Below are 68,295 nucleotides of genomic sequence, written 5' to 3'. Positions count from 1 at the left end.
GGGGGGGGCGTGCACGATGCAAGGGCAGAGACAATAGCGTTCACTTGATCCAGTCTAACTTTCATGGAGATTATAGCAAATAGTTATATATCTAGTATGACAGTAAGGTCATATCAAAGCAAAGAATAGTTTAGACAGCATAGATATATTTACAGGACATACTAATTGCATCAAGGAAAAAGACACTTATTTGACTAACGTGATTCCAAAATTTGTGAGTCAACTTATTTCATGTTTGAGTCAAACAAATGGAACTTGAACACCCTTGTCTTTACCTGCAAGTTATGTGGTAGCACCCTGCTGCAAGTTCAATCATGTGGTTGCACTTTACACATTGGCGCCACAAATTCGTTTCTGCCAGGGTTTTCAACTTAAGATCTTCCGGAGGATTAGGATTTCTCTTTCTGTACTCATCGCATGCAATATTGTAGTGCCAAGGAACTTTGCAATTGACACAAAACAGGCCATTGCATTTTGTACATTTACTGATTCCAAGTCTTTCAGCTCCCAAAAAGGAACCTTTAGTATATTCTAAAACTTCAGATTTTGACATTAGTGCCGAGCACTTTGGGTAAGGGCAGTAAACTTTTTCAGTTACAGGGATAGAAGCTTCCTTGATACGTTGCTTCATAATATCAATTAACTTTGGTGTCAAAATGTTACTGCAGCTATCCAGTTTCAAATCTGAATTGCACTCTGCATGAGGACACTTAGGCACTATACCATGAAGCAGCTTCACTTCAACATGTTGTTTCATACAGGAGACACAATAACGGTGTCTACAATCATCAACCGAGAAAATCTGACCAAAATTAGTCTCTTCAAAACAAATAGCACAAGTTTCGTACATATTCCTTGAAGCAGCTGTCTCTGCGACTTTCTCAACCTGAGAAGTCATTGCCTCTCTTGCAAATTTAAATGCAAACTTAATTTCATTTCGAGGCACAAGAGACGGCTGGCAAAATGAAAACTTTAGTCGAAGCAAAGCCACTTGATTTAGTAGAGCAGCAACCTTCCGCTGTTTGGCTGACCATCTGCCTGTAACCTACAGTTGCCCAAACACATAACTTCAGCAAATTAAGCATTTTGGAAAGCTTGAGTGATATTCAGCTGTTCAATATATGAAGGCAAAACCAAACAAAACAGTAGTAAATGTTCAATATTTGTGCTAATACTTACCGTACCATGTCTACATTCCCTTTTTCCTTTATTGTAGATAGACAAAAAAATTCAACTGACAAAGACAACTAAATAATTTGAGCAATAAACTCTTCCTTTATCCGGATAGGACAGCTAAAAAGAAATGACTGCTGAAGGAAACCTTTGACTAGTGGAAATCATAGCTCCTTAGATGTATCATCTATGTAGGCTTACACATGTGAGCTCATTCTGCTCACAATACCAGGAAGATAATGAAGTGACCCTGTACTATGTTAAGTCAGATAAACCTTCAACTCTTATTTATAAACAAAAAAAAAAAAAAAAACTTTAGCTCTTCAACTCCAGAAAATAAAAAATGTACTTGTATTAATTTACATTATGATCAAAAACCAACATTGTATCATGGATGTATCCTGATATGTTTTTGTTAATAGAAGAACAGTGTGCCAGCAGATAGCTAGGAATGAGCTCTAGTGACTAATCTTCTAGAGTCCCAGAAGTCAAAACAGAATTGCTGAAAACCCGATATATCTTACCGCTCCTAATCACTTGGACACTATGGTATGAAGCTTCCTGCTGTCCGAATTTATCTGACACTCTCTTTGATGTTCTATACTATTTGACATCATTTATATACAACTTCCAATCAATGTGGATGAACAATCGTAAAATTGGTAAAGTCTCCCTTTATCTTTTCATAAACCAAAAAAGAAACAAAAGATCCCAGCAAAGCTAAAAAAATGTTAGGTGATAAGCTATACGGGTATCATTAAAGTCCTTATAACAATCCTTGAAACATAAATCCTGTATAACTAGCCTATGCACCAAACAACCTATGAAATACCAATATTAAAACACCATATAAAATTAATTGATTAAGAAATAGCTGGACTTACAAACTGGAATATAGGAAAGTAATCACAATAGAAAACGACCCTTCTCAAATCCAAGGCGATTGCAGCATTCAAACCTTCAATAAGGGCCTTAAACTCAATGCACTGGCGATTCATTGCATTTCCAAAAAACGGCTTCCTCATTTCGAACAATAATTCATCTCTGGAATCACAAATGGCAACTCCAATCCCACCAATAAACACATTTGGAGGAGAATTCTCCACTAAACCCTTGAAATAAACCCTAAAAAGCTCTTTATCCTCACTTTTGGATGTTCCTTCTCCAAAAGGAAGCTCAAAATTGTCTCCATTATCCTGCCACTCATCCTCCGGCATACGAAGAATCTCTTGAGCAACACGATGATCATGAATTCGACGCTGAAGGTCATCACGCATAATCCTGAATTCCAATTCGCTAAGCCTGCGATCATCGATTTCTCGTTCAAGTTGCAAGATTTCCGAAAATTGCACGTCGGCGAACTTCGAAATTCCGTCGTTCGCTGAAGAGGAATTCGGTTGGGGTTGAAGTAGGGTGGGGGTAGGTGGTGCAGCGGTGGAAGTGGAGGGTTGCATAGAGAGGGAGACGTCGATAGCTTCTTGGAGTTGAAGTTGATAAGCGAAATCAAAGTCGAGGTCGACGTCACGCGCCGCCATGAGTTCCCGGCGTTGCTCGGCGGCGAGAGTTTTCAGGTCTTCAGAGTCCATGTCCATTTTGTTCTAAGTAGAAACAGAATTGTACAAAAGAAGTAATTTACTTTCCCGCTAATTAGAATAACATTTGCACCCCTCAACTTGACAGCTTTCTTACAGTTACATACCATAAGTTTGTAAAAATGCTACAACCTCTCTAAAATTGCTTGAAAATGTAAGCCGCATATTTGTCTACATGCCATAGAGAGTGTATCAACTTACTTAAAGACGCAATTAAAATGATGAAATTTCCGCACATGTTGTTTTTTTATTGAACATGATATAACAAAACAATTAAAAAAAAAAATCAATAAGAAAGTATTCTTATCACTAATGATTATTTCTATTTTATTGTGTTTAAGATAAAGAGAATTTTTATGAGTCCTACTTTGACTTAAGCATATTGTTTTCTTTTTTTTTCTCTGATCTCCTCGATCTTCTTCCAAGAGTGGTAACATATAATTCTTTCGCTATTTTATACAACCTTTTATCATCTATGTGTGTATTGTCATAGGCTCATAGTCACCTATTATCACCTATAACATTGAATAACTATCGATTTTATTCACCGTTTATATATATCTTTAACGATTTTTAAAGCTTTAAAATTTTCTCTAACTTTTTATGATTTGATATTTGTTAGGTTTACTTATATAAAAATAAAAATCTACCTAATTATTTGATACATTTATAAATACTAGTTTTGACGCAGTGCGTTGCACGTGAAAATCAAACCATGTACCACACTATTTTTAAAAATAATATGAATATTGCTAAATAAAAAAAAAGACATTCTTAAAATCTCTTAGTTACACCTCTTAAATAAACTTTCTACTCCCTTCCCCATAGTGCATTACGTTGTTATTATTGTTTTGTAGGTGTTCTTACTTTTAATATAATATAATATAAATAAATATTGACATCAAATATAGAAGATATACTAAATTGGATGTTTTATCTAGAGTATTAGATTTATTTAACATTCATGTTATGGAGTGTTCTAATTTCACCGAACTTTAAGATTGTCAACGTTTGTAAATCAAATATGAGGTTTTAAGAAGAGAAGAATAGAAAACATAAAAAACCATAGTTTTAAAATGTGAGGAAACCCCACCATTTATAGTTAAAAATGTGTAGTATTAGTATGTTCATATTGTTTCTTATCATAAAAATATAGAAGATATACTAAATTGTGTGTTTTAAGAAGAATGATAATAATAATATATTTTTTTAAAACGTAGTTTAAAATTTTTATGAAGACCCTCTTTTTACAGCCAACAAAGGGTATTGTATGAAAAACTGCTCGTGGTGCCTTATCAAAAAGAAGTCACAACCCTTCAGAAAGGTCAAAACTCATCGGAAAAGTCACAACTCTTCGTAAAAGTCGCAACCATTCGAAAAAGTCACAACTCTTCGGAAAAGTCGCAACCCTATAGAAAAGTCACAACCCTTCAAAAAGGTCACAATTCATCAGAAAAGTTATCACTCTTCGAAAATGTCAAAATTCTTTCAATGTGAAAAGTTGTCTATCTTTAATATAATATAATATAATACACATAAATAAATATAATACAATATAAAATATAGAAAATATACTTCATTTGGTGTTTTAAGTTGGGGGTATTATAATAATTTAACATTTAAGTTATTAATTCATTCTTTTAAGGTAGTATAGATTATAGATAAAAAAAAAAAGAGATAGATATAAATTGGTCTAATTTTAGTTTGATATTAAATTTTTAAAAATAAAGAAGACTTTTAATTTAAGGATCATATGTAGAATATATAAAAATGTCTTTTAACTTTGTAATCTTAAAGATGCGTCCTCACCCCCAAGGAAAAAATTCTATATAAAACTGAATAAAAATAAAAGTACAACAAATAAATTGAAAATGAAAGAGTACTTATTAAATGTAGTTTGGCTTATTCAAACAAGTTATTGATCAAATACTTTTTCTTCAACAGTTCGAGACTTTTCAAATTTTGAACACCAAGTTGTAGTTTGCGCAACGGAAAATTATTGAACTTCTCGTCAAGGAAGAGTTGCTGTAAAAGTATATTTTATGGCTATGAAAATGAGTGTGTATATTAATTATCACGCTACTCTTCTCGTTTGAAGTTGAGTTATTTCATTCTCCTTTTTTCATCAATTTTTATTGATCTATCTAATTTACCCACAAAAAAATAAATTGTAATTGCATAATCCAACAACTCTCACAATCTTCCTTTTTGTTTAGTAGAAGAATAGAAAACTTACAAAATTCATAGTTTAAAAGTGTAAGAAACCCCCTCTATTTATAGACAACAAATGATAGTATGAAAATGTGTTTATCACGTTTTTTCAGATAAGTCACAATCCTTCAGAAAAATCACAACTTTTTGGAAAGGTCATAACTCATCGAAAAAGTCACAACTCTATAAAAAAAAGACACAACCTTTCGGAAAAGTCACTACCCATCAATGTGAAAAGGTGTCTGCATTTAATATAATATAGTGTATATAAATATAATATAAAATATAGAATATATAATGAGTTGGGTGTCTTAAGTTGGGGGTATTATAGTAATTTAACATTAAAGTTAGGGAGTTCATGCTTTTAAGGTAGTATAGATAGATATAGATATAGATAGATAGATAGATAAATCCATATAAAGATTTACTCCCTTTGTCCCAATTTATATGACTTACTTTCCTTTTTAGTCAGTCCCAAAAAGAATGACACATTTCTATTTTAAGTAACAATTTGCCTATAAAATGTCTTTTTTACCCTTGATGAAATGATTTACAACCACACAAATTTCTATCATTCATTTTGGACCACAAGTTTTAAAAGTCTTTCCATTTTTCTTAAAGTTTGTGCCAAATCAAAGTACATCATATAAAATGGGACGGAGGGAGTACATTTTTATTTGAAAATAACAATAATAATAATTGATCCAATACGATTACAAAGATTTAAAAAATATTAGCATCCCTCGTTATCGCTATGTAACGGAATTTGTAGATTGTAAAAACTTTTTTGAAGAATCAAGTGCAATTTTTGACAAATTTATAGCAATTTGTTTTTATGACTTTATGTAATGTATAAGATGGTAAAAATAAACAATGAAATAGATTGTATATTGAATGCAACTTTTATATAACATAAATTAGAAGTATTATTATTCAACTATACATAATTTACTATAAATGATTACTAATTAAGTAGTTCATAAAAATGACTATAAGTTAGATAAGTAGTATGTATATCAAATACTTATGCGTTTCAACCTCTAAACTTCGAGCTCCCAGATGAATTAATAAATTTAAAATCACTATTCATATTTTCAGGTTTTTGATTAAAAAATTATGTGAATTTATGTATTATTACTTTAAAAATAATTTAGTTTTTGCTGACATGGAGGTAAAATTTGAATGAAACCATTAGCCATTATTTCTTCCAAGTATATAAAAAAAATTATTGAGCATTCCGTACATAAAAATTTGGATAAAACCAATGTTAAAAAAAAGGCAAATTACAGAAATCACATATTTTTAAGGCAAAATTACAATTTATCCCTTAAAAGTTTATAATTACAGAAACCCCTCAAACGGATACAATAATATAAGCGCTGATACATTAATCTGATGCGCGGGATACATTAATCGTTAAGTAAGATATATTACATTTGATGTACATTTTATACATGATACACTAATCTGATGCGCGAGATACAATAATATAAGCGCTGATACATTAATCTGATGCGCGAGATACACTAATCTAATGCGCGAAAATGAGGGATTTTGGAAATTTGTAAAACTTATAGGAGATAATGGCAATAAGTAAACTAAAAGGTGAAATTTCTGTAATTTTTCCTAAGAAATAGATAAAAATTTGGGAAAAGACTAAAAATACACCAATATTGTAAATGTAAGGGACTATTAGTGTTCCATGCTAAAATTTTAAGGATTACTTTACATCTTAACCCAAAAATAATGTACTATTTTGAGCTATTTCTCAATATACATGCATCACTTTTTTAATATAAATTAAGTACTACTCTATTGATTGCAAAATTGTTGATGAGTATATTTCCCTTTTCCCTATATATATAGAACACCTACCCCCAATTCCTCCAAGGTTTTGCGTTCCCAGTACCAAGTTCTTCACTCTCTCTATCAGTCTTCTCACATAGTATACAACAATGGCGGAACCTAAAGTCAAATACGATCGACAGCTCAGGTGAATTGTTTGCTATACTTTTAAGGCTATGCTACGTTTTTTTTTTTTTGCTTTCGGTTTTTGTTATGATCTCTTTTTCTACCCAATTACTTTCTGAAACCTGTTACTACTCTACCATTGAACTTGTAGCTCTTACTGTTATCGCAATATCATAGCAGAAATCAGAAAATGCAGCAAAATCATATATATAATAGAAATATCAGTTGATTACGACTCAATCCTAAATAAGTTGAGGTTAGACAGGTAATGCTCTGTATCTAATGCACTATATTGAGGCTCATTTTGTTCCAATAATAGGTACTTTTGAGTTTTAAGTCAAGGATGAGAACCATGTCGTCTCCCGGGCATATCCTAATGGAGATAAAAATATTAGGTTACTTTTTTTTTTGGTGCTGGTGCTGGAGGTAGTAGGTAATCGTAGAATTAGTTTTGAGTTGCGTGCAAACTGATCAGAACACCACAATTAGTGAAAAAAAAGGGTGGAGGGAAGTCCTCCAGGTTTAAGTGTGTACCAAGTGGAATATTTTAGTAGAGAAGGAATAGGTGCAGCATCTGTGAATTTTTACATATTTATCCTTACAGCGACGGTGCAAAATTTGTGTCAAGCAGTAGTTGCATATATTCTGGAGTTACACCTAGCTTGGAGTAAGTTTATAGTCAATTGTGTTTAGTAGATACATGTTTAGTGTTGTTATTTGGATTGTCAATTGGATTATGCAAAACATGTTTCTCTGATAACGAGGTTGTAGTAGAAGGTATCAAGTAGTTTTTGAACAACAATTATAAATTATCCTCAATAACCTTCACTTTTTCATCAATAGTATCAGAATTAAGCTTTTAAAAACAAAATTTAACAAAATCCAGTTTATATTGAGGGGCAAGGACCATGGCTATAGATAACTGACACTATATGATTCCCAATATTTCTTAATAGAAGTTGCCATTTCACTCATCACTGAATCCTTACTATTTTTGTGTTTTTCCAATAACATTTCACTTCTCCATACATTAGGAAGTTACAAAATTTGCCGTGGGGTACTTGCATCCGAAAAAAAGTCTTAATGTCATTAGATGCCCTAAAATATGTAGCTACAAGCTCAACACCTTTCCATTCATCTTCAAAAAGGCCATGTTTAAAATCAGGATTAACCAAGTCATAATGAATATACACCTGCTTATACAAAAGAACACTTCCAATCATTTGATTGGTGGAATTCCACCGAATAGGCATATCTTGACATAGCTTTTTAGAACATGGTAGACCAAGGTTACGCACTCCACAAATTTCACTGTTTTTGTTTCTGAATTCTTGATATACTTAACATCTTCTCTAGTTTTCTCAATAGCTACATCAGCCTTCTCTAAACCCGCCTTAACAATTAAGTTAAGAACGTGATTTCCACAACGAGCATGAGGAAACTTTCCCTCACAAGCTAGTGAACGCATCAAAGACAAATGGTTTTTCAAATTATCTACCTCACTGTTATTGCAAGTAGCACTATCTAAAGTAAGGGTAAAGATTTTCTTTTCGATTCCCCATTCTTATAGAAAATCAATCAATAAATGACCTAAAACTGCATCCGAAAGTTGAGGAGGAACATGGCAAAAAATCAAAATCCTCTTCTGAGAAACTCAATTTAAGTCCACATAATGAGCTATTACATACATACAGCTATTAGATACTAATGAACTCCACATGTATGATGTCAAGCACACTCTACTAGATATCATCGCAAGCTGGAATACATGGAGAGTTGATAAGTTCATCAAGAAAGTCTGGGTGATGATCCCTGGAGTTATCTTTTGGTGTTTATGGACTGAAAGGAACTGTAGATGTTTTGATGGGATCTCAACTCCAAACCACTCTCTTTAAGCTAGATGTTTACTTATGTTGTGCAGTTGGGTTAATTTAACCCTTGTATTTAGCACTGAATAATTTCTTGACTTTGTTAGCTTTCTAGTACTAGTTTGAAGATTGTAAAGGGGCCTAGAACTTTTGCTTATGCTCTCTGTGAGCCCTTTTGCCTATTCTGTAAGTTTGTATCTGCTTGATGCTTTTTAGTGAAATACCTTACTTCATAACAAAAAGAAGATATCATCGCAAGCTCAATTTTTAGAAGTTCTTTTTCTCTTGCATACATATTCAGGATATCTGACTTGGCTGTGTTTCTTGATAATGTGCCTCATTATTGGATTTAAATACGAATGAATGTCCATGATGCCTTTATGTTCTACAAAACTGAAAGCAATTATGCATACATATGGACACTTCATATGACCAATGATATTTTCTCTCAATAATTTTTTTTGATCTATTGGTTCACTTTTTGGCTTGAACCTCTTTTCCCTTATTCAAAGAATGCTTTACCGACAAATTTGCCTCAGATTTGATGTTCCAGATGTAGGGGCCATTATGTAGTCTTGTTCACAAAGTGTGCATTGGACTTTAAACTTCCCATCACTAGAAATATCCGGCTCAAACCTAACAAAAGAATCTCAAACAACAAAAGTTTTCCTTTTGCCTTGTTTTAACTAAGTTGAAGTACTCTGTTCGCAAGAATCCGCATTACCTTCCATTGACATCTCTACCTAAACCAACAATTACATATTATGAATATTGTACACTCTGAAAGGGAAGCAGACAAAGGAGCACATGCACAGTAGTTCATGAACAAAATCAATAACAAGCAGGGCAAAATCACAAATTACCAGCCCCATTTGTCCAATTTTTCTTTCTCTAGAAATAAAAATTCAACCACCTCTTCACCACCACTATCCATCATCCTCAGTAATAGAGAGCAACAACATTTAACTTTACACAAAATTAAATCAGAAATTAATTAAAATAGAAAAATAAAAGAGGAGCGGGGAATTCCTATTAACCTAAAACGTCAATAAGAAGAAAAATGAGGAGGTGGAGGTAACAATAGTGCCTGATTACTCAGTGAGGTAGTGGTAGGAAGGGGGTAATGATTGAGGAGAAAAACAGAAAAAAGAAAAAGAGGGAGAGAGAGAGAGAGAGAGACTCTACGGAGAAGTCGTCGGAGACTGGACAGTGTTGGCTGGAGCTTGGGTGGTGTTGGCCGAAGGAAGAGGCATATGCTATAGCAGGTAGAGTCAGTAGCACATTTCTTTTTTGATATGGATAATTGGTATATTGTAGGTTTTATCCATTTTATCCATATTTTAAGTGGATAATATGGGTTGACCCATATTTAGCTCATTTTTTAAATGTCACGTATACAACCCATTTGAAATGGGTTGGTTGAATGGATGGCCATTTTTATTTACCCTTTGCCGACTCTACTTAGTGGCATATAAGGCAGATACAATGTACATATCACACAAGACACATATCATTTGATGTGTTAAGCATATGTTAACTATAGGACTTGAATTTATTTACCCACGCAGCCACGCTCATCGTAAAGTTAGACACTCCCTCTATCCCAATTTATGCGATGGACTTTCCTTTTTAGTCAGTGCCAAAAAGAATGATACCTTTCTATATTTAGAACTGAAAAAGGTCAAATTATGCCTTAAAGTATCTGAAATTGAGTAGATATTCCCTTTGTTAATAGTTTAACTCAGATATGCTCTTTATTTAATCGGAACCCACAATTAACCTAATTAGCTGATTACTAAGTGAAAAAGAGCCAAGTATGTGAAATTGCAGATAATAATGAAGCTCTTTTGCAGGATATGGGGTGAGCAAGGACAAGCTGCGCTGGAGAAAGCCAGTATCTGCTTACTTAACTGCGGTCCAACTGGTTCCGAAACTTTGAAAAATCTTGTTCTTGGTGGGGTTGGAAGCATCACTGTTGTTGATGGTTCCAAGGTTGAAGTGGGTGATCTTGGAAATAATTTCATGGGTATGTAATATGGTTGTATGTTTGCATCTACAGCTTTAGAAAGCAAACTTATTTTTTCTCTCCTATTTCTGGTAGTTGATGAATCAAGTGTTGGCGAATCGAAGGCAAAGTGTGTGTGCACATTCCTTCAAGAGTTAAATGATGCTGTTAAAGCCAAGTTTATAGAAGATTGCCCCGAGGAACTGATTGAGACAAATCCATCATTCTTTTCTCAGTTTACCTTGGTCATAGCTACACAGGTCACATGAATCATCTTGTTCTCATAAAAACATTTGACTTTGGCAGGATCCTGTGTTCCCAACTTTTTTTAGAACTTAGATATCTTTATCAGGAAGGCTTCTTTATACTTTTTTTTTTTTAAAAACTGGTAATGTTGTATTCCTCCGGATTATGGATATGCTGGAGACCTTCAAAAGAGGAACAAAACAAAAAAAGAGAGAAGGGGAGAAACTACTTACAGAGAGCCTAACAGATCTACACTACCTCCCTGCATATATTTATGTCTGTGTGTGTGTGTGTGTTATATTTATATGATGTATACACACTCACTCTCATATAGTCTTATAATACACACCAACTGTATTAATTTCTTTTCGTGTTCATTTTGAGAGAACTTTTGTTACAGTTTCATTTTAGTAGAATCTGCTTTATCTGAATTCTGATTATGTTTTATGACTGGAGAATTTCTGGAAAATTCTGTACTGTGTAGCATGCCAATTTTGAAGAGTCCTGACAATTATGCCTCTTGACTAGGACTTTGCGAGTTACAATCATTTCAGGACACTTCTTATCTACTGTGTAGTATGTTGAATTTTGAGTGTATCTGTACTTCTGAACTAGTACTTTGTGAGTTGCAATCTTTCCAATTTTTTGATACTCTGAAATATGTGATGATATTTGTTGCCATCTCCTTTTTGAAAGAGGTAGGAGCATGTTGATTTGAAAAATTGTACAAGTAGTTTTTGTATCTGCATAATTATGGTAACAGGTTATCCAGTCTTTAATTGTAGAAGCAACAACAACCCCCTTCTCCCCCTTAAAAAAAGAGAACAAAGATTCAAGCAAAGTACTGATCTGTTTCCTTTGCCATTAGGTCATTTAAATGCATAATATGGCTAATTGTCTATCAGCAGATACCAGGACAAGGAAATTTCTGACAATTTTTTCTTTTGCTTTGTCTTTTCTATTTCAGCTGGTTGAAGATTCCATGGTGAAATTGGACAGAATCTGTCGGGAGGCAAATATTATTTTAATATTTGCACGTTCCTATGGTCTCATGGGTCTTGTCCGGATCAGTGTGAAGGTAATCTTAATGCTGCTTTCTTACTATTTTAGGACTGATCCAACTTTGAAATCCAGTACTGATAGAGAACTGTGGTCCAGAGCAGAGACTACCCATCAATCCATTATGATGGATTTCTTGTCAGGATCGTTTTTATTGTGAGGAACTAACTTGTAGAGAAGCAACTGTCAAGTGATAGGAGCAGAGTGAAACAATGAATGAGCAAAGAATTAACGATGAGTTTGGTTGATAAAGCTCTCAGCAAACATAATATCATTTCTGTGTTGACCAGAATTTATCTTCTATCTGCAGGAACATACAGTAATTGAATCGAAGCCTGATCATTTTCTAGATGATCTTCGCCTTAATAACCCATGGCCAGAACTTACGAGGTCAGCCTTTTCTTTGTGCTTTTCTCTATGCTTGACATGTTAGAGTTCTACAATAAATAATGATCTGTTCACTTAGCACCATCTCTTATTTTTAAACACATGTGCACCCTTGTGTCTTATATTTCTTAGGATGATTTTGTGGAGTGGGGAGTATATGCCAGGAAGTAGGGGCACCCAAGAGTGTAGTATAATGATCAATCAAGTGGGCCCGGAGACCAAGATTCGGATTTCAGTAGAGAGTAAGACAAAAAATCACTTGGTGATTCTTTTCATCTGCCTAAGCCTTGATACCAAACTTACCTGATACTTGTGCTGGTGGAAGGTAGAAGGAACCGGTGAAATAACCGATATGCACAAGTTGGCCTAGACACCGTCGTTGTTGAAAAAAGATATTCTAGGGAGTAGAGGCTATAACATTATCCTTTTCTTACAAGTTGTGGATGATATCACCATATTCTTGTCAGATCATAAAAGCGGCTTCATTTATGATCTGATAAGAATATGGTAATAACTTGGAAGAAAAGGGTAGTCGTACTCCCTAGTATATCTATTTTACATTGCCAGGTAATGTCTAGTACTGCATTGGTTTGGTCTTCAATAGGTGGTGCCAGGCACGATCAGAGAAGTATTGGTTAACAGGAGATTCAGAGGATGAGAGAGAAGACACAGGGTAGGAGTTGTTGCTCTACTAGAACCTATGTGGACTATTTGGAGAGAGAAATAGGAGAGCATTTGATAGTATAGAGGAGGACTATGTACACCTAAGAAATAGCGTCCTTTTCTGGATTTCCTCTTGGTGCACCCGTGAGGTCCTGGTAGATATGTAGGTATATAGAATATTGGCTGTCGTTTGCAGAAAATCACATCTTTTTATAAAACTTTTTACTTTTCGGTATACTTATTTATTGTATGTGGGTTTTTGATGCCCTTTGTGTATAATCAGAGGAATATTGAATGGAGGATAACTGATGATTTATAACTTTCTACTTCGTTGTTGAACTTCTGAAATGGCTTTGAAGATGAAATGTTAATATTGAGGGTATTTTTGTCTTTCTGGATGTTTATTCAGGTATTAGTAATACCTATCTTGTTATTCCATCATTTACCCAGTATAAAGCAATACAGTATTTGAGGCATAACTTATACAGTATTAGCTATGCAGGAATTGAGAACACGAACCAAACGCTGGATTAATTAGTACATAATTTTATACAATGATTATTTTGTCTAATACACCAAACCAAAATACCATATGTTCTTTCTCCTTGTTAGCAATTACATTTTCCCCCCATTGAAAGAAGGCAAGAGATAAAGAAAAGAAAGGGCTGATTTCATACGTATCCCTTACAGGTTCACAGAAACGATTGATTTGAACACAACTGATGCTGTTGTACATAAACACACACCATATATTGTTATCCTTGTTAAGATAGCAGAGGAATGGGCAAATACTCATGGTGGAAATCTTCCTTCAACCAGGGAAGAGAAAAGGCAATTCAAGGTTATAAATATTTTTTATATGCTTCTAAAATTTCATCCTTAATCGTTCTCTTTTGGTCCATCTAAGGTTTATTTGGTCTATTTCTTGAATGTCTTAGGATTTAATTAAGTCCAAGATGATCACAGCGGATGAAGAGAACTATAAAGAAGCCATGGAAGCTTCATACAAGGTCTTTTCTCCACGAGGAATTGGTGAGAACTTTTGCTAATTGTGATATGTTAGAAGCTATAATGTTTTTCCATCTCCTCTAAATGTTATTGGTGGTTACTTCTTATAGTCTGTTGAGTCTTTGGGATGCAATCTTAATGATATAAACCTTGTTTTTAGTGGATAGTGGTTTCTTTTCACTGACATTGTATCCACATTAATAACAAAAAATTTCTTTAGTCCATCTATGTTTTCAAATATTTCTTTAGGCAGCTGTCAACGTGATGTCATGGGGACAATCTTATGCAGTTTCGAAGAGATTTCATAGTAGAAGTAAGAAGATCAAAATAAATATTTTCTACTATTAAATCTCCCAAATCTCTTGGAAGCTGCATCGAGCTAATCCCATAACCAAGCCTTGCAGTACTCCAGCTTTAATAATACACGATTTGAAAGTTTTGTTGAGAGTACAATTATTGTTCTTCTAAATTAAAATCTCTGGAAATTTCTTTGAAGCTGCATAACACTTTCATCTTTTGAATCCCATTTTAAAAAATATTAGGGATATTTCTCTTTTACTATTGAATAAAGATATTCTCCTAATTGTGTGTGAATCTAGAGTCATGTGATAAAACAAGACTAGGATGTGGGGTGGGGGATGCATTGTGTTCTATTAAAAACTAGTCGACTAGAATGGACGTTTTCTGTATCTGCAGATAAACTCAATAACTTCAGACTTCAGAGTAGTAGTTAGATGTACCAAGATATATGAAGTAAAGTAAAATCGACATAGATAATTTTTATACTAGTTTGCGTACTGATGTGGTACCTACATCCAGTCTCCTTGAGCAACAAAGTTATATTATTCCTTCTCAGTTTTCAGTTGACTACAATGATGGTTTTAGAAATCATTCACCAACAACGATTTTCTCTGAACTCCTTTCAGTCAATTACAACTGTGGTTTTAGAACTCTGTTCACCACCAACAATTTTCTCTCAAACCTTTGGTTTTCCAAGCCCTCCAAAGAAACTTAACTCCTGACACAACTTTTCTCTTTTCACCTCAGACTTTCTTTTTCTTTAATGCAATAGGATAACTCTGTGATAGAAGTCTTTTGGAGCGATACATATCCTAAAGAATAAGTGGATCTAGAGTTGATATGAAGACTTCCATTTCTAACTTGTAATGGTATCATAGTTACTGTATATACTTAGTTCATCAAACAAAACGAATACTCACGAAAAAGAATTTTTCTGGAACTTGATATTATGTCGGTTTCAATATAGTTATGCGGAATCTTAATTTGGAACAGGCATGATCAGGTTGGAAATGTATAATTGACTTTTCTCTTTTGTCTACCAGGTGCAAACTTACAGAAGATTATTGATGACAGCTGTACAGAAGTTGATTCAAATTCATCTGATTTTTGGGTGATGGTAGCAGCACTGAAGGTAACTTGCATTTTCTTGGAAAAACAATAGTAGGAAGAAAGGGGGAAAACAAGTTATACAATTAATGCAGCTCAGTTAGTTGCATTAACCTGATTAAAAGAAGAATTCATGAGTTGACAGCTCTACTTAAAACATGATTTTGCCTGCTGATGTTTTTGTTACTCTTGTCCATTTCTTTAGCTCTAAATAGCAAATTGATGTCTAAATCAGTCCATACATTTGATAGCTTTAAGTTGATTGTAAAGTGTCGAAGTACCAGTTCCACTGGTTCTTCTCTTGGTGAGGCTGCTTGTACATGTTTTAGTTTCTTCATTTAAATTTTCCTTGTGTGCCTTTTCCTTCAAAAAGTGAAAGGGGGCAGGAGATGTAGGGAAGTGCCTTCACTAAGTTCTTTACCCGAGTAATGCTAGGCCAAAGGCTTTAGCTTTGTCCTCTATAGTGCCTATGGTCCTTTTAACCTCTGTGTCTAGGTTGCTAGACCACATTTGCACTAGAAAATTTGAGTTGCAAAGTTGTCTAGAGAAGTGTAGAATATTTTGGGAACTAATTTGAGATTCCTTGAAAAATAATCTTCCCATTAGTCAATGTCATTCTTTTAATTTGTATATGCATTATTCTTGTGAGAAATATATACGAAAAATATTATTGAATTGTGTATCTAAATAGTTACATTGAGACCCTATTTATAGACACTACATTGGAATCCTTTTCCAACTAGGATTCCTATTCTTATTCCTATTCCTATTCCTATTCCTATTTCTATTCTAAGTAGGAAATACTTATTTCTATTCTAACACTCCCCCTCAAGCTGGTGCATACAAATCATATGTACCTAGCTTGTTACAGATGTAATTAATACGAGGACATGTGAGGGACTTGGTGAAGATATCTGCAAGCTGATCATTTGACTTCACAAATTTCGTAACAATATCTCCCGAGAGTATCTTTTCTCTGACAAAGTGACAGTCAATCTCAATGTGCTTAGTCCTTTCATGAAACACTGGATTTGATGCGATATGAAGAGCCGCTTGATTATCACACACAAGTTCCATCTGATCAACTTTGCCAAATTTTAGTTCTCCCAGCAACTGTTTGATCCAAACTAGCTCACAAGTTGCTGTCGCCATTGCTCGATATTCTGATTCTGCACTAGATCGAGCAACCACATTCTGTTTCTTACTCTTCCACGACACCAAATTACCTCCTACTAAAACACAATATCCGGATGTCGAACGTCTGTCAGAGGGTGATCCTGCCCAATCAGCGTCTGTATATCCAATGATATGCTCATGGCCTTGATCCTCAAAGAGTAGTCCTTTACCGGGAGCTGACTTTATATATCGTAGAATACGAACAACTGCTTCCCAATGACTATCACAAGGGGAAGTCATAAACTGACTTACAACACTCACAGGAAAAGAGATGTCAGGTCTAGTCACTGTGAGATAATTCAACTTTCCAACAAGTCGTCTATACCTTTCAGGATTACTAAGTGGCTCCCCCTGTCCTGGAAGGAGTTTAACATTCGGATCCATAGGAGTGTCAACAGGTCTACATCCCATCATTCCTGTCTCCTCAAGAATGTCTAAGGCATACTTGCGTTGAGAAATAACAATACCTGATCTAGACTGAGCAACCTCAATACCTAGAAAATACTTCAATCTGCCAAGGTCTTTAGTTTGGAAGTGCTTAAAGAGATGTTGCTTCAAATCGGTGATACCATCTTGATCATTACCGGTGATAACAATATCATCAACGTAAACAACCAAATAGATACATCGACTTGGTGCAGAATGCCGATAAAACACAGAGTGATCAGCTCCACTACGAGTCATGCCAAACTCCTGAATTACTGTGCTGAACTTCCCGAACCAAGCTCGAGGAGACTGTTTTAGACCATAGAGTGACCTGCGCAATCGACATACAAGGCTACTAGACTCCCCCTGAGCAACAAAACCAGGTGGTTGCTCCATATAGACTTCTTCCTCAAGATCACCATGCAGAAAAGCATTCTTAATGTCCAACTGATGAAGAGGCCAATGACGAACGGCAGCCATAGATAGAAAAAGACGAACAGATGCAATTTTAGCCACAGGAGCGAAAGTGTCACTATAATCTAGCCCAAATATCTGAGTATACCCTTTGGCAACAAGGCGAGCCTTAAGTCGATCAACTTGACCGTCTGGACCAATTTTAACTGCATAAACCCAACGACAACCAACAGTAGATTTACCTGCAGGAAGGGAGACAAGCTCCCAAGTACCACTCTTATGTAAAGCAGACATCTCATCAACCATAGCCTGCCTCCATCCAGAATGAGAAAGTGCTTCACCTGTAGTCTTAGGAATGGAAATAGAGGACAAAGACGACACAAATGCATAATGGGGTGATGATAGACGATGATAACTTAAGAAGGTATAATGTGGGTTAGTATTTCGAGTGGATCGTATACCTTTTTGAAGTGCAAGCGGTTGGCTAGGAGGAGGCAAGTCCGCAGTAGGAGCAGGGTCTGGCGCATGACATGAATCATCTGGGACTAGGGTTGGACGTGGACGGCGATGATAAGTTAGTAGTGGTGGCACTACAACTGGAGATGTAGAAGTAACCGTAGATTCCTCAAAGGTTGGCACAGGTAAAACCTGAGGTATGGGTAAGACCATAGAGACATCGGGATGATCAGAAGATGTATAGTAAGGCTGAGACTCAAAAAATGTAACATCAGCGGACATAAGGTATCGATGAAGATCATGTGAATAACAACGATACCCTTTTTGGACTCGAGAGTAACCAAGAAAGACACATTTGAGGGCACGAGGAGCTAATTTATCTTTTCCTGGGGCTAAGTTATGAACAAAGCATGTGCTCCCAAAGACACGAGGAGGGATAGGATAGAGATGTGACTGAGGAAACAGTATGGAATGGGGAACCTGATTCTGAATAGAAGAAGAGGGCATTCTATTTATCAAATAACAAGACGTAAGAACTGCATCTCCCCAAAAACGCAGTGGAACATTGGATTCAAGGAGAAGAGTACGAGCGGTCTCAATAAGATGCCGATTTTTTCTTTCAGCTACACCATTTTGTTGAGGGGTGTATGGACAAGTAGTCTGGTGAATAATGCCTTGGTGAGTCATAAACTCCTGAAATTGGGAGGATAAGTATTCTAAGGCATTATCACTACGAAAAGTACGAATAGAAACACCAAACTGATTTTGTATTTCAGCAAAGAAACTTTTGAAAATAGAAAATAACTCAGAACGATCTTTCATTAAGAAAACCCAAGTACATTTTGAATAATCATCAATGAAACTAACAAAATAACGAAATCCTAAGGTGGAACTGACTCTACTAGGACCCCAAATATCTGAATGAACTAATGAAAAAATAGACTCTGAACGACCCTCAGTACTACGAGAAAACGTAGCATGAGTGTGTTTCCCAAGTTGACACGACTCCCAATCTAATGTGGATAAACTAGACAAACTAGGCACCATCTTTTGCAGTTTGGACACCTTGACCCTTGCACCACAGCTCAACCGAGGAAGCCCAAGATAAATAGTTTGAACTTCCCAATAAAAGTTCTGAAGTGATTATAGGGCTAGAACTTCCAATCCCCATATTTTTGGAACCAAAAACATCACACCCAAAAGACATTATGCTAAATTTGTCTCGGAAAATTCAAATCTCAAAGAAAAGTCGCCGGAAACTACCCGGAAATAGCCGGAACCCTAATTCCGGCGATCGGATCTGGTCAAAAACAGTATGGGCCTGGTCGGAATGGCTGGACGACCCCAACTGTCAAAAAAAATCTCAAAAAATATGATCAGAAAAGGTCTCACGCGCCGGCGCGTGAGACAGAACTCGCCGGAAACTGCCACCTCCGATCGGCGCGTGAGAGCGCGTGGGGTGGTGTTTTCCGGTGGTTTTGGCTGGGGTTTGGTCGCGGGGGCTTTCTGAGCCTCGTGGTGGTGTTGGTTTTCGCACAACACCCACAGAAAGAAAAAAGAATAACAAAATCAGACCCAACAGTCACCGGAAATTGACATAGACATACGGTGACTTGTTTGTTCTCACCAATGCTCTGATACCATGTGAGAAATATATACGAAAAATATTATTGAATTGTGTATCTAAATAGTTACATTGAGACCCTATTTATAGACACTACATTGGAATCCTTTTCCAACTAGGATTCCTATTCTTATTCCTATTCCTATTCCTATTCCTATTTCTATTCTAAGTAGGAAATACTTATTTCTATTCTAACAATTCTTTTAGGATCCACAGGAAACTAGCACCTTATCTCTCCTTATTTTACTTCAAAAGTTTGTTCTTTTTCTTTTGCAGCAACTAAATAATCGTTGGCAACCTGTATCAAGCAGCCTACTTAAGTTCCCTTATTGATATTTCTTTGCATTGGTTGAAATTGGTGATCAATGTGATTTATTGTTTTTCTCTCTCTAGGAGTTCATAGCTAATGAAGGTGGTGGGGAGACACCTCTTGAGGGGTCGATACCAGATATGACATCATCAACTGAGTTAGTGGTTTAAGTTTCTTCACAACACATTAATTTTTTTATTAAAATTTACAGGACTTCGTTTATTGATGCTTATACTGTTGACTCTATTGCAGATTGTATGTAAACTTGCAAAAAACTTACCAAGCCAAGGCCGAGGCTGATTTTCTTGTTATGGAGCAAAGAGTCAGGGATTTACTTAAGAAAATCGGTAGGGATCCCGCCAGCATATCCAAGGCAAACATAAAGAGCTTCTCTAAAAATGCAAGGAAGCTTGCTGTAAGGGCATTTCCCCTTTCCCCTTTCATTAGTTGAATGCTCATTCATCTAGAATTGTTTATTTGTGCTACGTGAATCTTCTTTCAGTTTGACAATTCGGAACACATTGCAACTCTGATACAGAGAGATTCCCCTGATTTTAAGTTTGTGATCCCGTCTGTTTTTTCGCTTTTCTCAAAGCTCTTTTTTGTCTCTAACCCTCTCCTCCAAGTGGTAAAATTTGGCTTCATTCTGAGGAGCCATCTAGAAAAGACGCTAATTGTTAAATGGGTCACCTTGCTCAGCACGTGCCTTCTAGGTCCTTCACTACGGCTACAAAGGGGGTGGGATCCTGTCAGGCAGAGGGTGCTAGGTTGGAAACTCACATTTCCTGGTCTTGCCCCACCTGTTGATTCAAGCAGTTGTCTGAAAGTTCTCAATGGTTCAGAAGAAAAACTATTTGCTTCACTACTCTGTTGGGGGAATAATCTTAAAATCTCCTCCTCCTACATGCATGATTAATGATTTTGGTGGTTGATTTTGTTGTTATGTTAGTGATAGGATATTACAATAATGATGCTTTGTTTTTTCAATATATATCAAGGTGATGACTGTTGGAACCAAATTTTCAAGAAACTTACTGACATGATGATGCATGTTTTGTGATCTTAAAGATAACAATGATTCCCACCACTAATTGTCAGCAAACTCCATTTCAAATTTGAGATCCTTATTTCTGAATGGATGTTTTAGTTTCTAGTCATTAAATTTTCTCTTTTAATTATGTCAGGTTTGCAGATATCGCCTCATTGAGGAGGAGTTCAACTCTCCTGTCCAATCAGAGTTACAGAAGTATCTGACAGATGAGGATCATGGGTATGTAATTGCTTACTGTAGGAATATGGTTTGACATGGTCGAATCACTTCAAGTTGGCAAAATCATCTGTGATATAAATTGAAGTAGAAAGGGCTTCTTGGGATCATTTAAGCTATTTGAACCCACATGATCCTTTCATGATACTTTGATTGTTTTGTGATACCAAATAACAGGACTTTGCAAGAAGCCAACTCTCTTAAAGTACTTCCTGAAAAGTAAGTTTATCCAAGCTAAAGCCCCCTGCCATTTCGTGGTAGATTTCTTTTTCTGGATCCATTTTCCCAGGGCTTCTAATGAAGTAACATATGCAGTTCCAAATGTTGAAATATAGATTTTAAAGTCATAATTTAGGTTATCATGACCTTTCTGTTGAAGTAGGAGTATTTCGAGTTCTTTAAATGAATCTCTCTTTAAGTTGTCTGCGTGCTTGACTTGATGAAGTGCACTATTTAGTCTAGAGGCCTCTATGTTATCAGCCAACTAGGATTTGATTGAAAACTACTTTGCAAGTGATTCTCACTTTTTGTTAAGCAAGACAGAGAGAGCAAAAAGGTAATAAGAAGTCATATGACTAACTTCCTAGTGATGCTAATAAAAGCGTAAGTGGAAGCTTGGTAGGAATAAAATAAGCATTGCCTTGTGGATGAGAAGTTGCTGATTCATATTATATAGTCTTTTTTGGTTAGAGGACTATATTTAATTAAGCAAGGATTAGGATGGAGCAGGGGGGGAGCTATAGTTTGACTTATGGGTTCTGCAGAACAACTTTGGTCCAGACTTTGTATTTGAGTTTAAATATCCACTTAGTATATATAAATAATTTATCAAGAATCCGGTGAACTTGCCTTTTGTAGACTTCAGAACCCACAATCTCTAAATCCTAGCTCTGCCCCTGGGATGGAGTTGCTTCTGAAGAGTTACTTTGTTTGTTTCTGTTGGTTACCTTACACTTTGTCTTAAATGTCTTTTGGAGATGGTGTATTTTCTAGTTCTTGCGGTAGTCATGCTGATAGTGCACTGGAGCACCACTTATTCATATCAATGGTACCTTGTACGAAGAAATGGTAATCAATGGTTAATTGGGAAAAAAGTAAAAGAAAAGAGAGTTGTGAAATACTTTTGTCGCTAGACCTAGAACTGCAGCCTACTTGGTCATTCAGGATGCTTGACTGGGAACTGGCATTATGTTTTTCAGCCAAAAGATATTTGACAGTCCAATCTTTTGTTGGTCCTGGGTTGACTTGAAAAATATTAGTGATGTAATATTGATCAAGCTGAGAAATATTTGGGATGTAATATTGTTCAAGCTTTGTTTGAAATGCTTTCCACCACAAAGTTAGGATGTGGAATCAGAGAAACACTGGCTACAGTTATAGTATTCGATGCTTAGTGGAAATGATGATAGACACTCGGTCTTTGAAGCAATATAGCCGTTGGGATGCTGTAAAGTGGTTTGTTGTATTAACAATGACTCTCTGATGTATTTGTCAGTTCTTTTCCCATGAGTGGACCACCTTTGGCATCTGAATGTAAGGATAAAAAAAGAAGTTTAAGAAGAGTCTGACTTGAGATATTAATTGTTGTATAAAGGAGTTCCCGAATTAAATCTCTTCCCACCCTTCTTCTTTTTCAATTTATGTTTCATATTGAATGAAATACATGTTGGCCAAAAAGGAATATTTCCTCATTTATTTTCTTCTGTTAATTTGAACCCTGTAACAAAGAAAATTTTAATCTTCTGCTTTACTCAGTCCGCTGATAGTTGTCAACATGAAAAACTTTCCAAGTGCATTCATTCTGCAGTATATTTATTTGTTCATTTAGTTGATATTCTTGTAGACAACAGATATTCTGTGTGCAGAATGGACACTCAAAGCGTATCTTTTTGTGAATTTGTTAAAATTTTGCATAAGAACTCTTTCATTTGGTACTTTTTTCTACCCCTTTTTATGACAGTACTGCTGCGGGTCTTTATATTCTTCTTCGAGCAGCTGATCGGTTTGCTGTTAACTATAATAAATTTCCTGGTCAATTTGACAGGTAAAAGCTGATGTTTTTCTCATCCAAACAATTTTATCTTTTTGGAAAAGTTTATTATGGCTCGCTAACCTTAAGAAATATTTTGGTAGTGAGATGGATGAGGATATATCCCGGTTAAAAACTACGGCTGTTGGCCTACTCAATGACCTTGGTTGCAATAGCTCCGCCTTATCAGAGGACCTTATTAATGAGATGTGCCGGTATGGTGCTTCTGAGCTTCATGTCGTGTCTGCCTTCGTCGGAGGTGTTGCATCACAAGAAGTAATCAAGGTTTGGATCTCCTCCAAATATTTTCATCTTGAATATTGTTTTTCATCAAAACATCTAGTTTACTGGACATATAGCTACGTGCCATAGGAGCGGTAATCTGAGGTATATTATGTTGTGTTTGCTGCAGCTCATCACGAGACAATTCATTCCCATGTCCGGGACATTCATCTTTAATGGGATTGATAACAATTCCCAGCTGTTGTTGCTATAGTCTCCAAATTTACAGGCATGTCCTTTCTCTCACTTTTAGGCTGCGGTTTTAGGTTCGATGGAACTGATAGTTTTTCGCTTTCACTCCCCTTGGCAGATTGCATGTTTGACAGATCTCAGTCTTTGTGTTTTTTCAGAGCTCCAACTTTGCAAGTGAAAAGCAAAGTTGCCATACTTCTTTGATTAGCAGTAAATTTAGGATCAATGAAAGAGGTTTAACAAGAAAGTACTATTTCCAGTTTTGCACACAAACAATATTATTTCCAAGGGATGAAAAATGCTACTTTTCAGTTGTAAGTAAAGAGTTTAACTTCTATACACTAATACGTAGTTGATTGGGAGTTTCGTCATCTCGACCCACCAATGAAACCAGAGTCTACAGAGTTGGTTATTTTGCCCCGATTTTCCGCTTCATTTTCTTGGTTGATTATTCTCAAGGGAGGAAGAAACTCAGTACCATATGCTTGGCAATCCTTGGTAGAGCTTTATAACTTATTTATGATTTCGTGCTTAACACAGTAAACAAACAAATAGGTGGTCTTTCCAGTTAGGTTAAACAAAAGCTTTCCCCTCACATCTCGGTCACTTTTACCTTTTCGTTAATTTGTAATTAAAAAATAATAGAAAACCTTGACACAGCTAAATCAGTTACAGTAATTGTCAATGTTGTGTTTAAATTTATATTACAATGGACTGAGAATGGAGGTTTATATTGAAATGATACTGGCATGATAATGCATATCGAGTTAAAATAGCTTCAGAAAAATATGTTAATTTTCTTAGTGACATCTCTCTCTCTTTTGGTTTTCTATGACTAATTCAGATATGGGCCACGTAAGGTCCATTTAAGGGGGAAGTGTCCCTTAGCATGATTTTTCTGTACTTAGAGGTCGAACTTAGGCCTTTAATTAAAGGCGAAGGAATCTTATCCATCCCATACATGATACGACCCTTGTTAGTCTCTTTCGTTTTGAACTCTCTGAAATGCCTAAATTAATGGGAAATTGTACATGTCACTTTCTCTAAATTAATGGGCTAGTACCTAAATTTCTTGCAAGTTTTTCAAGTCTTCCAGATGCATTAGGCAAATAGCAGAGACAATTATAAGTAAACTGGATATAGAAGAAATAACAAGTAAATATTGAATTTCATATGACACCATAAAAGTAGTAAACAAGTTGAGAAAACTAATGTCACATCATATTTTTATTGGGAAAAAAAAATAAATACAATTGCGAGTGTTAAGTCTAAAGATACAAACCTACTTTCTGGATTTTGTAGTGCCATAGGGTTGAAAATCATAGGAAAAAAAGATGACAAGATAAAGAATTAGTCAGAAAAACTGAAAAATTTGCCCATTATACACAATTGACAATTTATGTGATTATCTCTGATTTATCATGTGTCATTAATTAGTCAATGCATTTAGACCTCCTTTTTCTTGCACACATGGGAACTTTGACAATTTGAACGACTTAAATACTTGTAATATGATATGAAAATTGAAAAATTGATAACTACTGAAAACTTGGTGTGATATAACATCATTTTATACTAATTAATATACCACATAATTAGGTTGTTTCAAGTCTTAGTTATTTATCTAAATTTTGATGGATAGAATTACCAGTATTTGAACAAGGTGGAGAATTTGACATGTCTATTCGAAGGAGGCGTTGTAACACTCCGAGGTAGGTAGTTTAGGTATGGGTTGATGCCTCCTAAAGAGTAATGGATGCATGTGAAAATAGCCTCAAGCTGATATTCTGCCCATGAGCGTAATGATATAATAAGCTTGCTTGCATGAGTATTGTGAGACCTATTGGTCGAACAAAGATGAAAGTTGGTCACTTGGTCATAGTTATTGGGGACCCTCGAAAGAGCTTTTCCTCAACGAATCAATACATCAACAATAACATACTAAGTGTAATTCAATAAGTGGGATATGGAGAGGACCATGTAGACACACCCTTAATCCTACTTTGTGAAAGTGGAGTAGTTGTTTCCGATAGACTTTCGGAAATACAACAATGAAATATAGTCATGCTGAACATAATGGAGAAGAGAACACTAACAACAACACATAATATGATAGCCGAAGCAAAGAAAATAAAAAGTAATAATAAAATCAAAAAACAAGATATTATATGAATAATAATAATAATACAAATATTTTTTGTCCAAAAAAAAAACATGCAATTTTGTCTCATATCTAATATTCCGGTGGATTCGAATTATAACACGAATATACACTTAGCACTATCACTTAAAAGAATAATTTCAAGGTATATAAACTACATATTCTCGAAAATATTAATTAATCATATGTATTTTATCACCTAATTATGAGCGTCATTAGGTGGAGAAATGACTTTGTATTATATTTGACTATAATTTACTTGGTGTGGCCACAACTTTTTAAAATATTTTTAAAAATTGATCTAAAAAGAGTTGTTAGAGACGTAATAATGTATGGAGTACATTGATGTAACAATTTGATGATGTTATAAACGATTACATCTAAACTTTTTCCCACTCAATGTGTAATTGGTACATTGAAGTCATTTTTCATAAAAAAATATTTTTCTAGAACATGAAAAGTGAAATATTTTTCAAAATCAATCAATTAGAGTGTTGATGAAATTTTGAGTACTAGAGTGATTAATAATGATGTTTAAGTTTTAGTTGAAATAATTAATATGAAGTTAAAATGTTAAGATAGATTCTTCGCCCATAAGTAAGTAAGAGCAGATCGTATTCAGGATTTCAAGAGGGTAATTGTACTATTATGAAATGGTGGATTTAAGATCTAAATTTAATTGGTTTGACCTAATATATAGTTATATTCTTCATCGAAGATATTGAGATCGGTTGAACCCATTCACCTAATGTTATATCATCCGGTACTCATAGTTTACCATGCTAAAACATTTCGAAATTTCTAATGTGACAGACTTGAAACTTTTGAAAGATTTCACGTGTACTGAACTCAATATTTTTTTGTTTAAATTTTATATATGTATTAAATTTTTTTATTACACAGTGATAAATATTCGATTGTGAATTCAATTATTAAGTTGTATGTATATAAATTTTAACTCAAAGCAAAATTCATAAATTTTAAATCTTAAATTTATCGGTACGACGAAACACACTCTCATTATCAAACCTAAAAGTGGAAAAGGTGAAAAGGAATATTGACTTAAGAGAAACTGAAGAGAGAAATTATGACTGATGATGAAGGAGAACAAATAATTAGATAACGCGTTTTTTTGTACTAATATCAACTTTCTGGTAGTACTAATTTTCATCAAATTTTCTTGCTTTTACTGACTAGGGTTGTGGTGGAATGGTAAGTATTTTTTATTTTAGTTTTGGATTTAAATCCATCTGAATATAGAGTCATCTTATAAAGGGAGCCTCTAAATATGGGATTTCTCGGTACGAACTCGGATTTTGTCAAACTCCAATATGAATACCGGACATCAGGTGGAAAAGCAAATTTTTTGTCCCATAAAAGGAGCACCCATTTTTTTCTTTTCATACAATAATATTTTCTTTTGAAAATGTATATTTTATCATCAAAATATCCGAAAGATATCTATCTATCCATATATAAACTCCTTGTATGCAAGATATTATAATTATGAAAACATAAATCAAGTTACATGCTATAATACATAAAGATGACCTCACGTAAATTTTACACTTACGATATATATAAGTTATTTTTTTAAAAAAAAATATGGAAAGTCAACGTAAAGATTATACAATGATGTTTGGTTTTACATGTATCATGAAATTGATATTTGTGCTTATTTGGTTGTCAATGTAAAAGGGGATTGTCTAAAGACTGCGCAAATGTTATTGTACACCATATTTCAATTCTTTTGCATGAAGAAATAAATAAAAAGTATAACAAGAGACTAGCTAGTGTATAGATGAGATAATAAAAGAGTTTTAGCCTTTTTAGGATTTTATGTTGGTCCCATGCATGAGGCATAATGATAAAAAGTGGTAAGTGGTTGGCTAATTAGTAGATATAGTATCAAAGCTTCAACAATAATGTCTTGGTTCTCATTTTGTGTTCAATGAACTACTTTACCTTACAATATTGTGGTGGAAAAAGAATGCTTGAAAATATCGGAGAAAAGTGAATAATGGTTAGTAATGTGTCTTGGTTAGATTGATGTGGAACATGTGATGAGTGGATCTTTGATCGATTTGGGGCATGCATGAACCAATGTGAATTGTGTGTGTAGTGGCCTAGTGGGGAGCTACTGTCAATTTTTCTTTTAAGTATCAGTTTTGCGATCATAGTACTCTTTCGAAACTCAAAAGTTGTGTTAGAAATATAGCTATTGGATTGGATCAACTCATTATAAAGGGGTATTAATTATCTCATTAATTAGCTTGTTCTCCTAAACTCTATCTATAATGTATAAATATATCATAGTTATTTTTTTTACCATGATATCGCGACTAGGGTTGACTATCCAAAAGAGATAAAAAACGTTTTGCATCCTTTAAAGATATCTACGTTGTGGACAAAGGAAATTTATCTATTTTGTGAGAATTCCCTGTGACCGGTGGCACGAATCACGGTTGTTGCAGATCTACTTCTGCTAAGCAATGTAATACGAGTGCCAATTGACTCTCCTTGAACAAAGGTTCCTCAGCGGTGTGGTTGGATATTGATAGGATTGTAGCTAGAGAACATCGAGTAAAAGCCTTGAAATAGAAAGTATCCCGATAGAAAATGATCCCCCCCGTCCCCCCCCACAACAATAGACCTTCTCAATACATATTAATTCAAGGCTCAAATCCAGCTACCTGACACCGAGTGGAAAATCAAACATGCATGCATGTGTGCTACCGTTATCTATTTCATGAGTTGTGACTATACATATATGACCAACTTTGTTGTTGTCACTCAAGTGTATCATTTTCAATAATCACGACACATTATTTCTGTCCCTACTCCTTTCTTTCTTTTTCACATTCGTGTTGTTTTGTTAATCAATTTCACTTAACACCGCAGTTTATGTTCATACAAGAGTTTTGAGATATATATATGTTACGTTACTTGAATGATAATTACACGTAACACTATTTAATAAACATTGATTACTAGGAAGTACTTAAGATATATATAACCAATTATAGCATGTCTGATAGTAATATAATGCCGCTATCAATATTATTATATAACATACAAATAGAATAGTTCAGAATAAACGAATTTTATCCCTAAAAGATAATGTGCCTTATCACATTGTCGGTATGTACGTTTTGCCAAACGATCGATCAATTTTATGTGACACAACAATTTATATTCATTATCATCTATATATTTATATATAATTATGTTACTTACACGATGATTACATGTGACATTATTTAATAAATATTATGACAATATGTTAGTAGTATAATATCTTTAATTTCCGCTGACCACTCTTAATGTATAACACTAAAATAAAATAGTTCAAAATAAGTGAATTTCGTCCCTCGCTAATAGACAACATGCCTAATCACATCATATCATCGAAATGTTCGTTTTGCCAAAGGATCAATTTTATGTGACATAACAATCTATATTCTTAATTTATCATCTATTTTATACAATTACACTATTTAAACAATAACTATATATGACACTACTTAACAAACATTATTACAATGTAATAGAATAATAGTATCTTTAATTTTCTGCGAATCACTATCAATATATATAACACTTGAATAAAGTAGTTCAAAATAAGTGAATTTCGTCTCTAACAGACAACATCAACAAGCCATATCACATTGTTGAGTACTTGTACATTTTGCCAAAGGATCAAGTTTATGTGACATAACAATCTAAATTCTCTATCATCTATATATTTTTATACAATTACGTTATTTAAACGATAGCTACATGTGACACTATTTAATTAAAAAAATAATATCTTATTACAATATATCTGATAATAATATCTTTAATTTTCTATCGATCACTATCAATATATATAACACTAAAATAAAGTAGTTCAAAATAAGTGAGTTCCCATTGAAAAGGGAAAGAGCCAATTACATTCATTTATCTTATTGTTAGAAAATGTACAATTTACCAAAGGATATTTTATGTAACTTAACAATCTACTATATATGTAGATATTCTTTACCATATATTATATGTATATTTGAAGAAAACAAAAAAAACATAAAAAAGGTATAATATGCTTTCAAGGAAAACAAGTCTGAAATTGTGTTATCGAATATATATAGGAATTGCAAGAAAATCTTCTTTTCTTTTTTAACCAAAGTGATATGTCCAAACTCCAAACTATATCTTTGTCGTTGATAGTTATGGGAGAAAATTTGGATTTTAAATTATCAATAGAGTTGTAAACAAATTATAATACGCGTTTGGGAAGCTGACAAAAAAAATGGTGTGACATGTTTTTTTTAATACTGATTCGAGTTATTTCTCTTTTGATGATGAAGTTTATCTCCTATCATATTACTAGTCGAATTTGACTTATGTTATTTTCATCGAGGTCATATCTAGTATTCATAATTTGGTGAAAAAATAATCTCTCCCCCAAAACAATTTTTTTTTTTACCGACTTACAAAGAAAATATTTTGTTGTGAATGAACAAAATAATATTGAAAAATTGTTCATATGTAAAATCAAATTATTAATATGGCCTTTGGTTCCACTATACAAAAATTTCAAATCATTTTCTTAATAAATAATAATTACCAAAATTATATGGTAAGATCGATAAATAAATTAAAAGATGATTTGACATTAAGCTATGTGAGTATAATTGCCAAAAATGATAAAATAGAAGGAAAGTGTACGACAACTCAATTATGATCCAATGAATGGCCGCCACGTAATCTGAAATTTGGCTAAGTGTAGACGGTAGAGTAACTTATTTGCACTTCATTATGAAATCGCGTCATCTATACGTATTAGGATAGAAAGTTAGTAGGCACAAAGTACTCGAAAATTTAAATTTATTATTGTTTGTCATAGTATTAATTAGTTTTATTCATATGGATCTTCATGTACATAGAATTTCTATCATCATATGTTGTTTATTATATTTCGATCATCACATTATGCTGTTATGGAAAAGACTTTTATTTGATGTGAGTATTATGGACGCTTTAAAGTAAATTTTACCCCATTATTCTTGTTTTAACATAATAATATAAACAAAATTATAGTTTTTAGCACACAAAATTTATTTTATCTTTAAGAAATTTAATTCTATTTTGATTTAGTTGCTATATTTATTCGTTGTATATTTGTTTGCCCAATAGAACTATGTTCGTAAATAAAGTCACAGTTGTTACCAACTTGTATCAATTGTATTTAGTCGCTCTAATGGATACATTACTTGTATTCTTCCGATCTAATTTTAGTTGTATTCATTGGCTCTACATATCAAATTGTTACCAACTTGTATCATTTGTATTCATTTATTCTAGTTTCAGTTATATTCATTCACCCTAATGTATCAATTGTTACTGGCTTGTACACTTGTATTCATTTTCTCTATTTTACTTTTATTCATTCGTATCAACTATGTAATTGTTTATAACAACGTGTATAGGTTATAAGCGTTCACTTAATTTCGTTAGATTAAAACATACAATCACGATAAGTTATACGGAAAAGGGTCAAAATTGCCCCTAAACTATGCGAAATAGACCACTTATACCCTCCATTACATTTTGGGATCAAAAATACCCCCGCAGTTATCCCAGGAGACCACAAATACCCTCAAGAGTTAGCACTCCAATTTTTTAGTGACGTGGCAAGCCACATGGGACTAATCCCTCCATCTAAGCATTGCCAACTAAGATTCACTACAAAAGAACTTGACTTTTAGTGGCGACAAAGTCGCCACAAAATCTCAAAATATTGCCACTAAAGGTTATGAGTGATTTTTAGTGGCGACTAAGGCTCCAACAACCATTCGCTAGTAAAATCTATTTTTTCAACAAAAGAATATGATAATTAATTTTCGATTGCGACCTAATTTTCTAAAATAAATAACTTGCAATATCCATATTAAAAACATCCAATATTATTACGAAAAATAATCAAAATTACTTCTCGATTCAAATCTCCTACTACATATATATATATATATATATAATGCAGCATTGTACATTTTATACATTTACATATGACATAAAAATAAAACACATAGTGTCTTCAAACTCCTACTTAATCGATATCATATTTGGTTTTTTAAAAATAATGATGAAAAAAACACAAAATTAGAATTTAATGTTAAAAACTTTTAGTGGCGATTTTTTGGGCTTTTGTGGTGACTGTTGTTGCCGCTACAAGTCTAGTTCTTTTGTAGTGAATCCTAGTTGGCAACGCTTAGGTGCAGGAAGGATTAGTCCCACGTGGCTTGCCACGTCAACAAAAAATTGGGGTGTTAACTCTTGAGGGTATTTGTGGTCTCTTAGGATAACAACAGGGGCATTTTTGATCCAAAATGTAATGAAGGGTATAAATGGTCTATTTCATATAGTTCAGGGGCAATTTTGACCCTTTTCCGTAAGTTATATGCCCCGTTCAACATTATTTTAATATATCACAATTGTATTTAATACGATACACTAAAATACAGTGATGTGTGACTCCATATCAGAGAATAACAATAACATATATGATTGAGGAGGATTTATATAATTCAATAATGGGAAAAAAGGACAAATATACTCCCGAACTATTGTAAATGGTATATATGCAGATACCTTTCGTCATACTTTTGGGACATTGGTGCCTCTGTTGTTCAAAAACTTGAGCATATATGCCCTTCACTCTAATGGAAGACTAAATAGGGACACGTGGCACAATCTTATCCGTCAATCTGATATTTAATAAATGTCGGATCGGTGGATAAGATTATGACACGTGTAGAAAATTTTGTTGGAAACGTCATCCCCGAATGAACCCTGTAGAAAATCGTATTTACTCTTTCTATTTCTAACCATCGGGGAGATTCATCTTAGATTATTCTAGCAAATAGCATAATCGTGGCTAGGGAACTATACTAGTGACCTACCCAATTTATTGTAAAATTTTCGCGATTATCAATGATTGGACCATGCAAACTAGAAATGCTTTTTCTTGGCTAAAGAATGAGATTATTCGATCCAAATTTAATCGGGACTCCAAACATCATATTAGAAAAAAAAGAAGAAAAAAAACAAGAAAAGTGATTTTGTTTATCCATTCTTTTTGCTTAATTCAAAAGTTTTCTATTTAAATAAAAGAGTGAGCAAAATTGCAAGTTGGTTGTGACAAGACATAGTTGGTTAATTAATAATGGGAAAAGGGCATGATATATATCCCTCAACTTTGCCATTTGGAGCTGATGCCCCTTATTATCAAAATGGCTCATATATACCCTTACTGTTGTACAAACATCTCACATATACCCCTACCGTTACAAAATGAGCTCACATATACCCTTCATTTAACGGAAGTGAAAAAATTAGTTTTAAATTTGACTTTTAATTTTCTTAAAAATTATTGAGGGGTATATATAATTCTTCTAGCAAAGTTCAATGTATATTTTAATCTTTTTCATACATAAATTATTTTTTGACTTCTTTGATTATAATTATTTGAGTTTCTTATTCTTATTTTATTTTTTTCTTTCATTCCTTAGTATAAAGAAAAAAATTTAAAACTATTTTTTTTGGTCTATATTGTAATTTAATTTTTTGTATCTGAAGAAAAAAATTTGGTCATCTATAATAAGTTTTACAAGAGAAACATAAATAAATTTGACCATCAAAATAATAAATCTAAATTAGACATTGAAATAAAAAAAAGTCAAAAAAAAATATGTTTGAGGAGGATTAATATACTCATATGGGATTATTTTTTTTTTATAAAAAATAAAAATAAAAAATTAAACTAAAATTATTATTTTTCATTTCCATTAGAGGAAAAGGGTATATGTGAGTCATTTGATATAAGTAGAGGTATATATGAGCCACTTTCATAACAAGGGGTATATCAGCTCTAAATGACAAAGTTGAAGGGTATATCAGACTCTTTTCCCATTAATAATTGACAAAACACGAGTGAACATATCAAATGTGGAAAAAGAACTATTATGTTTGAAAGGTAAAAAGTCACCAAAAAACAAAGACAATAGGGAGTCAAAGGTTTGGGAATTCACATGGAACACATCAATTCAATGTTTAGAAATCGCTTTGTTTTAATCTATTTGTCATACTTTAAATATTTTAAGTCTGCTTAAAAAAATATTTTTTTGCTAATTTTAAACTTTTCATATGACATGTTTAAGACCACAAGATCTACATATCTTTAATTTAAAATTATAAGATTTAAATATTTTTTTACTTTTTAAACTCTGTGTCAAGTTAAAACGAGGACAAACAAATTAAAACAAAGGAAGTAATAAAAAAAAAGAAGGTAATAACATGTTATGTAATGCTTTAAATTTAATTACCCTTTAAGAGTATATTGGATATGAATTTGAATTAATTAAGTAATCTTGAATATACATGAAATGATTAAATGATTTTTTTAATTCAATTAGTAATACAATTGATGATCATCAAACATAGAAGTAGAAGACTATACCACCCATTTTTCTCACCAGAATCATATACTATATATATAAAATTAAATTACTAGACTAGACATTGACACAAATCTTTAAAGATTTGGATCAATTTATATTACAATTTCATTTTCCTTTCACTAAGAAATTAAATAACATTACATAAATTTTATTTGCGATTCTTTTTCTTAATACTATATATTTTACTCAAAATTTATTTGAGTACTCGATGAACTTTTCTAGGACCTGAGTTAGATTTGACGAATCTATTGGCATAGAGAGCGTTTTCCCCTTTAATAGACTCATGTCCATAGGGTCTCCCATGATCCAATGTTATCATCTAAGTAATTCATAGGGAAATTGTCTAAAGATTGTTGTGGTGGTGATATTGTTTGTGGAGTAGATTGGCCCATTTCCATACAAATTAGTGCCATGAGATTTGCTTGTTGACATTGCATGTTGACAATTTCAGCTTGTGCCTTAGCCAATTGTGCTTGAAGATCACTTACTTGCTTTTGTAATTGGCAAATTGATCCTGCACAACCATATACTGGATCTCTTAGTCTTGCATTTGCTTCATATACCATGCTGCTTACAGCATCTGCCCTTTGAGATTCTGGTAATTCCTATAAAAAAAGTGATCTTATTTAATAGTGATCGAATAAATTAAATGACAGTCTGGTGCATAAAGCATCTCGTGTTCATGCATGATTTGGGGAAAGACAAGACAATATGCTAAGGGGTGTGATGTATAGTTGTAGACAGTCTACCCTAATGCAAGTATTAGTGATTGTTTTCACGGCTTAAATGTGTGATGTATATAATATTTGCCAATTAAATCAAGTTGTTAAAATAACTATAGCTAGTGCTAGTAGTTAATTTTGAGAGAAATATATAGCAAGTAATATCCGTCACTAATTCTACGAGATATTTAACGACAGGTAACAGGTTAATGACGAATTTCACGAATAATTCTTGCTTTTGTAATAGTGAAGGATTTTGATCATTTTAACTCAAGAAGCCATAGATATTATTTGGTATAGATATGCTATGATGTAAACTTGAAAAATATAGATTATCTATCTTTCGGTTGATCGTCAATATGGATAATCATCGACTATATTACTTTTTTAAACTTATCATGTCATCTCAATATATTATGCAAATACAAATAACAAGTATCAGAAGTTTTCTATATTTTCTAAATGTATAAATCTTTAAAAGGTTAAACCGCCTGAAAAATTCAAAAAACTCAATATATATGACAAAAAAATAGAAAAATGAAATGTAGAGACATGAAAAGAGGAGTAATTATATAAATAAAGTAGATTGATGTGGTTGTTGTTTCTCATTATTATAGTCAATAGAGGAATAAATTCCTTACATTAAGAAGGGCAATATGATTGAGATATTTCCTTGTCAATTGCTTGTCTATTTCAACCATCAATTTTTAGCTAGGTATTGCTTTTCAAATTTGCAACTACAACCTACCTAAATACTACTTAACTCCAAATTTGTCTACATTTCATGCATATATTTTTGAAATTATAAAATAAAGTTTTATTAAATATTAAAATATTCCTAATTAATAACCACCACAAAATTAAAAGAAATTATAATTAAAGTTTCTCTCAAACTAAAAACAATCTATTTATAGTTTGCCTCTAAAAAATTGATAATGTAAGAGAATTAGAAGCTTCCCTTATTTTAAAGGGATTCAATCATTTATGTATATCAATAAAAAATATTTTTATTCTACTTAAAAAATAAATATTAATATGAACTGAAAGGGGATTCAATTGAATTCCTTCCTAACAAAAATAAACTAAATACCCAAAAAGTAAGGCAAATATATACTTTGGGAGGTAGTGTATTAATAACTGATGTGGACGAATCCAGTAACTTTTGTTTAAATTATATAGTATATGTACAAAAATATTTATTAAAAATGTATTAAGTATTCAATTATGAACCTAGTAAGTCGAGTTATGAATTGCTACTGATCAGAATTCATAAACTTCAAATTAAAGACGAGTACTACTACGTACTTTGAGTTATGAATTGCTGTTCAGAATCATAAACTTTAAATATTGACGTACCATATATATCATCAATATTGATAAAGACTTATAATATATACCTGCAAAAACTTAATAATATTGCTAGCACCAAACACACGATGAGCCGTAGTGAACTTAATAGGATCATTTGGAGGAAAATAAGGTGCCAACACACATTTCTCAGCACAGCGCCGCCGTAATATTTTACAGGCGGCGCAAGGACTCACCACCACCATTGTCACTGATGGTGGTGGTGAGTTAGGTGAAGACGAAGACGAAGGTGAGACGGATCGAGATGAAGATGAAGATATGGTGGATTCCATTTTTTAAATTTTTTGATCTTTGTAGAAATGTGTATAAAAGGAAAATAGTGTTTACTTGATGTGTTCTAAGATGGAGGAAACAAAGGGTATATTTATAAGCCAAAGGAGAAGAATAAGTGGGAGTGTGATGATGTCATAAATAATAAAATGACGTCACTGCCCTTTTGGTCTTTTTTTAAAAAAATAATAATAAATTTTATATCTTTCATTTATTTGGTATTATGATGCGATAATTTGAGTCTAATGAAAAACTAAAAATCCATGTAATCGATTTTTATTTATTTTGGATTGAGGCATCGTTGTTGTTTGTTTGTTTTTCTTTTAATCTATAAGCTTTTTGATTAGAGAGGAAATTTTAATAGTTCAGTTAGCTATATAAACATTAATCTATTGGCAAGAGTTTGATTTTCTATCTTGTAATTTTTTACCTAGTTTTTATTTTGTTGTTGGTTGTGGCGATCTACTGTTTTCACTAGTACTAGTAAATACTCCGTCCATCTCAAATTAATTACCTGGCATGCACGTTTATTAAGAAAATTTTAATAAGAATGAGATTTTGATTATTTTATCTTTATTTATGTCTTAAAATGTACTTCTACTGTTCATTTTTACTTGTCCACGATTTCAAACTCATCACTTTTAACATATCTCTCTATTTTATATTTCTCAACATTAATTACTTATTTCCCAAACTAATTCTCTAAGACCTAAGATTGTAAGTCAATTAATATTGATATTGTGATAAACCACTCATATTAATCATTATTTCTTATAAGGCATGTAAAGTTCAAAGTGAACAAGTAAAAGTGAACGAAGAGAGTAATCATCAAATATTTATTCTATTGAGATATTTGTGATCTTCAAGAACAATTACTATAAAGAATAAAATAAAATAAAAATTAATTTTATCTTAAAATTTTAAAATAACAAATTCAAATACGAATTACGAAAGATAGTTTAAAACGAACTATTTCTAGAGAGTTCATTATCTTTTTGGCATTTGCATGTGAAAACTCCAAAACTAGGTTTGAATAGTTTAGCCGATTTCTCAGAATTATTTTAATATTAGTAATTAATCAATCAATAAGTCTTTAATTAAATAGTTGTTGTAAACCAACCTCATGTAAATGACTTATGTTAATTAAACCCAAAGTTTTTGCGATTTTCTAATATTCTTGAAATAAAAATAACAATAATAAATATTTGAGGAGTAAGTTTTAAGTACAATTTAAAATCCAAGTGTTATTATTAACAATGTTACGCGATACAATTACAATAGATCACTGAGCGATAATTTAGGGATCAATTTAAAATCCAAATATTGGTAACAATGCTACATGAGACAATTGCAACAGATTGATCGATCATTTAGGGATCTTAGTTAGTTATTCAAATTGTTTTTCTTTCGATGATGAAGTGTCGAGATTAACTTATCATGCGGTACTACTTGAAGTTGCGAAGAAATTCTTGTGCAAGTAAAATTATTTAAATATTTTTTTATATATGACTCTAAATAATATTTTAATTCCTCATTTTTTCCAAGGAAAGAAAAAAAAGACTTCTTTTTTCTTGAGTATTTTTTTATGCATAAATATTATATGTTGAGAATGTGGAAAAATTATTGCATGGGAAGTCATTATAAATTAGGAATTAAGTAAAAAATGGGGTAGTGCCTAACGACCTATCTTTCCTTAGTCTAATATTTATTATATTTTTCTAAGCAATCCAAAGTTTTCACACCTAAAAATTGGATATGTTGCCTTTCTAGAAGAATGCAGGTGAAGTTAATTGATAGTGATTCGATGCACAAAGTATTCTGAATTTAGAATAATGAACATCTAAGAGGATATAATGTAGGGTTTATTTGACATGTTGCGATTCTACACACAATACAAATTTAAGTTTTAAATTCAAAATTTAAAAGTAAAATTTCACTCCATGAATGTTTTTGTATACTAATTTATCAACTATTCAATTTGTTCACTTTGAATTATTCACAACACTAAAAATATATATTCACTTACACCTTTAGCCTATCAAAAGAAAAATATTTTTTATCTTCATATTTTGTTTTTAACATTTTTTACTTATTCTCCAAATGATTTCTCAAAACCTATGATTAGGCATCAATTATATAAAATTAATAATAAATTACTCATGTCAATTATTATTTCTTAGTTAGATGCATGCAAATTTCAAACTGGATAAATAATAAAAGCGAACAAAGAGCGTATAATTACTCTACCTCCCATCCGCTCGCAACACTACTGAAAAAACAAATTTTGACACTTATAAAAACTTTCATTGGAAATTAGCTATTCGATCACGATTTTCATCAGAAATTAACTAGTCAAAATAATTTTTGATGAATTTTTCATCAAAAATCTCTTAACGACAAGCAAAATTGACGAAACGTTCATCAGAATTTGCATTGTTTACTAATATATAGTAAATTGATTAATCTTTTGTGATATATACATCATGAAGATTTTTAATTTCAACTCGATTAAAAGAAAATGGAGATGATTTTTTCCTTTTTCCATCTCTCATTGGAAAAGAATAAACAAAAGTCCTCCATCTTTCTTGGACTTGGAAGTCACAACTAATAGAAAGTCAATGGTCACTAACAATTAATCTTTAACATAGAAAATAGGATCAATTTTTTTTGTTGTTGGCTCTTTTTGGTTTTTGATTGACATTAAAATATATGGCTTTATCAAACTTCATTAATTTGAAACTAATTTATTCTCTTGCAATTAAATTAAGCCACGTGTAATATAAAATTTGAACCTACTATCTTGGTATTTTGTTTTCGTTATTTCCTTTCGATTCTACTTTGATCACACCTCTTTATGGTTGAGGCCTATCGAAAACAATTTCTCTATCTAAAAAAATAAAAATAAAATCTACGTATATCTTATCTCTATACCAAAAGGATCCAGAATTAAGTGGTTGGCATTTTGGGTTTCTATAATTAGTGAGACAGAGAGACAATAATTCCTACTACCTTAACTACCATATCATTACGTGTCTTCAAAGTAGAAATAAAAAATGACAAAATAATATTCATATCACGTTATTTATATTATTTATAATAAAGACAAAGGTCAGCTCGTTTGGCACATGCTTTAGAAAAAAAAAACTTCTTAATTTTAGCTTCTTTTTTTTTTGGCCTGATTATGACCTTTTTTTTTAAAAAAAAAATTATAATAATTTATGGGTAAAAAACCTAATTATTTATCTACTTTCAATGTAATTTTATAGAAAATTATATTTTGAATTTACATAGCTGATCTTTAACTTGTTCGAAATTGAAGTACAATAATTGTTATATCCAATATGTTTAATTTGACATCGATTATATCATAAAAGCAATATGTTTTTAGTTCTTATTCATCAAGATTCAAGCTCGAGATTTTTTTATATATGACATTATCCGTGCATGAGCTCGAGATTTTTTTTGATATATGAAATTATCCATGCTTCATGCACGAATATTTTATGGTGTTAGAATTAAACTATTCAATTTCAAATTATATAAAAGAAAAAAAAAACAAAAGAATATTGTTGACTGATTTTTTTTCCTTTGTGAATTTACAAGTAATTTCCCACGGTTTACACAACTTGTTAGGTAATAGTCATAGTAATTTAATGAGTTTCACGAGTTTTTTTTTTTTTTTTAAAAATACAATTTAATTTTCATAATGATATGAATTATTTATTATGTTTAAATATGATGCATTTCAAATCAAATGAGAGGTCTTCGAACCTTGTTACAAACTATAAAATCCTAAATAAAGACAACCCCAAGCTCTCATTTCCAACTCAAGTCAAAGATCGATCATTCTTCGAACCTTTTGATATGTATTGCACCTCCCCAATATAAAACAGATCCACTAGAGAAAAAAACTCAATTTTGCACTACTACGATCAATCATTGAATTTATCCAAGGAATTCATGGGATTTTTGTGGATTGTGTTGAGGAAAACTATCAAACCGTTTAATATTCATAAAAAATCCAATTTATTTTCTGTTATTATTATTATTATTTGAAGAGATATGAAGAATTTTTGGCACTCTAGCTTTAATTTTGCAAAGATATTTTAAAGTATTTTTTAGCTATTGTTATATATATATATAGCTTCTATTATATATTTTTTTTTTACGTTTGTTATGTTTTACCTGAGATGAGTATTTATAAAAATAATTCTTCAATAGGAATACGATTGCGTACACGTCGTTTTTGTAAATTTTCAAAAAAATGAAAATATCCAAGTATCTAAATTCATGCAAAAAATTATGTAAAATATGTTTGACCCTCCTACTTTGAATCCTCTAACTTCTGAAATAAACATTAATTATATCTTTTAACATTTTGTTATAATTAACATGTTATCTTTGAACATTTTGTTATAATTAACATGTTATCTTTGACCAAAAAATAAAACATGTTATCAGCATAGCTAATACGTCCAAAAGTACACATCTAATTTCTAACTTTTCAACCCAAATGATAGAGAGAAAAAAATAAATCTACTAATTAAATAAACTTTTTAAACTTATAAATTTGTCAGTGGAAGCAGTTAGACTCAATTACAAAGTAAAAATTCTAGGATGGAAAATATATATATAAAAAAGAAAAATTAGATATATTGCGTGTGGACTTTGTTAAAGAGAAAATAATATAATAGATGACAGTTGAGAAATATATATATAATTTTTTTAAAAAAATATTTAAGATCTTTTATTATAATTTTGCTTTAGATCATTAATTCTATTGAGCCAGTACTAATATTTTGTATCTTTTAGAAGAGGAAGAGAAGACTGCCATATGGCTTCGGAATGGAGCCCAACACGTTACAAATTTAAATTAGTCGAATTTCAGTATAAATATTCGAAAAAAAAAAAGTACCATATGAAGCACGTCTTTGTGATATATAGGAAATAGCACGTGTACATTTGAAAGGAAAATTAAGTAAAAAGAACATGTAGTGAAGGAGATTTGATCCCTAATAATTTTCTTAACATGATGGCCTCCACTTTGTGTTGAAATTAATTTTGTGGTTCTTGACCTTTCTTGAATTTTTATTTTTCATCGGTGTTTAATATTTATATTGAAGTTCGATAAATACTATTTGTATTGAAGTTTGATAATCATAATCTGTATTGAAGTTTGATTAAATTTGAATGTGTGTATTGTAGAGCCTGATGACACTTTTAATAGGTTTTTCTTTTTTAAGAATTTGAACCCAAAATCTATGATTCAAGATGAAGGATAATGTTGATGAGAATGATCTTAGGTCAGTTCGAAACGAAAACTCTAAACTTCTTATAAGACTTGAACAATCTTCATCCCTTTACGCATTAGGGCGAAAGGGGATATTAATGAGAATAATTCACATCGGACTAGAACGAAAATTCTGATTCTTTATAAGACTTGATATTTCTCTCTAAGACATTGTTGATCTTAGGTGAGAAATTTTATCAATTTAAATTTTGAAAACATATTTCCAAATATGCAACTTTATCATTATTTTCTAAGTAATTTATGTATTTGAAAATAATCAATTGTCTATTTATGCGATAGAGTATATTAAAATATTATCTTCTATTTATGTCATTTTCATAGTAATACTTTTAATTTGAGAATAAGTCTAATACTATATTAATATATGTAGGCAACATTATGTTTTAAGAAATTTTTATTTTTAAGACAACATTTTTTTTCATGTTCCTATTTATACCAAATAATCTCAAATTTTTACCACTAATTGCTTTGAGTTGTTTGAATCTATTTTGAAGGGTTTTTAATTAAAAATTGTCAATCTATATGTGTATTTTTTTTTTAGATGAAGATGTATCAAAAATAATTTCTCTATCTTATAAAAATAGGAATAAAATCTACATATATCTTATTATGTTCAAATTTCATTTACAGAATTATATTGAGTATTATAATGTTATTATTGTAATAATCTATATATCTATTTACGTTTATTTAATGATTAATTTCCGATAGCAACTTGTTGGAGAGATTTACATTCTACATCCAAAAAAAGAGAGAGCAAAGAAGGGATAATTACAGAAATTATACAATTTAGAATTTAGATAACTTTATCATCTCTATCATATTCTAAAACAATAATAGCGATAAAAAAAATAATGACGATAATAAAGTAAACCGCAAATGTCTTAATTAGTCCTAAATCTCATATTGTTTTTTTTTATATATATTCAAGAAGTGAATTTTAATTTTAGAGAACTTTTTTTTCACTACAATATATAAAATATGCAAATGTATCATTATTTTATAAGCAATATATGTATTTAAAAATAATCAATTGTCTTGTTATCTGATAGATTATATTAAAGTATTGTCTTCTATTTATGTCATTTTTCATAGTAATACCCCAACTTTGATAGAGTATATTAAAATATCTATTTACGTTTACTTAATGATAAATTTCCGATAGCAATTTGTTGGAGAGATTTACATTCTACATCCAAAAAGAGAGAGCAAAAGAAGGGCTAATTACACAAATTATACAATTTCAAATTTAGATAACTGTATCATCTCGATCATATTCTAAAAACATTATTAGCGATTAAAAATAATAAGGATGATAATAAAGAAAGCCACAAATGTCTTAATTAGTCCTAAATCTCATATTGTCTTTTTTACCTATCCAAGAAGTGAATTTCAATTTTAGAGAACTTTTTTCTTTCTATAAAAAATATACAAGGAGAAGTCATAAAAGAAAAGAAGACATCTATTGATGATTTTTGTTGTATTTATATATCAACTCTGATTTGAAGCATTTTCATAATTTTATTTTTTTATTCCATCGTGGGTTTATTGAGCTCCATCGTTACATGATGTAATGACCTGGAAGGTCATTTTTGGAAATTTGGATTATTCGTTTAACTTGAGTTAATTAATTGATGGGTAATTGTAGATAATTGATGGTTAATATGCTAAAGTAATCATTTATTTAAGACCCTATGCCATTTGGCCCATATATATCAAAATAAAATAGTGAATTTGTCACTTTTTAATAAATAATTAATTTAGTAAAGAAAGGGAGGCAGAAACTTACCTAGGCGGATGAACAAAAGAGGAAAATCAGCGGCCGTACTTCATGTTTCAGATAGGTACGCCTTTAAATAATGAATTGAGTATATGCATAAAGGTTACATTTTGTTAATTTATTATTACCATATGTTAGAGGTAACAGATTAGTTTTAATATTTGCTTAAGATCGTTATTCTTATTGGTGGGTGTGTCATGTTGGTGGGTTTATGTATGCAAGACCTTGGTGATGTGGAATATAATATTAAAGGCAAAGGTGTTCAGTGGGTATAGAATGAGGAAGTGATATGGGTGTTGTTAGTTTTGAAATCTTATTGTGATTATTAATGTGAATAGGTTGCTTTGAGTTGGAAGTACAACGAAAAGGAAAGGCTCAAGTCCCGGAGTGACTGTTCGATTATTTGAGACTTGTGTTTTTCTTTTAAATCAATTGTAATACTTTAGAGGCTTGTACACGTGACAACCAGATTTTGGGGGTATTGAGTTGATTATAAAATTTCCGCATTTTATTGTAATGATTGAGTTTTAGGCTGACTTGTCTTGGTGGGATAAGACGAGTACCATCACGTCCATTTTTGGGTCGTGACACATGACTTCAAAGAATATATTTCTTTAATTTCGTTAATTTATTATGTTACTTTATATTTATTTTTTCTTAATGTTTGATTTCTCGTGTCTTGTCTACTTTGTTGATATGTAGAGGTGACAAATGAACGAGTTAAGTTGAAATTGAAAATATTAAAATTCTGAATAAATTGAACATATATTTTATTTATATTTCGCTATTTATATTGCGTGTTGAACTACTCCTTAAGTAATAATATGATCTTTATAAGTGATAATGCCACTTTGACTCATCATACTATAGTCTCATTGACCAAACAAAACAATGCCATGATATATCCAAAGGGAAAAGGGTCATATTTGTCACTTCACTTTTGAAAAAAAGTTTTGAATATTATCTTCTTTGTTATATTATTGGTCTATATATATATATCTTTTATGTCTATACTATCGGTCCATATGTGTTCTTAACGCTATGTTCGTGGTGATAGTACATATGGTGAAGCCGTGAAGGTATTGGTGACTTTGGATACTGAAAAAAGAAGAAGTTGATATAACATTTTGATTATAATTGATGGATTAACAGATCAAGAAGGACAAATTTAAGTCATTTTTATAATATCATGAATATATATGAACTGATGATACAATATTAAAGACATATATAAATCACCAGTATAACAAAAAACAATATTAAACCTTTTTCGATAGCAAAGGGACAAATTATTCTTACATTGACCAAATTAAATGAATTCAATTTTCTTCATTTACTAGTCGTATGTACTATATACTATAATAATGTATTATTTGCTAAATTATCTTGAAGTAAATTAAACGTGGACAGAGGAGAAGAATTTTGTGTAGGACATTGGGCTAAGACCAAACATTCCTGACTATATAGTTATTACTCATCACCATCAATTAGCTCAATTTTACCTAAGTTGTGTACCTAATTAATGCTGTATAGAGAGACTAATAAATATTCCATCATCATTATACTTGAAGAATACTACTTTCTCCGTTCCATTTTATATGGGTTAATTTGATTTAATACGGAGTTTAAGAAAGAATGAAAAACTTTTAAAATTTATGGTCTAAAATAAGTGATACATGTTTGTGTGGCGAAAAATTATTTTATTAAGAGTAAAATATACATTTTAAAGTTAAATTATTACTTAAAATAAAAATACGTGATTGTAATTCTTTTTTAGACTGGCGAAAAAGGAAAGTGGATTGGTCATATAAACTGGGACAAAGAGAGTAATAGCTTTTTCCTTCATTTTCAACTATCGTTTTAGCTCAAAATTTATTAATTACAAAAATAATTTTCAAATTCAAAGTTAAAAATTGATAGTAATTATTTTTAATTATACCTTTAATAGTAAGAGCTATGCATATCATTTAATAGAAAAAATCAATCGATTTTTATTAAATATAGTTAACTTAATAAAATATATCTTATATTTATGATTTCCGTAGTTAGCGTGAAAAAACTAAAACAATAATTAAAATGTGACGGAGAAAGTACTAGCTAGTTCATTGGGTTTCTAGAGCTTTCTTTCATGTCAAATACTTGTGCAACTGTCTTAGTTCTACTCATTACTGTACTTGACCTCAAATACAAGTAGGGTAATAAAATTATAAATGATTCGGATTATGACTTGATTTTTAATTCATTTATGTTCAATTTAACTTAAATAACTCATCTATTTATAAATTTATTCCATTTTAATATTCTCAAATTCAGTTTAACGCGTTTACTCAATATTCCTAAATACAAGTATAATATATAAAAGAATTGATTAAAATTAACAGTGAATCCAATATAAAAGTTAGTATTTTTTTTTTATGATTACTATTGACTTATAACGATCAAATTAAGGCTTTTATCGATCATATTTCCCCTAACGCACTATAGTCCTTTTTTCTTGTACTTGTGTACACATTTTCTCTTATTTTTTCCAAAAGGAAAAAAAAAAAAACAATAGAGTCCAAGTTGTCAACTTGGCAGTGTTAATTAGCAGAGGTATATATATATATATATAATTCCATTTTAGTCGTTTGAAATCAGTAGCGGAATCAAATTTTTTATTAAGGAATCTAAAATACAAAGTAGTATTCACGTAAAGAAGTTAAAAGGATTCAATATCTACTACATATATGTAAAAAATAATTTTAATTATTTATAAATAGTATAATTTTTTATCGAAAGGGGTTTCATCCTATATGAATAATTTAATAAAAAATAAGTCATGAAAAAAGAAAAGAAAAAAAAGGTCCACACGGCTTTGAATTTAATTTTAAGCCAGTTTCCCATTGAGACCTCCGGCTTATATATTCTTTAGCGACGGATTATCAGAAAATATTATTAATTTTGAACAATTTAAGTATTTAACGATGAAGTTGATAGCTAAATTTAAATTTTTTAAAATAGCAAATTAAGTGTTAGCTTAGAGTCATGTTAATTTGTAGTATCTTTTTCTTCTTTGAAATTTTAATGATTTCATGTTGTGTACGTTGACAATATAGATTTATTTTATATTAACAAATTAAGTTAATTTATAATAATAAATTAAGGGTGCAACAATTATATGGAGTGTCAAAAAGGAGATAGATATCTTCATATGCTTTTTGAATATTTTTGAATCATGATTATATAAATTTTAAATTAAAAAACTTAAAAAATTTATGTTCGAAGTCACACTAAAAAAATTTTATGGTTCAACTTTCGTATATCGTTTTACATAAAAAGTGAGATGGAGGGAATATTATTTAATGGTTCATGTGAAACATCTCTACTACTCAAAATTAAAATTAATTTGAAATCATGAAACACAATTCTTCTTCTTTTTTTTTTTATAAAAAAATAAAACAAAATTGTCATGGTGGTGAAATGTGTAACCAAATAGTTTTAAAACATGAGTACTTTAGTATAAGAAATATTAGTTGTGAAACATACTTTTTTTCTTTTAAAGCAAAGACATGGTCATGTAATGTGTATTCAAACTTGGTCCTAAAATAAAACTACCTTATAAGAATATTTGACTAAAATATTGGTTAGGTAGAAGTTTCTTTGTGGGAATTGAAGGATAATTTTATTTTCCATTGCCATTTTTTTCCTTTTTTAAGTCTAGTCATTCCCTAAGAATATTGATTTTGAGTCTATTGATAAGATTGAGAATGATAGCCTAAGTTGAATACAATATAGTCAATACTCAATAACTAACCCTTCATTTCTAGCTTGCAAGTAGTAGTACTAGTTAGTGTCACATTCATACCAACAAAATAAAGAAAATAAATGTGGGGTAGGGGGGGGGGAGGGGGGCGGGGATTTTACATTGTTTTGAGAATCCCCACCAAAGAAAGACTTGCCAAATTCTAAATGACCCCACCCTAATCAATTTTATAAAATTAAATAATGATGTGAACGAGATTCGTTATGTTTTTCCATATAAGAGTTTTAATCAAGTGGGATGATAATTATGAGAGATCAGAGTTTAAATTCGAGGTATGCATACAAAACAAAGATGGTTTCTTCATAGAACTAACATATATTCAATGAAAAAATTGAAGTACAATGCAAGTTAATTCAGACGCTATCGACATAAAAATAATGATATATTATGGGAGTGGGAATTTTAGGACTAGAGCTTCAAAGAAGGGCAAAGAAATAGAAGAAGTCAATTTTAGTCTCTCAAAAGTCTTGATATGATAGTTGAGTTAGGTTTGGCTTGACCAAATACAGAATATTTACCCATTCAAAATAATTAACTCCTGTTAATTTTCAATTTTTTAAAATTTAAAAGTTGATTTTTAAGTTAATCTAGCTAGTTGTACACATATGATTAGGGGTTATGATACATAGTAGGTAGTTACAGTACTAATTAGTTACCAACATGATTCAATTATGACTGTTTGGTACAAAATTATGATTATGAAATTACAAAATGATTTTCTAGAACTAATAACTCCTACTCAAATAGTTGAAAAAACATCAAGTCTTGAAAAAGTTAAAACAATAGAACTTCTACAAATTATATTGAATTATCAACAACTATGTTTTAATCTCAAATTATATTGTTCTGTTATGTGATACTTGAAGCGAGGGTCTCTCGAAAATAGGTTCTCTACTACTTCACGAGATAGGAGGTAAGATTTGCATACACTTTATCCTCCTCAAACTTCAGTTTGAGATCGACTATACTTTGTGACCCTCACATGGGTGGAGTTAATTGTGTGTTGATGAATATACATGTTACCTTTCTCGAAAAAAAAAGTCACATCGATCATTAGCCATATCATCACCTTTCAAAGCAATTACCTACTCATATACAAAGACCCAAATAACATTAAACCCTAAAGCAACATTAATATCAAACTTACATATTATAGACTGATAGTCTGATACTTACTAATAAATAAAAAGAGATTTTAAAATGTCATATAGTATTAAGGAAAAACTATGTAATTAGACATACTTTACTATCATATATATTATTATTACTTATACTTTCAAAATATTACGTATCTTACCATTAATTAAGTATTTCCTACCAGATATTGAGGAAAATAAACTTGAATATACATTTTTTTTACTGCCATATAGACTAAAATAGGGAGAGAGGCAAGCGAGATTCGTCATGTATCCCCAGATACATGCAAATCACACTAAATATACACTAGATACATGTATATGTATGTATCTGGTGTTATTCACATGTATCTAGGATAACAAATACATTGGAGAGAGGCGATCCAAGTGGGAGAGAGGCGATCCAAATGGGAGAGAGGCGATGGAGGCAAGCGAGATTTGTTAAATATCTCAAATACATGCGAATCCACTTAAATACAAATATACAATTACATTTAATTTTGATCCCATGTATATCGAGATACATGCATATGGACGTATCTAAACATATCTGGATGCGCCAAAATCTGGTAAAATACATAATATTACAAATTGGAGTGTTTTGGTGATTAGCTCCTAAATTAATAGGATATATATCACATATTATTATAAGTGGGAAGCTCCAAAGTGAAAAGTTGAATTACCATTTTACGCCCACACTAAATGAAAATGTCATAAAATATTTAATTAAATTCATCTAATATAATTAATTAAACATTTTTATCCTGAAATAAAGAAAATTCTCCTTTAATAATGTATATTGAGTACAATACAATGAGTCAACCATAATTATATGCTTCTCCACATATCAATTACTAATTTAAAGAAGTTATTAGAAGTCATTTATATATGCAGCGTCTTAACAATTTCAGAATTGATTCTTCATATTCTTATATGTGTATTAGTACATATATTGTATAATATAGTCATACGCTTCAACTTTGAACAATAACTACAAATTTGGATTTAATAGTTTTGGAAATTTAACTATTTTTTAAGAATAAAATATAAAGTGTCCTTTCACTTCTTCATAGCACTTATAAAGAAATTTAATGATATTTTAATGATCTTTTTCTAACTTGATTTTTGAGTTTCTATATATCTTGGCTATAAATATCATTGTGTGCTTCACTGATTTTTCGATCTGTAAATTGTGCCATGATATATATTGTCTTAGTTTTGATGATAGCTACTTCTCTTCACTCCTTGTATCTTAATATTTAATTTGATTGATAATTTTATTGTAGATTAACTAAGATCTGCTTAGATTTCTTTTCTATGTGTTCAAGTGGAATTTTTTATTTTTGTGTTATTATATTAGTTTTTATTTTTGTGTTATTATATTAGTTTTTATTTTTGTGTTATTATATTAACAATGAAGATGTTATGTTTGTTACTTTCACCTTTCATCCATGAAATGGGTTAATAACATATTCATGACAATCCTTTGAGTCCCTCAATTATATCCTATGAAGGATGGACACCGGAAGATATTTTGAATAATTGGAAAAGAATAAAGAAAGTTGTCATCTCTTATCTCTCTATATTTTTTTCTACTTTCTTCTTTCACATTATTACTTTTAGCTTCATTTTATAATATTTTTGTTGATTTCTTTAGAGGTGTTCTTTTATTTACCATTAAAAAATCACTATTTTCTTTTCCGAGTTAATTCCTATTCAATAAATAAATAACTAAAAATAAAAAATTATTGAACAGAATTAAGACTTCAAATTTTATGATTTAAGTCTTTGCAATGGTTGATAATTATTCTTGCTTTGGTGAGCACAATGTAAGTTGTATAGCTTTTAAAGTACTTGTTTCTGATTTACTATTTTAGTTTACAAACTTTATAATAAAAAATAGAATTATTAGTTCTATTAAAAGTGAAATGCAACAAAGTTAAAGACTGAATTACTAAAATAATCCTATAAATTTGTATCGAGTATAACACTCTTTGAAAATATAAATCTGAAGAATTTGAAGGGTTACTTAATAATTAAATGCACTTAATTCAATATATTGACCATATTCATCTAATAAGGCCTCTAGCTACTGGTGAAATATGTAAAGATGTTTGAGACTTTGTTTCCCCTCATTCACTTTCTTTCATTTAATTCATTTTAATTCTAACATGAAGTTTAAGTTACAATTCTCCAATTTAATTAATTGTTTTTATCTTACTTAAGTTAAGACCCATCTTTACAAGAAAAAAGTAGATAAATCTTCCATTACAAAAGAAAGGCTTTGTTGATTTTTTTGAAAAGAAAATTTGAGATAGCTGCAATATGAGTATACGTTCTATCTTGCCTAATATTTCTTATATATGTGAAAGTTCTTTATATATTTTTCTTAATCAATTAGTATAATTTGTAACTATTTTTTTGTTAATCTATTTTTATTCTATTAGTAAATTACTAAATCAAAATGTATACACATTTAACGTATAGTTATTTTTCTTTCACAATATTTGTGGTTTCTTTGTCTTTAATATCATAGAGGTCAACATTCCCAATGGATAATTAGGAAGTCTATTTTAATATGGTTGTATTTTTTATTGTGTGGAAGATGTGATGAATATATATATATATACACACACATCGTTACAACAACTTCATGCAGCTTAGCATGGGGCACACGTGCAACGCACGTGCCCGAAACTAATATATAGACAATTGCAGTATGGAAGGTGAATGATGTCTATCGTATATTCATAATTTCCCAACAACTCGTTATCTAGATAGTATACATAAACTTTCTACGTATTATAATATTTAATTTTAATTAGTTTTAAAAGAAATACTATGTGGTTTAAATAGTTTAATTCTTTGTAGGTACAGTACAACTAGTTTCAAGTATAATTTGTTTTCTTCAGCAACATAGAAGAAGTTGGAGAAAAATGACTTCTTGCCTATTTCTTTTATCAAAAATAACCGCCAAATAAGATCTGAACATCAAATGTTATTATGGTGTGTAACAATAACAATCATTCGCTATAGCAGCCAAAAAAATGTCCGTCATTATAAAGAGATCCAACTTTGTCTTTCGTAATTACACTTATAAATCTCAATCCTGAACACTCTCAAGGACAACATAGCAATATTTGCTACTTCACCTTAACTAAGATCTTACGCATAACTTACTATATATATCTGATGCTTCAAACTTGCGCACAACAGAGTAATATCGAGGATGGAAGTATTACCAAACTCGTGGACGACACCATCTGGACATATCAACTTGACCTTGTAACACTGCTGATCTAAATGCAGGTTCAGCATTTGAAGCGTAGTCATTCATAGAGCCAGAGGAGCATATTTTAGGCATACTGCTGGAAGGAAATCTCGCAATAAACATGTCTACCTGTTAAAGACACAAAATGATACAATGGGGATTTGAGCAATTACAGTTTCTCAATTTTGAAGTGCAGCTGGAGCAGTGAAAAAACATCAGAGTTTCATACGCGAAAAACTCCTTGCTCAATATTTCCTTCTCATACTGATGAAAGAAAAGTGAAATTCAAGAGAAAAGAGAAAGTACCTTTCTTCACCTACACTCTGCGGACAGATCACAATTGAGCTGATATTTGTCTATTCAGTAGAGAATTTTGGCACAACTGACGAAAGAAAAGAAAAAAATGGTTAAGTTGAGATCAGATAATAAAGTTAAGATTATGCTTAGGCTTTTAGATGTTAAGTTATGGGAAGATAAGCTTTCTGTCTTGTGTGCGTTTGAACTCTCTCAGTAGAAATATCAAAAATCAAGAGTTAAACATGTGCATTACTCTAAAGTCTAAACCATCTCCTCCTTCCTCAACCCACGGGAAAAAGAAGCAATACGTTCTTTGATAAAGTTAGAAGAAAACCTGGATGTAGTCCATTTCAAGTGAACTTGGTAGAGCAATTGAATGTTAATCAAGGTTGAACTGTACAATACAGAGAACTTGTGTCAGCCTCAGCTATAACAAGAATACATGAATTGCTATTGAATTGAGTTTACAAAGACATTAAACAACCGACTGATTTATATGTTCCTGGTAAAAGATTACTAGTTCATTATATTATATAACATTGAGCTATGAACTTTCCGAAGCAAATGATTTCAATTCCTACTTATACCAGCTTTCATTTTATCACCTTTTTTGCTGTCATCTAAAATTAAATTCATGTGATCTAAAGATGATTCCTCAGCTTCACAGTGGCAATAGACTCTTTGTGCTGCTCAAGGATTTAACAAAAGGAAAAGAATTAACAAGCAAGAAAAGGGAAGTAAATGAAAAAATAAAGAATTTTAACTTACAATTTATCAGAGCACCAATTTTTGTAATCATTACTGGTATTCCCCATCAATATATATGGTGGGAATATGAGCAATTTTTGACCAGTACTCCCCCTTGTCAAATTGTTGGAGTGGTTTGAGCAATGGGCATTCGGAAATATATAGATTAGAGATGGAAGGGGGCATCCCCGATTCGGGAAGAGATTGGAGATTAGAGCAATTCCAAATACCCAGCTCAGAGAGGGAGGAGGGCAACCCCGATTCGGGAAGAGATTGGAGATTAGGGCAAAGACAAATATGTAGACGTTGAAGCCATATGAGACGCTGAAGACCTTCTGTCGGTAGTGAATGGAGATCATCGTTGCCATGTAAATTTAGCTCAGAAAGAGAGGAGGGAAGCCCTTCTTCCAGCAGTGACTGAATTTGAGGTAAACTATTAGCACATAGGTACTCAAGAGAGGTGAGGCTTTTGAGAAGTTGGCTGCTCAATGTTTTCAGATTGGATATAGTAAGCCTTCGAATAGAGCAAGGCAACTCCCATTTTTCACCAGAAAGATCGGTACCATCATGGTGGATAGTTAAATCTCTGAGACAGGGGAGTCTCTGTAAATGCCACTCCTTTCGGCCATTCACCAGTTTCTTGCAATAGTTGATCTGAAGTCGTTGTAAGTTGAAGGGCAATCCTCCTTCAGGAAATGACTCTATTTCTGGACATTTATTCAGTCTCAGTTTCGTAAGAGATGGAAGGAGTTCCTGCATATGCTCTGGCAGTGACTTTAGCTTCTCGCAGTTGGAAATATGCAATGATGTCATCTGAGTCCCACATGCCACTGAAAGTATTTCAAGATTATCACAATCTCTAATACTGAGTGTTTCAGTGCCAGTAGGAATCAAAAGTCTAGTAAGGTTGTTGCAACTTCTTACACTCAAATTGCGTGCTCTTGGGACCAACTCAGGTGAATCACATTTTTCTAGAGACAATTCCTCGAGAAACATAGCATTCATCGATGCCTCCAAATTCAGCTCCCCGCAAAAAGATATTCTTATTCTCTTCAAGGTACTCGGCAGAATGCTAATAGGTAAGGAGGTAACAGATTTACAATTACTAATACATAGTTCAACAATCTGTTTCATTCCTTCAAGTTGAGATGTAAACAGTTGAGCATCATCAAAAAGAACTCCAGCCTTAGGACAACCAGCAACTTGTATCTCTTTTAAATTTGAAAGTCGGATAGGTGTCTCCAAACTGAGTTCAGGGCAGTTTGAAATTATCAATCTTATCAGAGAAGAAAGATTTTCAGGCAACTTCCCAATCAACTTTGGGCAACCAGTAAGCCGAAGTTCCTCAAGTACAGGGAACTCTCCCTTCCCCAGTACACTTCCACTCCGGCATCTCTGCAAATTCAAGCTTCTCAAGAGAGTTAAATGGCTTTGTGGAGGTCAAACTACCATAGAACTCTTCACTCACCTCTGTTATTTGACGCATCCCTCTAATGGTAAGGAATTTTAAACAAGGAAGCTGTCCAAGTGCTGGCAAGGAATCACAGTCCTTGCAGTAGCTAAGAGACACTTCTATTAGTTTATGGAATGATCAGCTAGCCAATTTGGAAATTTTGTCCCTCTATAGCCAGTGATTCGGACTTCTTTTATGTTTGTATTTGGTTGTAGCTCATCAAGTATCTCTCTTTCAGTTTGTGAATTGTCAGCAATACTTCCACTCCACACCAAAGATAACGTTTCAACATGTTCCTTTTCCCTCATGTTTGCCTTCAGAGATTCCCTTCTATCTACCACATGTTGTGTCACGACCCGATTTCTCAAGTCATGATGGCACCTACTATAACCCACCAGTAGGTAAGCCACCCCGTAACCCGGAACAACAAGTAATGGGTCTGAGGGTAGAAACTAAACAAGAGAAGGCAAATAACAATATAAACAGGCGGAAGCAAACCAAAAACATATATACAAATAAAGATCCCTCCCAGAACCTGGAAGTCACTGGTACAGAGCTACTAACAAAATGAGTACAAGTCCCAAAAGTGGACAACAGAGACTGGACTGTCTCGAAAGGTAAAAGACAAGTCTATATATACAGATGGAGACTGAAATAGTACAAAACGTCGTGTGCTCACTCCCGTCTCCGGATCAGTCTGCTCCAAGCTCGATCAACGCTGGCTACTAGTGCCCGGACCTGCATCACGAAATAGATGCAGAGCGTAGCATGAGTACCAAAACAACAGGTACCCAGTAGGCATCATAGGCCGACTGAACTTGAAAAGTAAAGGCAATATGAAAAGAAGGAATAAGACAAACCGAGGGTCAAGAACTAAATCTAACTAACAATGGAATGCACACGAGTGTACAAAGAACTAACTAAAGTAATCTATAAGCTAACTACACCTAACTGGGCCCCCATAAGCCCAGAAGGTACACTCGTGCGCAAGTTAAATAAAAACCCGAACGGACCCCCATAAGCCCGACGAGTACACAGAATAACTATAACTAAAGAGAATTGCATAAAAGAACCCAAGAACGAAGAACATCGAACCAGAACCTCAACCCTAATTAGTAGAATCTGACAGCACTGAGGCCGGACCTCGAACCGGATGCTCAGCAGAAGTACCCAAGTAACCAATCACAAGTATCAAGTATAAGAGGCCGGAACTCTAACCGGATGCTCTATATAGGTGTCTGAGCAATAGAGGCCGGACCTTAAACCGGATGCTCTATATAAGTATCTGGGCAATAGAGGCCGGACCTCAAACCGGATGCTCTATATAAGTGTACCGATGTAGCTGCTGAAAGAGTCCCAATTAATCCATACTCATAAATATCCGTGGAACGCCGTCCACACATAGCCAATCAATGAAAGTCCTTGGAACCAAATCAAAAATCAAATTAAAATCGCGAAGTAGAACTAGTGTCGCCGATGTAACTCGTGAAGCCGTAACATCGAGGAAAAATAAGAATAACTATAGTCGGAGAGAGAGTATCGCCTAACTAAGGCCCAAACTATCAGACTCAAGTCTGCTACACCAGTCTACAGGGATCTAAGCCGACCGAGCAACGTCGGGGTAAAACTAAGGCCTATTGGATCCGAATCATGTATTTCTAAGGCAAGCCCTAGTCAAACCTAAACTAAGGCCCAACATGCTTCAAATAAACAGTAATTAAGCATGCAAGCACTCTACATAGCGAGAAGGGTCAATTAATAACACAAAGCATGCTCACAGTTACCCGATAATTCCCGAAATACGCCGAAAACATGATTTCTAAACACCTATGCAGGATTCAATAACTACCCAACCCAAATCCCAACTAATCAACATGCATTCACATTCTCGAACTCAATCTAAGAGAGGGAAACCGTAGCCTACCTTAAAGCCGATCACACGCGCCTCAAAATCACTTCTCCGGAGTTTTTCCTTTTAGAACGGTCTCGAAACGCTACCCCGCTATCAAAAATAGAATCACAACGTTAATACGGTCGTTTAGACACCAAAATCACAACAAACGGAGACGGGTCAATTTTGGAGTCAAAACGGGATTCGTGGGACCCACACAGAAAATTCCGAAATTAACCCCAAAAGTGGGTCCTAACCAGTTCCCCCAGCTCATTTCCCATAATGGGACACAATTCGGGGCTCGGGAACAACACAATATCAACAAGCAACTAAAACCCAAATTTTCTCAAAAGAATAGAAATGGGACAGCAGCTAATTCAGCGATTTTATCAAAAACGGGCGATCTACAGTAAAATCTAACAACACCACAATGTTCTCCTCGANCCATCAGCCTGCTACAGTATTATTTGATCCCGGATCCACATTCTCGTATGTAAATAGATACGGTTACAAGTCCAATGCTAATAATAAAACCTTCATGAAAAATATACTTCAATGCAAAAGAATATTGAAAATAAATGACAATCCCGCTAAGCTAAATACAAATTTGGCTGAAACGGATGATATGATTATTGCGATCATTTCAAAAATAAATGTTGTGACCAATATGAGAAACTGGGTGATAGACTCTGGTGCTACTAGGCACATTTGTATAAATAAAAATGATTTTGTGTCATACACCCAAGTTGAGAAAAGAGAAGATATTGCTTATCTTGGTGACTCAAGGACAACTAAAATTCTTGGAAAAGGAAAAGTTCTTCTCAAGCTCACATCTGGTAAAACTTTGGCATTGAGTGATGTATTGCATGTTCCTAATATTCAAATTTTTTTATTTCTATGGAATAATTAGGAAAATGGGGATCGACTAAAAATGATATTTTTGTTGGCAAAGGATTTTATAATCATGACTTATTTCTGTATAATATTTGTGATGATTACATTAAAGATGTATTTGTTTTTGCTTATACGATTGAGCGTATTGATTTATTGCATGCTAAATTATGACATGTTAAATGTCTTATAGATAAAGAGTATGCAATCTCTTGATTAATATCTAATTTAGACTCAAAATATTTTGATAAATGTGAAATATTTAAAAGTATGGGGATGCTTCACTAAAATTCTTTTGTCTGAACCTGAGAAGAGAAAAATAAATTCTAAATTGCTGATTGCATGTTGGTTGAAGTAGATGAATGTGTATATACTAAAATGGTAGACAATAATTATGTAATAATATGTATGTTGATGACATGCTTAATTTGGTACAAGTTTGAATATTGTGAAATTTCAATTATTTCCCCAACACATTGAAATCATGCACTAAAATTCTATAATTTCTTTCTATTTTATCTGACTTATAATTTGGTGGAAGTTAACTTCTGATGGTTCTCTCCGCCATTAGTGATAAAGCCTCTGATTTACAATAAGAATTATTGGTTCATAGAAATATTATATTTCACCAGTAAATCTGTAAATTAAATTTTATCATGTTGCAACCCTAGAATTGATAGAGGTCCATACAAGTTATGTAGCTCACCCAAATCTTCCAGTCTCAAACCACCGCGACCACTTAGAAGAAACTTGGCTCCCACTAGCACATGGAGACTTTTCAACTTGCTTAGATGTAGGGATGTCCTAAAATGAACTTTTCTGATGTCTAGGTGACGCAAGTTGATCAATTTTTCCATCTGCAGAGGTAGCTCCTCAAGATAACTACAATTTGACAAGAGAAGTGTCTCTAAGTTGTACAGTAGACAAATTGAATCTGGCAACTTTTTTCTCTCTGTCCAAGAAAGGTCCAAAAACCTTAGGTGCTTTAATTTAATAAACAAGTCATATGGCAACTCCTCATTATAATATTGAGACAATGATAGTGCCCTCAAAGATGTTAGTCTTGGCAATATGTCATGCAGCACTCTCTTGCTTAGACGGCATGAATTCTGCTGGATATTGATGGGAAGCAATGTCCTCAGCTGCTCCAATTTGTAGAGGGGTGTCAATTTCTGTAAATCACCATCATATCCCATTGAATAGGATATGTGCCTGCTTTGTTCCAACATATGAGATCCCTGGTTCTCTTCCAACCTGATACACAGATTTGAAGATGCAATTTGGGCCAAATCATTGACAAGGTCATGCATTAAGAATTCCCCCGGATTCCATTCAGAAGACTGTCGGACCTTTTCAAACAATGATCTCGATCTCAACTCGAGAAAGTATTGGTTAGCTGAATGCAACTGCTGTACAAGACCATTAGCAATCCACAGGTGAATAACTTGTTCTTTGCAAAAAGGATAATCTTTCGGATATATTGCACAAAAAGCAAAACACCGCTTCAATTGTGGACGAAGATCATTGTAGCTCAACATCAACGCTGGTAAGATTCCATTCGAACAACTTTGCAGCTCCCATATTTCACTTCGTAAAATGTCTCTCCACTCATCCACCTCTGATTTGGAGCGTAAAATACCAGCAAGTGCCTTTACAGCTAAAGGCAATCCTTTGCACTTGTGTGCAATTTGTATTCCAACCTCTTCAAGTTCTGGATGTTCCTCAGGATCCCTATTTTCAAATGAATGCCGCTTGAATAGATCCCAAGAGACTTCACTAGACAGAGTCCCCACGTTGATTGCGCCACAACCCATCATCAAGGCAACATTCTCCTTACGTGTCGTCACAATGATCTTACTTCCTACATCTCCTTGTACAAAAAGATTTCTCAAGTTATCCCACTCTTTATAGTTTTCATTCCACACATCATCTAGGACAATAAGAAACTTTTTTCCCTTTAAGCCTTCCTTCAATTTGATTTGATGCTTGCTTATTCTCTGCATCACTTAACACAGCCTGAAGGCCAAGCAAAGTCATCCTCAGCTTCTTTAAGGGCCGAACATCACGCTTGTCCCTCTTAAACATCTTCAGCAGATCACCATTAGGAGCAAGCCTATCAATGAGAACATTCAAAGCTGAAGAGAGAAATGCACCACCAACTGCTAAGCCAATCTCCATTTCTGAAATCTGCAAAGCAAAACAGGAAACCACAAAATGATTATAAGAATTTGGAGAAGATTACTGTTTCTTTACTAAGAGCTTTATTTTACCTGTTGAATGATAAGAGTTATTTGCAAATATGAATGATCACTGATTTCTCTCTCTCTCTCTCTCTTGCTAGTGGTTTTACTTGTAATTGGTACAACTGTGTCTGCTACTATTAACTATTATCCTTTTTTTCTCTTTTCCAAAAGTATTACTTTTCACCCAACAAGATGACAAAAACTATTCATTACTCTCACAATGCCTTAAATAATTGAAGCAAGAGAGGATAAGAAAGGGGTCGTTTCCTGTGATGGACGAGACTAGTTAATTCAGGATTGTTTTTAGTGCCCTTTAGGGATCGTTTGGTTTGAAGACAAATTATGTTAAGATTAATTATCACGTGATAAGTTATGCTGAGATAAGTTATGAAATGATTAGTTTTGCTGATTTATTGGTTTGTCATAGTCAAATAATATGCATGACATAATTTTTAAGAATAAGGGGTCGTTTGGTGTGATGGATAAAAGGAATTGATCCTGGAATAATTTTTGAGTGCCCTTTAATTCGTTGTTTGGTTGCAAAGGCTAGGATAAATTATCCCAAGATTAACAATTAGGCTTGGGATAAGTTATCCCTCCTGGGGTGGAATAGTAATCCAACATAACTTATCCCAGGATAAAGTATGTAAAATAACAAAAATACCTCCCTTAAACTCTCTTTTATAAATTCATGTTTATTAACATAGTTTTTAACAATATTTATGATAATATTCACAACCTTAATTATTCAACAGATTAAGCGACATCGCTTAAATGAAAGACAACAATTGGGGGAATTTTGCGAACAATTTGCATTTGATATTCCTAAAACAAAATCCAAGGAAAAGGAATTCCCTCCTAAGAAGAAAAAATCTTCCAAAAAAAGATTATGAAAAATGGAAGAAAAAACGAATTGAAAAAAAGCTTAGAAGAGCCGTAAAAATATGTTCTAATGTATTTGAAAGACCAATTCCGAATTGGTTTTGTAGGTGGTGGACATTATATGGTCCTTCAGTAAAAATTTTGCCGGAATCATACAAAAAATTATATTTGGAATGGGTAGATATCTCCCCAAAAATTATAAGTATGCAGGAAAATAATATTTTCTTTGAAGGAATGTCTATTATGTATTTCTTTATCGAATTTTCTATCCCATGAATAATGAAATGGTCAATCGAAGTTAATTGTAACATCCGACAAGTTGAAATGACTATGAAGAGGCTTAAAAATCAAAAATAGTCATTTTTGGAAAAAAAATTTAAAAATCTGGAAATTTGGCTAAGTGTAGAAATCAGTGAGTTTTGGCCAACTTTGAGCAGTCATAACTCCTATATCAGGATGATTTAGGAGTATTTCCAGATATGGTTGTGAAGCTTGTGGAATGATCTTTCCAACGCCACCGAGTTTGCTCGATTCCGAGTTCGTATGAGCGAGTTATGCCCATTGAATGTTGGGCAGTTGGCAGGGAATCCGTCCGGAAATTTTAAGGGCATTTTGGTCTTTTCCCTAGCCATTTCTTTTGGGATTATATTGTTGTGTTAGGATGATATTTGGATCATTTTGTCCCATTTTAAGAGAGTGAAAGCTAGGGCTTGAGAGTGAAGAAGAGAAGAAGAAGAGAAGAAGGAGAAGAAGAGAAGAAAGAGGAGATCAACAAGTTTCCGTCAAAGATCGTTGTGGATATCGTCTGGGGTGATCCCTACTAGGTATGTGAGTTCTTAGTGTGGGTTGATCCTTTCCCCCACACACCCAACTCATTTTATTATTGAGAAAGAGGATTAGTTGTGTTGTTGAAGTTGATGGTTGTGTTGTTGATATATATTGTTGATTGTGTTGTTGAAGTCCCTTGTGATTTGGGACATGTTTCCGGTTGGTTTTTGAGTTGTAATCTGTTGAATATTGAGGGATTCATGATTCTAAATGTTTGGGGCTGGAAACCTTGAAGTTTAGAAGGTTTAGAGTTGGAGTAAAGGGGGAGAAAAGTCGAAGTTGTCGGAGAAAAGGGGTGGCGCGTCGCGCCTTGCAAAGCGCCCCAAGAAGTGCTCTGGCCTTCACCCCTTGGGGCACTGCGCCATGCAGAGCGCCTTAGCTGGCCCTCTGAGTTTCAAGGGCTGGCGCTCCGCGCCTTGCAGAGCGCCAAGGACGCCAAGTTCCCCCTTTCTTTCCACACTTTCTCATGCATGTTCCTAGGTATTGGACCTATGTTTTATAGTTGTTTCCAACACTCTAAGGTACATTTAGACATCCTGAATTCATCCATAAACATGTGATCATATACCTTGAATCCATAGTTCAACCCGAGGCAAGTTAGGATCGAAGTCAAAGTGAAGTTAGAGTCAAGTCAAGTAAAATTAAGTAGTAAGTCCAAGCAAGTCCTCCAAGCTTTTCAAGAGTCGTTATTGAACGTTTTAACTTCATTTCAAGTTTCAAGTCAAGCAAGAGTGTAGAGTTTCAAGTCAAGTAAAGAGTCTCGAGTTTCAAGTTAAGTAAAGAGCATAAAGTTGAGTCCTTTTCTCAAAAGCTACTAGGGAACTAAGTATTCCCAAAGAGGTTTGTAAATGTTTTTACATTTGAGTGAGAAGGGAACCATGTTTTCCAAAAGACCTTTTTGACTAAGTTTTGAGCAATTATCTCAATAAAAGAAAGATGTGTTGAAAAACACTTATGAGCCAAAGTATTTTGGGAGTAGTATTGAGCACCGAATTGGGGACACGAGTTCATACTAACTCAACTCTCCATAAGAACCATGCGCCAACATGGGACTTGACGTATCATTCTTTTTAGATGATCACGTAAGATTAAGCTAGTGGATCCACTAAGCAAAAGTAAGGTCCTATATCAGGGCAAGGTATAGGATGGTCCTTGGGCAACGTGAGGTAAAACGTTGTACCACCACTAGGGCTCATAGTGGTGGTTGTCGGTTAAAGAATCTCCCACTAAAGTTATATTACTTTTATATAAATAAAGTTGAGTTGTTATTACTTGAATCATTAACGAACTAAGTTGTTTGTAATATTTTAAAAGCTTTATATATCGCATGTGTCTTATTGCCTTATATATACATATTGAGTTCAGTTAAGTTATTCTTGAGTCGTACAGGGCCAAGGTAGGTGTTCTCTTGTATTCCTTTCAAGCTTAAGTTGTGGTTTAGCTTTACAGCTCGCATACTTTTACATTCCATGTACTGATGCCAGTTGGCCTGCATTTTATCATGATGCAGATACAGGTACCCCGGATCAGCATTCTGCACGTCGTTGATCCAGCTGAGCATTCCAGAGTCAGTGGTGAGCCTCCTTGCATTCTGGAGGACTCAATTTTTTTGTGTACTTAGTTTTGTTCTATTAGGATGTTGTGGGGTCTGTCCCAACATCCATCTCAGTATATTAGAGGCTTCATAGACAGTCAGTCAGTTAGTTTTGAGTCTCTTATCTATGTATATATGTAAATATCCTATTTTGAGATTCGAGTTGCCTTTGTGGCTAGATTTTATAAATAAGTTGTTTGTTACTTGCATTAAGTTATTCTGTTGAGTTAGGTTTCCGCTGAGTTAAGAAAGCCAGGCCAAGGGTTCGCTTGGGGCCAGAAATGGTCTCCGGGTGCCGGTCCCGCCCAGGGTGTAGGCTCAGGGCGTGACATTAATATTACTTCTGATGGATTTCCATGCTTACAAAGAACATTTTCTACAAAGTTCTGGAGTAAGTTATTACAGAAAGACCAAGAAGGGAAGATTCATGGTCAAGAGATCTTGGATTTAATAAATGTATAGAAAGGGGAAATATTTGCCCTATTAATAGAAGCATTGAATTCGCTTCTAAATTTCCTGATGTTATTACTAATAAGACTCAATTGCAGATATTTCTTGGAAGTCTGAATTATGTTGCTCCTTTTATAAAGGATTTAGCTTTAGATACAATTATTTTGTATGACCTAAGGCTTGGTCAGATGACCATACTGAAGCAGTTAAAAGGATTAAAGAGAAGGTTAAAAACCTTCCTTGCCTCACTTTGGCGAATCCCAATTGGGAAAAACAGTGGAAACAGATGCTTCAGATATCGGATATGGTGGTGTACCAACATAATTTTGTCCCGATACTAAGAAACGTTATATTGTTCAATTTTATTCTGGCAAATGGAATGCAGCTCAGAAGAACTATGCCACTGTAGCTAAAGAAATTTTGGCTATAGTGAAAAGTGTTCTTAAATTTCAAGGTGATCTTTATAATCAAAAGTTTATTATAAAAACTGATTGCCAAGCAGCTAAATTTATATAAGTCCCTCTTGAATACAATTTAAATCAGTTGCGTTGTCAATAAGTGCTATAAACTCTTTTTTATAATTATAATTAATTAAAAGAGTAATTTTTGTATAAAACTTTTGTGAAGTAAAAGCTTTAAGACTATATAAAAAGTCTGTTTTATTATTTTTCAAAGAAAGATTTTTCATGAAATCAAGACTATCATTTTCTCCTTCAAGCGAAGATGACGATTCAGAGGCATTATCCAAATCTTGATGATTTTGAATAGCATCAATTCTTGCCTCTATCACGACATTCTTTTCTTTTAGGCGAAGGATATCTTCCTTGAGATTATTAATCTCTTCTTTTAAATCACTGATAGTAGTAGGAGATCTCAAAGCTCTTCAACAAGAAGACTATATGACTTCTGAAGCTGAATGTGCACCTTGTCAACAAGGATTAGCATGTGAAAAGGAAGGAGATGAAGAAAGTCCTTCCTGTACGCAAGCACTTATCAATTTTCCATAAGTATAATCATCATAGTTTATACTAGGATTCTCCCCTCTAAGAGATTTCCTTACTCTTTCTGCAAAGAGAGTCGGCAATCCATCTATAAATTTGGATTTCCAGTGAGTGCTATTACACTCTGGCAACTCCATGACTCTACTTAAGAAAGCATCCTTATAAAACCTAAATGATGTAAGTGTTTTACACCTTAGATTTTGAAGCAAAGTTCGAATGGTCTCACTATTATTAGACCATCTTCCAGAAAAATGTTCTATTATATTTAGAACCAGTGTATAAATCTCATGCTGAACATTTTCCTGTCGTTCTTGCTTGACTTCTTGGAGAATACTATCTTGGTTTTACAGGTGGTGGACATTATATGGTCCTTCAGTAAACATTTTGCCGGAATCATACAAAAAATTATATTTGGAATGGGTAGATATCTCCCCAAAAATTATAAATCTGCAGGAAAATAATATTTTCTTTGAAGGAATGTCTATTATGTATTTCTTTATCGAATTTTCTATCCCATGGATAATGAAATGGTCAATCGAAGTTAATACTACTTCTGATGGATTTTCATGCTTTCAAAGAGCATTTTCTACAAAGTTCTGGAGTAAGTTATTACATAAAGACCAAGAAGGGAAGATTCATGGTCAAGAGATCTTGGATTTAATAAATGTAAAAATTAGCAGATATTATGATATTGCTAAATAAGAACCACAGGTGGAAGAGGATGTGAGTCCATTCAAGAAGATTACTAGAAAACTTCAAATGAAGAAAGGACTGATCTCTAAGTCAGAAGCCATAGCATTATATATGGAAGAAGTGAAGAAAGATCTAATGAGGAGTCTTGATATTGAAATCAAGGATGATATTTCCATGGCTTCAGCTAGCCATACTAATGATGATGATGATGCTTGCGTAGCTGGTGAAGGACAAGATGCTGATGAAGAGATTGATATTGAATCTCTTTTAGCAAATTACCAGCAACAAATAGAAGAATCTTCTAGCACCAACATATCTGTCAAGGGAAAAGAAAAAGTATAAAGACCCTACAGATAAGAAGATAATATTAAAGTTGTCGGCCATATATAATAAGGCCAATATACTTTTATAAAGAAAAGATAGTGGGAGCCGAAAGCATTGTCGGCTAGTAAAAATAATGTAAGGCCATATGGGTGTGTGGCCTTATCTTTTTGTTAGTGGCCATTTGTTAATTAAATAGTTTATTACTCACTTAAAAATAATATTTTATATATCAATTAAAATGTAGATAACTTTAATAATAAAATTTCTTTTACTTTAATAAACTTAAAATGAAAGTTTTATTTTCAAGCTAAATAAGATGAAAGTTTTATTTTTAAACTAAATAAGATAAAAGTTTTATTTTTAAGTTAAATAAGATGGAATTCTATTTTTAAGCTAAATAAGATGGAAGTTTTATTTTTAAGTTAAATAAGATGAAAGTTTAATTTTAAAAACACACCGCACAATCATGGAATGCACCCACAAATATTTAAGCTAAATAAGGTGAAAATTTTATTTAAGAATGAATAACTAAAGCTTGCAAAGAACATGTAAAAAAAAAAACTAAATAAGGAGGAGGATTTTTTTTTAAACAAACAACTTATTCTTAGAAATTATGCAATGAATATAAGTTTGAATATGACAAACCAAACAAGCAATAAAAACTAAGTTGTATTCAAACCAAACGAACCCAGGGGTATAGAAGTTGTACCAAAACTAATTGGGGGAAGATGATGTATATCATAGCTTAATGTTCAGTGACAGAGCTAGCACATTAGCAGTTCTAGTATGTTATATGTATGTGTTTTTGCATGCATTACTTTATCCACAATTAAGCTTTATTTTAGCCATTAATTGCTAGAGTAATAAACACAAGTATGGTATATGAAAGGTGTTTTATCAGAAATTATCAATGTCTACTTATATTTTAACTCAACACAATTATTAAGTAAATTTGAACAAAAGAAATATGTTAGAACTTATATACATCAGTTCTCTCCAACCATGTGCTCAATTGTGTTATTGAAGGGGAAAGGACTATAGCTAGGGCCACATAATTAAGACACAACGCAAGTTGTGCCAAAAGTAATTGATTATTGTGTTATTGAAGTGGAAAGGACTATAACTGGGGCCACATAAGACACAGCACAAGTTGTGCCAAAACTAAATGATATGTCAATTCTTTTTTTTTAACCCCTCCCTGGCAAGGAGCTTCTATCTTTTATATATCTCAAATACATGTGGTTTGTGATATACTTGGTGCCCCTATCCATGTTTCTACCCCAGTTGAAGAGGCAGTGATAGTCACCCTTGTATATCGTGTTGTGCTGTTGTGTTTATGGATTTTCAGATTTGGGTTGATTTGGTTATGATGGATATGACTGACTTGATATAATCTTAGGCATGACTTGGTTGTTCCCCTATTATATCGGGCTTAATAGTAATACTAAGTCGGTGACCCTAGAGATCCCCGGTAGGGAAAGATTAGAGTGGGAAGGGGTGTACAAGCCTAAGCTAGCTAAGATCATATCCTCCATTCGGGCTAGGAAACTGGTAGGGCAGGGTTGTTTGGCTTATTTGGCTCATGTTTGGGATGTTGAGGTTGAGTCCCCCTTTATTGAGTCTATTCCTGTGGTGTCAGAATTGAGAGAGCTTAAAGCTCAAATCCAAGAGCTTCGTGATAAAGGTTTCATCTGTCCTAGTGCTTCCCCGTGGGGTGCTCCTTTCTTGTTTGTTAAGAAGAATGAGGGTGTTAAGAGGACTGGTGAATTTATCTTATGCCATAAATGAGTGGATTAATACCAGAATGACAAGCTTATGGATAAAAAAAGTCTCATTGAGTATACTTGGGTGAAGTAAATTGAAGTATTTTAGTAAGGAAGTGCGTAAAAATTGGGTTAGCCCTTTGAATTTGATGAGTATACCTGAGTTTGAGGTGTTGTGTTGATGAAAGATTGGCTTCATGGTGATAGTTAAGGCTGATTATGCGTAATGGTAATAAGAGTTCGTGATGGATTGTGACGGGATGCAACTATATAATAAAATTGTTGGTTAAGTGAATTTTTGTATAGTAATTACTACTTGCGAGTATCTAAGGTTATGGTTTTCTAATATTTGGTGAGTAACATGGTTGTTTGGAAAGTTTTAAGTGATGGTGGGACACCATTCGAATAGAAATTAAAGAGCTAGAGTCATAATGAAGAAAAATAGTGGGAGGTAGTACAACCTTTAGAGAGAGGCGAGAACAAAAATATTTTATTTAATTTCAAAGGCTGAAGAGATATCTTCAGAGGGGTAGATAATTGGGTTCAGAAATGTGTGATTTCTTTCGTTTTGTTGTGGCTATGGTAATAGTGTCACAAGTCCATCAGATTGGTTAAAAACTATTGAAAAAGACTTGAGAAAAGAGTGTACGGACATTAGCTTGAATGTGATGACAAGTGTTTGGTTTTGTTTTTGAGTCCAGTAATGAGTATGATTGAAATTTTAGCGACATATATGGTAAGATCGATGGAGATGTAATCAATGATAAATGGAGATCCATGAATTCATAAAAATCTTCAATGTACAAGCTAATGTTGATAGAGAAAGGGATTGTGTTGTACGGTGGAAATTATAATTCATATTTTTCATTGTAAGTCTACATTCGTGGTGATGTATTTTGTCAAGGTATGAATTGGCAAGGCGAGAAATGATCAATTGTATTCAGTATTGAGCATGTGAAAGGACCTACACCTGATTTGAGTCGTAAGGTTTATTACTTTTGATTGTTAAAGTACCTAAGAAAGGTTTCATTTAAAAAATGTTGGGTTATAATAAGGTAAAAGGGTCAAAGTGTTTATGATGGCTGTTAGTAGTGTGAGTATGATTCACTAGCTATGCTCTCGTGTGTTTTTACTTTTGTGAGTGGATCAG

The 68,295-nt window shown here is 32.7% G+C and overlaps 3 protein-coding genes and 1 pseudogene across 6 annotated transcripts in view; 1 reads left to right on the top strand and 3 right to left on the bottom strand.

The window, feature by feature from the left end:
* Window positions 1-2,787, bottom strand: part of LOC125845550 (E3 ubiquitin-protein ligase RSL1) — a 4,490-nt gene extending 1,703 nt beyond the window's left edge. The window contains exons 1-2 of the mRNA XM_049525088.1: window positions 2,058-2,787; window positions 276-1,045 (exon numbers count right to left, since the gene is read on the bottom strand). Coding sequence (XP_049381045.1) covers window positions 276-1,045; window positions 2,058-2,765 — 1,478 coding nt within the window. The 5' untranslated portion in view covers window positions 2,766-2,787. The remainder of the gene's footprint in view (window positions 1-275; window positions 1,046-2,057) is intronic.
* Window positions 2,788-6,812: 4,025 nt separating this feature from the next.
* Window positions 6,813-24,128, top strand: LOC125844312 (NEDD8-activating enzyme E1 regulatory subunit AXR1-like). Of its 4 annotated transcripts, none has more exons than XM_049523601.1 (16): window positions 6,813-6,969; window positions 10,669-10,841; window positions 10,917-11,080; window positions 12,034-12,144; window positions 12,436-12,515; window positions 13,866-14,016; window positions 14,114-14,207; window positions 15,527-15,615; window positions 20,080-20,153; window positions 20,249-20,411; window positions 21,181-21,266; window positions 21,441-21,482; window positions 23,224-23,307; window positions 23,397-23,577; window positions 23,705-23,803; window positions 23,925-24,128. In XM_049523601.1, the coding sequence occupies exons 1-15, from the start codon at window positions 6,932-6,934 to the stop codon at window positions 23,786-23,788; spliced, it is 1,614 nt and encodes a 537-aa protein (XP_049379558.1). In that variant the 5' UTR covers window positions 6,813-6,931; the 3' UTR covers window positions 23,789-23,803; window positions 23,925-24,128. The 4 variants fall into 4 exon arrangements, with proteins under 4 accessions (XP_049379558.1, XP_049379557.1, XP_049379556.1 ...); XM_049523600.1 differs by having other exon boundaries at window positions 23,885-24,128; XM_049523599.1 differs by having other exon boundaries at window positions 23,705-24,128.
* Window positions 24,129-34,414: 10,286 nt separating this feature from the next.
* Window positions 34,415-36,848, bottom strand: LOC125844429 (LOB domain-containing protein 1-like). Its single transcript, XM_049523744.1, has 2 exons — window positions 36,548-36,848; window positions 34,415-35,033 (listed from the first exon to the last, which is right to left on the bottom strand). The coding sequence occupies exons 1-2, from the start codon at window positions 36,788-36,790 to the stop codon at window positions 34,710-34,712; spliced, it is 567 nt and encodes a 188-aa protein (XP_049379701.1). The 5' UTR covers window positions 36,791-36,848; the 3' UTR covers window positions 34,415-34,709.
* Window positions 36,849-51,795: 14,947 nt separating this feature from the next.
* On the bottom strand, window positions 51,796-59,631 carry LOC125845611 (putative disease resistance RPP13-like protein 1; annotated as a pseudogene).
* Window positions 59,632-68,295: the final 8,664 nt, after the last annotated feature.

The sequence above is a fragment of the Solanum stenotomum genome, chromosome 11 (assembly GCF_019186545.1).
Source record: "Solanum stenotomum isolate F172 chromosome 11, ASM1918654v1, whole genome shotgun sequence".
NCBI lineage: Eukaryota > Viridiplantae > Streptophyta > Magnoliopsida > Solanales > Solanaceae > Solanum > Solanum stenotomum.
Note: the sequence above shows the minus strand (reverse complement) of the source record. Positions and strands in the feature narration are given on the sequence as shown.

Bases quoted from the DNA above. Each gene is read 5' to 3' on its own strand.
- LOC125844312 (XM_049523601.1), top strand. From the start codon at position 6,932: ATGGCGGAACCTAAAGTCAAATACGATCGACAGCTCAG. The intron at 12,516-13,865 runs GTCAGCCTTTTC...TATCCCTTACAG, and splicing joins CCATGGCCAGAACTTACGAG to GTTCACAGAAACGATTGATT. The intron at 21,267-21,440 runs GTATGTAATTGC...ACCAAATAACAG, and splicing joins CTGACAGATGAGGATCATGG to GACTTTGCAAGAAGCCAACT.
- LOC125844429 (XM_049523744.1), bottom strand. From the start codon at position 36,790: ATGGAATCCACCATATCTTCATCTTCATCTCGATCCGTCTCACCTTCG. The intron at 35,034-36,547 runs GTATATATTATA...CTTTTTTTATAG, and splicing joins ATATTATTAAGTTTTTGCAG to GAATTACCAGAATCTCAAAG.